This window comes from Zingiber officinale, chromosome 9A, assembly GCF_018446385.1.
Source record: "Zingiber officinale cultivar Zhangliang chromosome 9A, Zo_v1.1, whole genome shotgun sequence".
NCBI lineage: Eukaryota > Viridiplantae > Streptophyta > Magnoliopsida > Zingiberales > Zingiberaceae > Zingiber > Zingiber officinale.
Window position 1 is genome coordinate 117,328,887 of NC_056002.1, and position 71,670 is coordinate 117,400,556.

The 71,670-nt window shown below is 39.5% G+C and overlaps 4 protein-coding genes and 1 pseudogene across 6 annotated transcripts; 3 read left to right on the top strand and 2 right to left on the bottom strand.

Moving 5' to 3' along the window:
- Positions 1-3,667: 3,667 nt before the first annotated feature.
- Positions 3,668-16,974, top strand: LOC122020020 (DNA mismatch repair protein MSH2-like). Of its 2 annotated transcripts, none has more exons than XM_042577719.1 (13): positions 3,668-3,930; positions 4,031-4,080; positions 4,177-4,209; positions 5,467-6,540; positions 6,679-7,233; positions 7,310-7,420; positions 7,493-7,582; positions 7,672-7,743; positions 8,789-8,899; positions 10,432-10,558; positions 12,307-12,506; positions 15,063-15,215; positions 16,552-16,974. In XM_042577719.1, the coding sequence occupies exons 1-13, from the start codon at positions 3,879-3,881 to the stop codon at positions 16,750-16,752; spliced, it is 2,829 nt and encodes a 942-aa protein (XP_042433653.1). In that variant the 5' UTR covers positions 3,668-3,878; the 3' UTR covers positions 16,753-16,974. The 2 variants fall into 2 exon arrangements, with proteins under 2 accessions (XP_042433653.1, XP_042433654.1); XM_042577720.1 differs by having other exon boundaries at positions 5,511-6,540.
- A 750-nt stretch (positions 16,975-17,724) lies between these two features.
- LOC122019758 (pyruvate kinase 1, cytosolic-like) lies at positions 17,725-25,821 on the bottom strand. Its single transcript, XM_042577269.1, has 16 exons — positions 25,640-25,821; positions 25,450-25,546; positions 25,244-25,341; positions 24,524-24,679; positions 23,659-23,736; positions 23,181-23,312; positions 22,005-22,085; positions 21,775-21,846; positions 21,614-21,703; positions 20,334-20,478; positions 20,139-20,227; positions 19,616-19,711; positions 19,454-19,521; positions 19,263-19,362; positions 18,977-19,036; positions 17,725-18,135 (listed from the first exon to the last, which is right to left on the bottom strand). The coding sequence occupies exons 1-16, from the start codon at positions 25,706-25,708 to the stop codon at positions 17,983-17,985; spliced, it is 1,584 nt and encodes a 527-aa protein (XP_042433203.1). The 5' UTR covers positions 25,709-25,821; the 3' UTR covers positions 17,725-17,982.
- A 437-nt stretch (positions 25,822-26,258) lies between these two features.
- LOC122021472 (AT-hook motif nuclear-localized protein 1-like) lies at positions 26,259-32,565 on the top strand. Of its 2 annotated transcripts, XM_042579592.1 has the most exons (7): positions 26,259-26,627; positions 26,759-26,827; positions 26,903-27,359; positions 27,522-27,589; positions 27,691-27,822; positions 28,999-29,160; positions 32,148-32,565. In XM_042579592.1, exons 3-7 carry the CDS (start codon positions 27,014-27,016, stop codon positions 32,412-32,414), a joined length of 975 nt encoding a protein of 324 aa, XP_042435526.1. In that variant the 5' UTR covers positions 26,259-26,627; positions 26,759-26,827; positions 26,903-27,013; the 3' UTR covers positions 32,415-32,565. The 2 variants fall into 2 exon arrangements, with proteins under 2 accessions (XP_042435526.1, XP_042435525.1); XM_042579591.1 differs by lacking the exon at positions 26,759-26,827 and having other exon boundaries at positions 26,828-27,359.
- Positions 32,566-45,511: 12,946 nt separating this feature from the next.
- On the bottom strand, positions 45,512-46,673 carry LOC122018506 (uncharacterized protein At4g22758-like). The gene is made up of 2 exons (XM_042575844.1): positions 45,969-46,673; positions 45,512-45,886 (listed from the first exon to the last, which is right to left on the bottom strand). Exons 1-2 carry the CDS (start codon positions 46,387-46,389, stop codon positions 45,702-45,704), a joined length of 606 nt encoding a protein of 201 aa, XP_042431778.1. The 5' UTR covers positions 46,390-46,673; the 3' UTR covers positions 45,512-45,701.
- A 2,632-nt stretch (positions 46,674-49,305) lies between these two features.
- LOC122019510 lies at positions 49,306-55,772 on the top strand (annotated as a pseudogene).
- Positions 55,773-71,670: the final 15,898 nt, after the last annotated feature.

The following is a 71,670-nucleotide window of genomic DNA, read 5'->3' on the forward strand; positions in this document are numbered from 1 at the left end:
TCTTGTTGAAAACACTTGTATACCTTAGGAGTATAAATTTCACTAGCATGCTTTAAAATCTCAATTAGAAACATTAAATATGGAACAGTTGTACTTGATCTGAAATCATCTTTTAATTCCTCATATCGATGATCATCAAGGAGTCTTTGGAAGTGATTGAAGAAGTCTAAAAACTTATGTTTATAAGTGACATATTTTTTCACAATACTATTCATACTCTCACTTCTTTGGGTTGTAGTCATATCTACACAAAACATTTGTCGTCCATATACTAAAGCCCATTTTTCCTTTATGTTGTGCATGCGCCTCAACCAATCATTGTCTTCAAGTGCATACTTGGCCAACATCATGTTCCATGCTGAAATAAAATCTTCCTCTTCATCAAAATCATATACACAAGAGACAAAATCTTTAGCAAAGTCTCTAAACTAAGAAAAAACTCCACTCAAATGTATGACAGCATTTTGATAAATGTGCCAAATGCACAAACGATGATGTGTTTCAGGCCATCTAGAAGCTGATGCTTTTGTGATTGCTGCATCTTGATCTGTAAGAATAGTAGTTGGTTTTTTCTCACCCATAACTTTAGTTAATGTATTAAACAACCACTCAAAAGTCAAACTAGTTTCATCATATAATAAAGCAGCGCCAAAAAGTATCGATTGTTTATGATGATTTACACCCACAAACAACGCAATTGGCCGACCTTCATTATTTTTTTTGTAGGTTGTGTCAAAGCAAACAACATCTCCAAAAGTAGCATAATCAGCTCTCATCTTAGCATTAGACCAAAAAATATTAGTAATCAAATCATCTTAATAGCATAAAAAAAAATTAGGATCATCAAACTGCATTTGCTGTAAATACTCCAATACACCCACTGTATCCCCAACTCTCATATTTATTGTTCTTTTGAATCGCAAGTAGTTTTTGTAATTCTCAGGAATAAATCCTAAATTCTCCCTCCCACCTACTTGTCTTACCATAAGATCATGAGATGCTTTTGGGGGGATTCCCACATCACTTGCAATCTCAATCTGTTTCGCTGCAGAAAAAGATATATTTCTATAACTTCTATAGAGGTGAGTTTTGTTTGGACTTGAGAGATAATGATTATGCTCTTTAACAAATTACACCACAGTAAACTTGCTTTTTTTCGATTATTAATCTTCATTTTAGCCTCACAATCAAACCTAGTTTCATCACGACTTGCTTTGACATAAATATCTCGTTTGTCTTTTCCTCTTTTGCCTTGGGCACAACAATAAAAAACTCTATCAAGTAATTTACCCGATTTATCATTGTGGATTTTTCCTCTCCTTACAACAAATCTAACTTTTTAGCATATGCCAAATAAAATTGATATGCATCTTCTTCTGTATCAAATTCTAACCCCAATTGTGGTATATCCAAATCTGTTTCAGTGTTTAAGCCTATAAAATCAAATAAACAAAGAAAAATGTATAAAAAGTAAAATTCGATATATTGAAACTCCATACATTCCTAATATGAATCTTATTACCTTCATCAATAACATCAAAGTCACCTTCCCGACTAGCTTCATTTTCTTCAAAGTTCAAATGACGACAACTCGTATATTTACCCTCCATGGTTAGAGTCCAAGCTGAAACCTTATCTTGATGGTGAGCACAAACTGCATATCAATCGCAATTTAAAAAACTTCTAAAAATCATATTATGTCAGAAGCAAACATCAAATTCGGACTCAGTTTTGTTAAAAATCTCCGAAACATAAAATATACGCAAAAATAGAGTGATGTTGCAGGTAATCTCCTAATGAAATACTAACTAAATTTTCAATAGAAATTTCAGTAAAAATGTAATAAATTGTGGATTTTGATCCAAGTGTATAAAATAACTGATTATATTAACTCTTGTATGAAAAGAATAACATACCTCAACCCAGATAAAGGAGGACACTGGCCGAACTGACGGAATTCTCTACCTACCACAGAAGAGTGTTCCTCACTCTGTGCAAAATTACTCAAGAACCTTTCTTCAAGCAAAGGCTGGGTATGATGACCATACACAAAAAGTGCATCATATTAGAAAACATCTTGACTGCAAAATGTCCAAGTAACCTCAAAATGTAAAAATTAGTACCACAATAAAGAATGACATGTAATCCATAATTGCAAGTAATGTGTCAACAATCACAGTTGTCAAGTCCTAAAAGGCGTGTTCTTTATTTTTACGACATGAAAAATATATAGATTCATTCACAACCAGTAGGGTAGCCGAAATCAAAATCCATATCTTATATTCTTAGATATCAAAATCCTGACCACATAATTGTCTGGGACTAGATGACACTTGGGCAGACTATCTATATAAGTCTCTTTTATTTCAAATAGAGATAAAGTGCAAAACACGTGAAACTGATAAATGGAGCAATCTGATTAAGTGCTATATAGAGATAAAGTATTGACGTGTACGTTGGGGAAACTAGGAACACTTTGTAGGGATGCACTGGAGGTGGAGGCAGCGGGAGGGAGGTCGTTGGAGGGGACTGCTGGAGGTCGTTGCGGGGGCTGGAGGCCGCGAAGGTCGCTTGAGGTCGCAGGAGGGAGGTCGTCGCGACGCTGGAGGCCGCTGGAGGTCATCGCGATCGAGGTCGGCGCTCGAGGTCGCGGGAGGGAGGCAACGAGGCTATGGCTTCGGCGTTGGAGGGAGGCGACGGGGCTAGAGCTTCGGCGCTGGAGGGAGGGAGGGAGGCGACAGGGCTAGGGCTTCGACGCTGGAGGGAGGCAACGGGGCTAGGGCTTCGGCGCTGGAGGTCGAGAGCGGCACTTTTCGCGTTGAGTGACGCTGGAGGGCGAGAGAGAGGTTAGGGCTTTTTCGAGTTGGTGCGTGCACGTGTTTTACACGTGAGGGAGATTTTATATTACTAGTGTGGTCCAGGGGCGGACCAGGGAAACGCTGTCCAGAAGATCCCTCCCCGTCACAACGAGGCTGCTAACTCGCAGCGGCTGAGGGGAGGCACGAGGTCACGATGATGCCACTAGCCGGTGTGGCCTCTCGGTGAACTCGCGATGGCTGAGAAGAGGCTGTAAGTTCACGACGAATAAACATGGCATTAAAGTTAAGGGGGGTAAATAAATAAATTTAATAAATCCCTTAAAATAAATGAATAAGTTTGAATATATATGTAATATGAATTTAATTTGTTAACGTTCATGAACAATATTTGTGAATAATGTTTACGAATCATGTTCATTAATAAATTATTATCAATGTATTAAATATAAAATTTTAAATTGAACATACAAATTTGAATTAAAATTTCAACAATCAAATAAGTTTAAATCAAACTAAGTTTGAACCAGACTCAAGTTCATAAAAATAAATCAAGTCAAATTTCAACAGTTATTTTAATAATTTGATTTATTTTAGGCTCAACTTAATTTATCCCGATTATCTTATCAAATAAATTTTATGGCCCTGATTAAAATGATCAATTTGTGAGTTATGAGGTATTAACCCCAAATATCGCGTGGCCCAACAAGGTTACTACATGTAAGTTCGGCCCACTGACAGAAACGTTCCCATTATTAACCCAAATATTGTGCGGGCCAACAAGGTTATTCCATGTAAGTTCGGCCCATTTATTATTTTGCCCACTAACACAGAAACGGCCCTTCGCATTCGTGGTTCCCATTCTCAACGCATTCTGCTTGCCGTGCTCTCTCTCTCTCCAACAGCGAGTTCGCTTTCCCGCCACAATGGAGAGTTCCCTCGCGGCCCCTGCCATCGCTTATAGGCACAGCTGATCAACCAACGCGCCAAACCCCTCCTTTGACTGGAAGCCGCAGCTCTCGTTTTGCCCACAGGCTCCTCGTTTCTTCGCCCGCTAGAACGATGGCAGCAGAGGCTTCTCCCGGCGCCAACAAGCTGCCCGAACTCAAATTAGGTTTTTTTTTTCATTCTTTTCATTTCCTGCGTGGTCTTGATTCCTGTCCTCGTTTCTGTTACGCCTTTTATTGTCTTGTGGTTTAATTATTGTGCTGCAGATGCTAGGCAGGCACAGGGATTCATCTCGTTCTTCAAAACCCTCCCCAAAGTAAGTTCTTCCTTTTGTCGCCCCGTTGTGATTCATCTGTATTTTCTCTTACATAGCCATTAACTTGATAAACTTGGATTGTGCGTGTTCTGATAGGATCCTAGAGCTGTGCGCTTTTTCGATCGCCGGGTGAGTTCATTTGCCTCTTCACAGGATACATGTCTTTAATTACTTCTCCCTATTCTGGCACTACTTGTTGTTCTATTCTTTAAGATCCTGATCTCCATCCTCTATTTGTTTGTTCTCTGGGATCTTCTGTTAGCTCTCTGAACCTAGTGCTTCGTGAGGTGTTTTCTTGTATTTTTTTTTTCACTCAACATCATGCTCTGAAAAGATAATGATCTATTCGAGTTATAGTTAATACATTTGGACCCTGAACCCCAAGTGAGGGAGATTCGAACACCATAGACTTGCAAGATAATTCCATTTCTTGGAATAGGATCATTATTCATTTTGTTCATCAGTGATTCCCTGAAGTATGTGAATGAAGAGTTGCGGATTTTGGCACCTTAGAATTTTATAAATTTTTCTCATACAACATCCAAGAGTCAAGGAAACTTGATGCCCGTGTTAACCTGATAAAATTGTAACCAAATATTTAAAATAAATAGCACTTAGGTGGTTTTTGCTTGGTTAAACACTAGTTTTATAACTATTGAAACTTCCAAAAGAGCTTGCCAACATTAATGTGTGGATTATGTTGCATGAAATGAATTGCTTTTTTGCTTTGATGGCTATGTTCGAGGTATATATATTTGTAATATGTAATAAAAAAACATGCACAAATCCTTAGGCTGTGAGGCTTGCCACACTATAAAGTGTCCTCCACTGCTCTAAGAGTTTTGTGTAGATTTAAGGTAATTGCTAAATCTAGCCTAAACTTTACATTTTGTAACAAAGGTAGCCTGAAATTTCAGAAACATGTAATTGAGCTTGAACAAGGTTATAACAAATATAACCAACTGTTGTATTTCAATTGCAAATTTTGAGTTTGCTTCTGTACTTGCTTCATGTTTATAAATTAGTCTAGTTAGCATCTTAACTATATGTGCTAAATTGAACCTAACAAACCCAAGTTAAGTGTAGGTCAAACTCCATCAAACCTAATGACATGAATAAACTAACAAATATAGTTAGATGTGAAATGCATGTTAACTAAGTAAATTTGAATGGCTTAATGGATGGGTATATTTGTCACTTAATATGTTACCACATTTTAAGTTTAGGTTATAATAGTCCTGGTCAGTTGCATAACCTAACACAGACTATTAATTTTCTGACAGACCTAGCTCAAGGTTTCAAAAAACCTTGAACTTGGATAAACATTTCCTTATCATTATGATTTGTCTGTAAGCTATGTGTAATCTTCAAGTTCTACTTTACCAGGACTATTATACAGTTCATGGTGAGAATGCTACTTTTGTTGCAAGGTCATATTACCACACAACCACTGCTTTGCGACAATTAGGCAGTGGCTCAGATGGAATTTCCAGTGTGAGTGTCAGTAAAAGCATGTTTGAGTCTATAGCTCGTGATCTTTTACTGGAGAGGACAGATCACACATTAGAGCTATATGAAGGAAGTGGTTCAAATTGGAAATTGGCAAAAACAGGAACACCTGGCAATATTAATAGTTTTGAAGATATCTTGTTTGCCAATAATGACATGCAGGATTCCCCCGTGACAGTTGCATTGTTTCCTGTTTTCCGTGAGAACCAGTGTACTGTGGGACTAAGTTTTGTAGATATGACCAAACGGAAGCTTGGTGCAGCAGAGTTCCTTGATGATAATCAGTTCACAAATACTGAATCAGTTTTGGTAGCTCTTGGTTGTAGGGAATGTCTTATACCTGCAGAATGCGGAATATCAATAGAATTCAAAGCTCTTAATGTAGCTTTATCCAAATGTAATGTTCTTCTGAGTGAAAGAAAGAAATCTGAGTTCAAGTCAAGGGATTTGATGCAGGATCTCAGTAGGATCATCAGAGGGCCTACTGAACCTGTTAGAGATTTGCTTTCAGATTTTGAATATGCATTGAGTTCCCTAGGTGCATTGATATCTTATATGGAATTGCTTGCTGATGATAACAATTATGGGAATTTTACCATTGAAAAATACAACTTAGATAACTGTATGAGGTTGGATTCTGCAGCAATGAGAGCACTGAATGTCCTTGAAAGCAAAACGGATTTTAATAAAAACTTCAGTTTGTTTGGTCTAATGAATAGAACGTGCACTGCTGGCATGGGCAAAAGGTTGCTTAATAGGTGGCTGAAACAACCTTTGTTAGATGTCGATGAAATCATTTGTAGGTTAGACTTGGTTCAGGCATTTGCAGAGGACGCAGAGCTTTGTCAAGGATTGAGACAACATCTGAAGAGAATTTCTGATATCGAGAGGTTGACCCAGGCACTGAGGAAGAAGAGATCTAATTTGCAACCAGTCATAAAATTGTATCAGGTAAATCTTTAGTTTCTTTTGGAACTATCTCTCTTTTTTTTTAAATGACTCAGAACATTGATTCTACTGTTTTATTTTTACTTCTTTTATGTCTAATTATATAATAATCTCTTTTAACACATTATCTTCCATGAATAGTCAAGCATTAGGGTACCTTACATAAGAGATGTACTTGAGCATTACGAAGGTCAATTTTCCTCACTGTTAAGGAAAAAGTATTCCGAGCCCCTAAACTTCTGGATGGGTGAGGATAAACTAAATAAGTTCATCGCTCTTGTTGAAATATCTATTGATCTTGATCAACTTGAGAATGGAGAATACATGATCTCACCTGGGTATGATGAAAGCTTAGCTGTGCTAAGGAACCAACTCGACGAAGCGGAGCAACAAATAAACAATTTGCATAAGCAAACAGCAAATGATCTTGAACTTTCTGTTGATAAGTCACTGAAATTGGAGAAGGGAACACAATTTGGACATGCATTTAGGATCACAAAGAAAGAAGAACAAAAGGTGAGAAAGAAACTTAATAATGCTTACATTGTTCTGGAAACTCGGAAGGATGGTATAAAGTTCACAAATTCGAAGTTAAAAAAGTTGGGAAATCAGTACCAAGAGATACTGAATGATTACACAAATTGTCAGAAAGGTCTTGTGGCTAGAGTAGTTGATGTTTCTGCTTCCTTTTCTGAGGTACTCAAGCTGACACTTCAAATCTCATTTCAAATAAATTGCGTCCAGTTTTTATTTATTGTGTTCTGTTCCATAGATATTTGAGGCTGTTGCCGGGATTCTATCTGAGATGGATGTTCTTCTGAGCTTTGCTAATTTGGCAACCAGTTGTCCTGTTCCATATGTGAGACCAGATATCACACCCTCGGTGAGAATCCTGCAATAGTTTTGTCTATTTCTTACAAACATGTGTTTTGATGAACTTTTTGTCTACTTGCAGGATCAAGGGGATATCATACTAGAAGGTTGCAGACATCCTTGTGTGGAATCTCAGGATGGTGTTAATTTCATACCTAATGATTGTAAACTAGTATGTACACTGTTAAGTTGCAAAATTCTTCGAGCATTTTATCACAAGTATTTTCTTTTGACTGTAGTTTCTTTGCTTGCTTGTTCTAGGTCCGTGGAAAGAGTTGGTTTCAGATCATAACAGGGCCAAATATGGGCGGGAAATCAACTTTTATCCGACAGGTAAGTGAACTGTGGATGCTATAAATCATGTTATTCTCGACTTGTTCACCTTATGCAAAGTCAATATTCCACTAGATATATACCCACCCAAAATTATCATTTTGGGGACAATTTTGCATTCTATGAACGACATCAATATTATTTTTTTGTTAGTACCTTTCTTAGGGTTGCAGCAGTAAAAAATAAGTTGTCACTCCAGCTTGTTTAATCTCAAAATTTTGTGAAATTGTTGTGACTTGTGAAATTTGTATATAGCATACAGACACTCATAATTAGTGATTTAAAATGGGTCATACTATGCAACCTGACTGATCTAGCCTATGCCGTGCATGCCAATGGAACACAATATGAAATAGATGCATTGACCATGATTAACCATCATTATCTATCTTTAATCAGATGTTCCCTTCTTATAATATATATTCATAAGCTATCTATGTAACATTTGGTGGGCAATAGCACTGATAAGTCAGATACTTCATCTATCTGATATGTGTTGACATAAACCTGCGGGGATTATATATTAAATGGATATTACTATTAAATTTCCATTCCGATTCTTCTACTTTGACATTCACAAGTATAAAATTGCCCTTTAACTATGGAGACGGATAGAATTATTAGAAACTACCAAGTGCAAGGCATTCCTAGTCTTATTCCTAATTTTCTATGTCTATAATTGATGGATTGTAATTCTGTTTGATAATAATATGATACCAAGTTTTCTACTAGGTATCGGAGTCCATCCCACCATTGCATCTGATCTTGCTGCCTTTTCTCTCACCAGCCCATGGTTCTGCCATCGAGATGAGAAGAGACTCTTTTTTCCTTGATATACCCATTGACGACAGATGAGGAAGTCATTGACACCATAGTTGTAGCTTCATGATCATAAATTTGTATTATCAGTTTCTCTTGTTTCAGCAAAAATCAACTTTAAGTTGTGATACTAATTCTGTGCGCAAAGATATGAAGCTTTTTGTCTTTACTGTGCATTGTCTTGTGGTACATCTGGTGTTTCATTATCTACCTTATTAATCCTCAGGTTGGTGTGAATGTGCTGATGGCGCAAGTTGGTTGCTTTGTTCCTTGTGAGAGAGCAACCATTAGCATAAGAGATTGTATATTTGCTCGTGTCGGAGCCGGTGATTGCCAGGTGTGTTTACAATAGAGGAAAATTATTTTCAGCTTCATATTTATCTTCAGAAAACATAAATTACACAGAATATATCAGGATAAATGCATAGAAATTTTGAAGATTCAGAACTGTGGATTAACTCCATATTTTTGTTAGTTGATCCATAAGGACATAAGTAGCTAGTTCTAGATGGAGCAAGATCTATCAGTGAAAAATATCAGTCAGTCATGTAGAACCAAGTAATCTAACAAAAGTAAACAATGCATTTGATCTTTTGGTGTATCAGGACTTTGACTTGCATTCCTTAAGTAATCTTTCCTTTTTTTATTCATTAAATATGCTTTGCGTTCATCATTCAGTTAAGTCTTATACTGTATAGAAAGGCATACTTTACATTCTAAGACATCCATTATAAGATCAATGAACCACAGTAGTGAAGGCTAATCATGGCCCCAATGAACATGTAGATTATAGATGAAATGCGACTTGCACATTGTTCCTAAAAATGAATAACTAAAGGTACACTTTTGAATTACATCATATCTCAATCATATGTGGGATCATATGTGTGTCTAGCTAAGTGGGACATCACAAACGTTTAAATGAAAATCACTTCAATCTTCCTAGTTCCACTTCAGATAACCAAATTGCTGGTAATGCGGAACTCTAGTGGTATGATTAATTTAACATCTTGTGCATTCATGTACAATGTTCCACTCTCATGAATGTAGCAGTCGTTGCTAGGTCAAAGCAACAAATAGCATTATTGAAATGTGTGCTAGGCATCCTACCTTAGGAGCCTTCAGTACTTCAGCAAGGCAACTGTGCTATGCAATGAAGATGGAAAGGTGCACCATTTCAAATGGCCTGGGATACAAAAATAAAAAAGCGTGCCTAATATTAAAACATCAGATATCTTTGTTATCTTCCAATATGTTACAATGTTGAACCTAACCTAAGTACAGTAGCCAGTTATAACTTGTTGCCTCCATGATCTATCTCAAGAAGAGAAGAAATTTGAACATCGAAAGATTTGAATTTTTGTCTAATAAGGTAAAGATGGCATCTTCCAGATACTTTAAATTTCTAAATAACTATAGTAATTATGATATTTTGGCATAATGAATAGTACACGACATTTTGTCAAAATTTTAAATTAGATATTTCTACAAGTGTTTGATTTTTTTCTTAATATTGGGTTATCTGCTAATTGATGTTTTTCTATATATTAGTTACCAAAACATTTTTTGTCTATTACATTAGTGTAGTTTTATTTGTTGTATGAACATATACATTTAGATATTGTTAGTGTTTGCTCTCTTTTGTGAGAGTTATTGCATGTTACTTTCTAGTGCCTTAAAACATATTGTGAATGATTCCTCTAACTGTGTGTGTAAAAACAAACACACTGCATACTGTATCTATATGCCTTGGCAGGACAATAAGATTACAAGTATACCTACATATTTCCTGTGTATATTGAAGATTTGATCAAATATGACATCCATTTTTCTTCTTTTAATTCTACACAAACTATGCTGATTTTGCAGCTTCGCGGTGTTTCTACATTCATGCAAGAAATGCTTGAGACTGCTTCAATCTTGAATGGCGCTTCTGAGAAGTCGCTGATAATTATTGATGAGTTGGGCCGTGGAACATCAACTTATGATGGATTTGGTTTGTCTATCAGTTTTTGCTTACTTTAAATTGCAATTTTCTACTTATCAGCTTATCTAAAATTATTGATTTGCCTAATAGCTGTGATATTTACATAACTTCCTTTTACTGAGCTTCGTAGGTGGATGTTTAATTGCAAATTTTACCTTTATTAGAATTATTAGGTTATTGGAGTCAGTAGTTATATTTGTTTTAGGTTTGGTTCTACATTGATAGTAAGCCGACTCCAACTAGTGGGATAAGGCTTGGTTCTTATTGTTGTTTGGTTCTACATTGGATATTGTAGGGATCCTACCATGGTGTTGTAGTTCTTTCTGAATGAACAAAACAAGGCATTGTTTTGTTCCTTTCAAATGGTATTAGAGGAGAAAATTTCATAGGCTTTATCCTTTAGGCTCTGCTAATTAATATGACAACATGACCTCCCTTCCTCTCCCCTACCTCCACCCTTGGCAAAGTCCTAATTTTGTTCTCTCTTGGGTGCTTTTCTCCTCTCCCATTACATTTGTAAATGTCATTCACCTCTTACAAAACATCATCTCCTTTTCCTTCTCTTTTCGTATTCCTTCAAACCCTTGCCTCCTCCATCACAATTAGAATGATCTATTACTATGACCTTGAAACACTGATCTTTTGCTTCTTCCCCATAAACACAACCTTTCTAACCTTTCTTGTTAGTAGCATTGTGTGTTTCCTCTCCTACCTTTCTGCCATCACCTCCTCCCTTCATCCTTGTATACCTTGTTCGAACCCTTGGTCTGTACTCCTGTCTCTGTTTTTCAATCATTTAGTCCCTTAACATAAGCAACTGTCAACTCCTTTAATATTTGCCGTAATGTACTATTCTTCCTAATGCCTCGGTTACCACACCCATGTTCTGGAGAGATCCCTTCATCAAAACCTAAGCATTGTTCCCCTAGTCAATTTTATTTTGAGTCTCATGTCTATTGCCTGTCAAACTTCTTTTCCCATCTCCTTCATCTATCAACCAACCTCAGATCTAGACCAATCTCCTTCCCCACCTCCAATGTCGTCAATCTGTTCAGATCCCTTTCTCACCTCTTTAAAGAGCAACTAGATATCCTCTTCCAGGAGTTCCATTGTCATTGCCTCACATAGCCTTGCCTACTCATCAGGCCCACTGCCTCATCCCAATGCTTGAGTTAGCACTAGTTGGCATGCAATAGTTCTGTCATTTGCCTTTTGGTGTTTGGTACTTAGCACATCTTCTAAAGGCGGCATAATAACTCAGACTTAGCTTGAGATTTCAAACCTTGGCGGGCAGGATCAAATTGTTTTATAAACTTTTCCTTTGAGACTAAAGGCGGCACCACAATTACATAGGACTCCAAAAGTTCTTTTTCATTTCAAGTTCTCAACCACTCATTCCAATGCTTGAGTTATGTATATAGCATAATAATTATCTCCAAATAACATCAACAATAACAATTTGATATTTAATCCTTTTCAAATATTTTTCATGTGCCAAACCAAGTTTTTTTTTGTCTGTTTGTCGCACATGATAAGTCAGTGATAGGTGATTTATCTATTCAAAGTTTTATTTTATAGTTTGTTCTGCTTTCTGAGACATGTATGATCACTATCCTTGGGATGGATATGCTCTCATTCATATTGATACACGTACTCCTTTTAGGTGAACATTAGTTAAATTTCATTTTTCATTACTTTATAAATATTTCATACTTTTGGATTCCTTACAGATTTATCTTGTAATAACTTTTGTCCAGGCTTGGCATGGGCAATCTGTGAACATCTTGTGGAGGTTACTAGGGCGCCAACTCTTTTTGCAACTCATTTCCATGAACTCACTACATTAGCTCTTGTAGACACCCAGGAATGTTCTAGTCTGGCCACCGTTGGAGTGGCAAATTATCATGTTGGAGCGCACATAGATTCATCAAGTCGAAAGTTGACTATGCTTTACAAGGTAACTGACTACACTGCAGTACTTTCAATAATTCTATTGTCATGTTCTTTGGAAATTAATTTGTTTTTCTTCCTCAATGTTGTGTACAATAGACTCTTTTCTAGGCCCGCATCAGTGGGAGTTTTGTGCACTGAGCTGACCTTATTGTAGAATTATGGTTGTTCTACATTTACACACCTTAACTTGGTATATTTACAATTAAACTCTCTTTTATACAATGTGGTCCTTATTACTCCCCCAACTGAAAATTTTTGTAAAACATTTTTTTGCATACATTCAGTTCTAAGACCTTTTAATTGCTTGGCAAATTTGCTAGATGAATGTTGGGACTAACAAAAGAAGTGTGGTTCTCCTTGGATTGCACTTCTCTTAGAAGAATTGATAATCAATCTTATTATGTTTTATAGGATTGGAAGCAATGTGCATCACAACTTAGTTATCACAATGTAATTTCATTGACTCACTCGCAGCATCTCCTAAATCAATCATTAGTTGTTTCAATTAGATAAACTTACATGGAGCAAGAATCATGACTTTGCACTCTGGCTCTGCACTCATCTCTGACCACCAACATTTAAAGTATCCTTTTGGGAGCTTCAATATTTGGATTCAATGATTAAGGCTTCGGTATTATGCTGTGTGTAGATGTTGCATGCTTCAACACACTTAAATGTATGCTGAGATCAACTCATACTTTTACTTTATAATCCTCTTCCACTTTGGTTATTTACTTTCAAATTTAAGCTTATAGCAATTATAAAGCTAATTGATTTAAAAGTTTAGAAAATGCTGCAAGTATAAAAAGCATCTTGACAAATCTTGACAAATGGTTATTACTTACTAATACCAAAATAAGCATCTTGCATCATATTAGTACATTGGTTTCTATAGCATCCTAATGAAATCAACTTTATAATTTTTCAAGACCTAAGCTAAATAATACTTTTAGGATATTTGTTTTTTGAACTAATTTTCCATATGTACATAAGTATATCTTAGTTAATTATTGTGAGTTGGACTTATACTACCACAACTAAAACTAAAAGGATATAGGATTAAGTCACAAGAAGACAATGGTCTTGTTTGGCCCCATTCGGGCCATGTCTTCGCCAATATCACCAAATTTGTGCTGGCAGAATGAAACAAAAATACTTATCTATGCTGACATAGTATTAGTACTGGTTGGTGATCTAAATGATGTATTTCGGCCCCACCGACTGATATTGACCGACTTTTATAATCATACTAATAATATTTTATTTCTTGCTCCAATTTTTTAATGTCATAACAAACAAATGTTTCTACATTAATGCAACTGGAGTTAAAAAATACAAATTTATTAAAAGAGACATTAACTAGCATGACAACCCTATACAAAATGTACATATTGTAAATTTAAATTTATCAAAGTAAAAAAGATAAATTTATCATCTACATCTTTACTAGAGAGGTCATTTTAGACTATAGCTATTCCTTTACAAAACCAATCCAGTTGTGTATTCTGGTGGGGTTGATGGATTTTTATCACAAAATAAGCGAGGTCAGAAGTTCAACCTTTTTTTTGGTTTCTGATCAATGAGTTGTCTTGAACTAGCGGATTTCCAGTTCAGATTTTAATAGGTCAGATCAGCTAATCTGGGATAGTTTCTATGACTGTTATTCATCTTTGGGCTTTATTTTCATTTTTTTTTCAGCTATCATGGCATATCATGGATACCTTCCATGTACTGGTATCTCTTTTAATTGCTTTCTAATCTATCTCTGGGCTTCCTTTTCATTGATTTGAAGTTTTCAGCTATCATAGCATATCATGGATACTCCTGGTAGACTAATATTAAGTGCTTTGTTATTTATCTTTAGGCTGCTTCTTTTAAAAAAAAAAATTGCTAGTGGGTGAGAAGGTGTTGCCCTTACTGCATAAAATAAGAAAGGAACTTAACATGATTTAGCCATGACCGACAAAGTAATAACCAGTTCAGGGAGCAAGGCAAAACAATAGTCTACTAGCTTATAACACAATAAATCAACTAAAATTACATATATATAAATCTAAGTTAATAAGGAAAATATATTTGAGATTCTTTAATGCGTGGAAATCTCCACTCCATTTGCCGTATGCCTGTCCAGATTGATTGCAGTTGCTATTGCATTTGGAAAGATTCTGGAAGAGGGTCTAGTCACCCAACTATAGAAAAGATGCTTCCAGCACATGAAAATTGCTTGACTTGTAGCACTTTGCAAGAAGATAGGATCATTACGATGTAACCATAAAGACTAGCCATATTTGACACTGTTGTGAAAACCCAAGGATGCATATAAACCGAACTTTAGGTCGGATGCTTAAGAAAAAACATGCAAGGCAGTCATCTAGTGAAGTGTTGGAGATGATGCTGATGAGGTGCCAAACCCGTGCATAGCAATGTCACAAAACTTAAAAAGATGATCCCTTGTGTATGGCATTTCCAAAGTTCCTAATTAAGGGAGTTCATGAGAATTCCTTGTGGCCTTCTATTGTATTTTGTTTATGCTTATGTGATTCCTATCTTCCATTTGTAGCTCCAACCTGGTGCTTGTGATCAAAGCTTCGGTATTCATGTTGCGGAACTTGCAAATTTTCCTGAAGATGTTGTAAGTCTAGCTAGAAGGAAAGCTGATGAATTGGAAGATTTTTCTCAGGGATCAAAGGACAGTGATGGTTCAGAGAAACAGGTTTGCTATAAAAGATTTTACTTTTGCCAATGATATTTTGTTTTGATCGCAAGGACAATGCATATTTGGTGACCCTCTGCCATGTGTCTTTGGATATACATTAATCTACTTTGCATCTGCATATTTGCGATGAAAAGGCACCAGAGCTACTTGAGAACCATTTTGCCAACTACGTTTCTCCGTTTTGCCAGTCTAGAGTTTGTCAATTATCTCGTGAGTTTTCTGTAATATGTATTCATTTAGAAGCAATAATAATTCTTCCCAATTTTTCTGTCATGTATGCATGTCTCTCCACATGCATGTGCCTCAATCATGCAAGCAAACCCTTCATTAGTTATTCCGTTGCCCTCATGTAAATGTGGTAGGAGTTTCTTGTCTAAATGGGTTTCCGAACCACTTGATTTGCACTCGGGTTGTCCTTTTAGTTCATACGGGTTAGGATTACCCTCAAATTCATTTCATCCTTTTGCTTCTTTTCATTTTCTTTTTCATGTTATTGTGTTGTTAGACTCATTTCTTTCCTGTGCCTCTATCTATCGTGGCAAAAGGTGATGCGCTCACCTTAGGCACCCCTCCACGTCCGCCCCAAGGCATTTGAAAGGGAGGTAAATCACGGTAACCGAGCGACGTCTCTTTAGGTTGGAGGAATTTTATTTCCCAAGGGATTGTTCCCTTGGGGATTCGATCTCTGTTCTCTTGTGGCAATCTGCCACTCGAATACCAACTTAGCTATGTCCATGGGCCTTGTGCCTCTATCTATGTTGTATAATCCAATGATTTACCAGAGCAGTAGCACAATCACGAGTAGATTAGAAATCAGAAAGGCTATCAAAGTGAGGCATATTGTGAGGTAGATCATATATGAGCAAGCCATGTGTGAAGAAATAAATGCCTCATTGGGTGCTTGATCTTCTCTAGGATAAAATGTTCTCCGTGATTTATCTGTATGTATCTTGTTGTGGGGGTAGCGATATTGGGCTGTTTAGGATGAGTGATATCACCTTTGCTCCAATGTGAGGAAAAAACAGTAGGATATGAATTTTGACGTCCATTAACTACTCCATTATTTAATTGTCTCAATATTATCTTTTACTATTAAATACCTATCGCATTAAGCTTCATGTGAAAGCAAACTCTCGCCATGTTTTAAATTCTTGTTTGATCCCTCACAAGCTTTCCAAATATGATCAAAGTTAAAAGTGCTTTACAAAAAACAGGAGCCAATATCATCCTTTGTTTTTCTTGTTGGAAGAGACAGTTAATAATGATGAATAAAGCATATATGCTTTTCTTATTTCAAGGGGTTTGTGAGTTAATCATTCTCTTCACCTCGCAGGTTGGGTGTAAGCGGAAAAGATTATGCACACCTGAGGACATAACTAAAGGCGCAGCTCGTGCCCATCGCTTTCTAGAGGAGTTCGCTGCTCTACCTTTGGATCAGATGGACATGAAACAGTCAATGGAACATGTGAATAAGCTGAGGACTGAGCTGGAGAACGATGCTTCCAACTTTCCATGGCTCCAGCAATTTTTCTGAGACTCGAAGTCTTTCCACGAGGCATTGAATCCTGTGTCATGATTTGTTTGAATGGTTGAGCAAAAGATGCCTTTACTATCAAGTAATGTGTTTGTGCTCATTTGCTCTCACTTTTGTTATAGGGCATGATCTGGACTCTGGAGGTTGTATATGTCTATAGTTCAGTTTTGTTAAATATTGAATGATCCAATCCACTCATCAGAGATGTCATTTCTGTTATTATGATTTTATTGCTATGTTTATATATTTATAGATGTTGTCATTGGGCATTGTGGATGCCTCACAATCAAAGGCGTCTCAGCATGTGAGAGGCGTCATGTATATGTATACACAAACGTTGTATGTACGTTAATGTATATATTCAATAAGTATTTAAAATTTTTTAGAACACTATAATTAATAGAGGAAATTTTTTATTAATTCAAATATATTATAATTCAATTTTTAAATTTTTAAATTTTAAATATATATAATATATCATGTGAGTTTCTAAAATTTTTAATGTTGAACTCTATAATAAAAAAAAAGAAATCTGAACCTTAAAAAGAAAATCTTATTAACTCAAATTTATTATAACTTAGACCAATATCGCACACGGGTGAGCGACGTAACAAAGCACTTTCGGATGTGTATATATATAAGATTTGATACCCTAGACATTCTTGGATGCTGCTCATATGTTTGGAAATGCCCTGGTGGATATCCTGACACCCTAATTCACTTTTAAAAATCAGAACGCCATACATATGTATATTTATTTGGTCCACATAAGGTTTTTGTGAGCACTATAAAATAAATAGGATAACATTCGTTTGCTATAATTTATTAATTTACGTTTGATATCGTTAGCTCATTTTGATGCAAACAAAGCTTTTAATTAATATAAAAGCTAAGCTTCGTGTAGCCTACACCTTGGCCAGATTAAAGTACCATCAATTATTTGATGCAAACAAAGCCTAGTGTTCATCATTCTTTGTGCACTAGAAAATTCCTCTAAAACATTGCAACAAGGCTAGAAAAGCACGAAGAGCCAATTGTTGCAAATACAAAATATTGTTTTGCCCTCAATTGCATAACGTTAGTACATGATATTAGATCTGCCAAAACCCAAGCAGCAAAACTCAATATCTTACCAAGTTTATATAGAAAACTTTGGACGTATAACAGTTTGATCAATTTCCTAGGTAAACAAAATTGGAACTTTGGATGACGACTTGAAAAAGCAATCCTTCAATCCTCTAATTCAATAATCTTCACGACAGAAGCATCCCCAACCTTTTGGCAGATGACAACACGATCATGAGATTTGATCAGCCCAGAGGCTTTTCCATGATCAAGAGCAACCTTCAGCACTGATTCATTGGAGGCACCAGTAGACTCAGCCTGCACAATACACGTCAAGCTGCTTAAAATCAAAAGGGAAGATTGCAGATTTCATCTGAATAAAATAAGGCAGCCAATTATCAGAGAGAGAGAAAGAGAGAGAGAGAGAGAGAGAGCGCAAAGTTTAGTTGCGCAAAGTTTAGACGATACGAACTGTTCATTTTGTCAGGATATTTTGGATAGCACGAAATATATGCCACTGAGAAACTATATAAATTTTGCATTGGACAACTTTGTGAATATAGAAAAATGAGCATGGAATACACCTTTGTGCATCAAAGGTTACTCATCCCTTTAAACATAACCTTCGATTGAAAAAGCATTTCATCTGATACCGGCAGCCTATACCTATCAATCTGATTAATCATCCATAATAATTTGCAATTGAAGAGAAACTTTTTTTTATCATGAAACAAAATTCCAAAAAAAAACATATCAACCAAGTTACTATCATTAATACCATTGAAAAGTTTCTGCTGAAACCTAGGTGAAATTCCAAAACCAACACATCAAACCTGTTGCTATTAGCCATACTATTGAAAAGGTTCTCTGATGTAACATAACACTAACTTCTATAGATAAGAGTGTACAAGAGTAATAAACAATCAAATGAGAGATGAAAAGAGAGACTAATGCTCCTGGACTCAAGTTAAATACCAGGCTATTAATAACTTTAGAAATAGCATCTGGAATACATAAAATATTGAGAAAGAAACAGAACACAATATTCTTGAGAAGCGCATACGAGCATCTATTCAAAGGGAAAAAACAACATGATTCCATGGTATTATATACGCAACAATTATATACAGGTTACAAGATGAGAAGTTGAAATACTTACAGGATGGCGAGGGTCAGCCAACATGGGGAAAAGACCTCGAACAATGAGTGATTGTCTAGCCTGCCAATGTATTAGCTACCATTAGACTTGACTCTAATCAACCTAACAAGTAATAGTAACTATTTCAAAGAGTAAATAAGGTTCAAAACATAGCATTGTCAAGGCCACATTTAAGCCATTTATTCATGTTTATGGACATCAAGTGGAAATTGTTATGTGACAAAAAAACTCAGGTGTCTGCAGACTGCAGATAAAGGGAAAAAAAATACTATTGATAGTCACATACTTCAAAAGCGCCACTGAAACTCCATCGAAGTTGGTTTGTCTTAAGCCGAGGAACGACCACAGATAGCACAGGCATAGTAGGCCTATACTTGGCTATTAATCTATCGAGTGAACAAAAGTCCCATAAGGATTTGCAGTAGATGACAAAACAATTTAACAATTAACACAAATGACTTCCAACTAAAAGAGCACCTTGCTGCTCTACCAGAAGAGGTGAAACAAATTATAATGGAAGCCTTTACTTTAATAGCAGCACGTACCTGAAGATAAACGCAGAAAGTTCTCATGCATGTTCGCACTAAGTACACTAACTAGAGGAATATTGTATATGAAAAACATAATTCAATAACATACTGCAGATGATGCAATGGATTCCAGGTGAGTCATTGGTTCTCCAACATACTTAACAGTCTTCTTAAAGTACAAATCCTGGTTGAAAACTTTCTCGGCCTGCAAAATGTTGTACCCATAAAGGTCCAAAAGCACTAGCAAAGTTACTAGATAAAGGGAGCAAAGAAGTCCTAATAAACAGAGAAATGCACATGGCAAAAATTCAATAAATACAACAATTTAACAGCTCAAAAACAAAGCAACAGAGTCAAAAACAAAAGAAAATTAGTGCAAGCAAAGTTATTTATATCCAGACACCCAAACACACTCAATATTATGTTAACTTAAATACATGATGGAATTTGTAGAACCAAATATAGAAGTATACTCATTGTCATGGATGAGTAAAAATATTGTTTATATAATAGTGTATGATCGCTTCATGTTTTTTCTGAAAAAGACAAGACCTCTTTATATTTCCTTCAGGGCTCAGCAATGTTTTCACTATAAATTTCAACCACCCATTCTTATTTAATTGAAGACTCACCTCATAACAAATTCTACCTACAGTTGAAATGGTTTCTACAGGGTACAACCCCCGAAGTGTTTCAGCACCCAAAAGGATAGCATCACTACCTGGAAAGAATCAACCAAGCTAATTAAACCTTATGCAAAAACAAAATGCAGGCATCTTGAACTATAAATTAGACAATCACATATAGAATATAGGAACCAAATATACCATCAAGTATTGCATTGGCCACATCAGTTGCTTCTGCACGTGTAGGTCTCAAGTTGTCAGTCATGCTATCAACCACACGTGTGACAACTGCTGGCTTTCCAGCCATGTTGCACTTATAGACAGCAGCCTTTTGGAATAAAAACACCTGCAGATATATCTCAAATATTAGAAAATAAAGAAGTATTGAAGTTATATAAAGCACTCAAATAAATTGGTTTGCTACAAATTCAAAATATATACATAATAGTTACAACAGCTTCAACAATCAAAGATTCAAAATAAAAAATAGAAGTCATTTTGAGAATTTTATATCCTCCATAATTAGATGCCAACAGTTGCTCAAAAATTAATCAAGTAGGAGTAGCAAATAACTATGCACTATTGAAAATAGAGAAGCCATCTAGCATGTATTCATGCTACCAGATCAACAGGCACACAAGCCTATAATCATCCAACTTAAATGTTCCTGTCATATGTTCTCGCAACTAAGACGCAATTGTGGCAACACGACTAGGGAAGCAAGTTGTTGTGGCATCACTGCCATGGCAGGGGCATTGGTTTGGAATGACGGTATCGACGGTAGTGCAAAACAACGGAGGCCCTTGGATGCAACATCACGGATAGGGATCGGTGATGGCAAGGTAACAAGTAAAACATGAAAGAAAAAGAAAATTGTGGGACAATTATAAGATGGACATGGAAAAATTTTGTGATAAGACTATAATTGTTGTGATGACATAGGCACTGAATTAGGGAACAAGTTGATGTGTAAGGTGGAATTAGGGGGCAAGAAAACTAGTACTGATACTAAAGCACTAAGCTTCCACTCAAATACCAATTGATGCAGAACCATTGCACCAATATGAACCATTAAACCACACACCACACAGGAACTTGGGACAAAAAGTAATGAAGCAAAGAGGAAACTATCTCAAAAAGAGAAAACAATATTAAATGAAACAAGAATATTACATAGACTCGAATCCACTTTCATAAACTCAAAATCGGCAAAACTATGAAATAAATAGCACTGATTGGGAACCACAATAATCTCAGTAAATTCTTCCTGAATCAAAGAACTGCTACAATAATGTTAAAAGATCCCCATTAAACTCTAACCAAATTAAAAGTATTCCTGCCAGATTAAGAATTACCAAACTTCAATACCAGAATCAAGACAATTAACAAAATCAATTACAAATTTAAAATTTTAATTAAAATTAATTCACAATTTGCATCAAGTAACTATATTATATAAATGTTTTATTTGAATTCCCTACCTTCTCAGGTGGGAGATCTATTCCAAGATTCCCACGAGAAAGAATTATACCATCCGCTTCTTGCAGAATCTCATCAAAATGTGTTAAACCCTGCAAGAAATGAGTAATAAAACTCATAATACACATTCCTTCGTAAAGGTTTAATTAATATAATCACTAACCTCAACGCTCTCAATTTTTGCAAATATTTGAGTTTGGCTCAAATCACCTAACTTGGATAAAAATTCCCGGGCCTGCATTGAACAGAAAAGATCCAAAATAAATTTTTAGGTAAACAAACAAGTCAAGAATGAGATTTTAAGTGAACAATTGAGGTAAAAAAAAAACTCAACATCCTCGACAGTAACTACACAAGGAAATATAATTGAATTGTGCAAATGGGATAACTTACTTCCCGAACATCCTCAGCATGCCTTGTGTAAGATAATGAAAGGAAATCAATTTTATTGCGGACACCCCACGTACTTATTGCCTGAAAATAGACATTTTCAAGGAAATACAAAGTTTTTAATCAAACGCGTGAGGAATTGAGAAGCGCTACATCAATAGTGAAATTTCAAGTCTTAAATAGCAATCATGCTTTTTTCATGTTAGTACTTGGACTTGGTATGCAAACTAACAAGTGCCATATTTATTTTCAATACATTAAAAACATAACAGTATGGTCAGTATGGTAGAATAACCAAAAAACCTGAAAAGAAAAGAGGCTGCATGAGCAAAATGTTTAGAGGAGAAACATTCAGCACAAGTCCAACGCAGTTGGACAAATAAAATTGTAGCTAAATCCTGGGATACATTACTATAATGTGAGAAAGATCTGATGATATCACAAAATGTGAAGTGTCTTTTGTGCAGCTACCAGCAACAATTTTGTTACAAAAATAAGTCACAGTTGCCAATTGAGAACAAACAAATGATAACATTATGCCACCTTTACTAATATTCATTATTAATAAAAATGGATAGAAGCCTTTCACAGATGGGTCAAGGGAACCAGATCTCAGTATGAGTGGGCAGGTGAAGATCAAACAGTTTCTTAATTGCTAGGTTTTAAGGTATCTTAATGTGAGTAAGAATGATGACGAAGTATGATCTGCAGTATTTAGAAATTCAATATTAACACTCCAATCATATCCTTTCTCTCTAGTCCATCACACAAATATTATGGATTAATCCAAGGGTAGTATTCCTTTGATGGAGGGCGAAAGCAATAGAAAGGATTCACATGGCATCGTAACAAGAGCTAGAAGAGGACAGATTATGGAAATAGAGTTGTGATTACAATGACAAAGGTAGAGTTTACTAGGCTTAGATTTATATTCAACAAAGTGAAGACATGAACAATCATTTAATAACTATAATATCACTATTCTAACTCGTCAAAATGCCAAAAGTAATAAAAGACAATTTTGTTTAATAAGACATACCTTGATAACTACAACCAAAAGGCAAACATCAAAAAAGAGATAATGAGATCCAACTATTTTGGATTTACCAAAAAAAATTATAGCAGGAACAATAAATATGATAACCACAATGCTAAAGAATGTGCTAAAATATTCCTTACCTTCTTATCGGCTTCAGTGAGTGTAGGTAAACTGATATGAAGTTGGGAGACATGCAAAGTGAAAAGTGATCCAGCTAGAGTTGCTGAGTTTTTAATTGTACAGACTACATCATCACCTTTGAGCTCAGACACCTGCAACAACATATGTACACTTGGGAGACATGCAAAGTGAAAAGTGATCCAGCTAGAGTTGCTGAGTTTTTAATTGTACAGACTACATCATCACCTTTCAGCTCAGACACCTGCAACAACATATGTACACAAAATTGTCTGGAACACAGATACAACAGCCTGAAGAAATCAAGCAAAAGACAGAAAAATCAAATATGGAATTCAGCAAGGTAAAAAATCCAGCATCCCACTTAGAGCTACAGTCTGATATAGTTCTCAGAGATGCAACATTTAGCCTCTGACAACTGAATCACTGTTTTTTTAGTCATATATTAATCAATCAAAAAAAGTAAGTGAGAAGAATTACCTCCAGCCAAACAGATGTAGTTTCACTACCGGTAAACAAGTATTGGCCCATAAATATTGTGTCTCCTGGTGTCACTGCCTGCAATGTACATATCAAAAGCTTAAAATAACATTAAAGTTAAAGATTGAAGTTATGCTGTAGTTCAACATATGGAAGTTACAAAAAGAAGTAAAATAGCAAATTAAACATCTTCCAGAGTCATCCATACATAAAGATTATGCAATAGAAAATTAGCCATACTGTTAAGTGTTAGCAAAAGAAGCACTGTCTTTTTCTACTCCTAATATCTGCCAATACAGTTGGTTTAGGTCTGCCTACCCCTATACCACTTGTCCTGATTTATTAAACCTGTCTAGTGCATCAATTATCTCATTTTTCATTCATTCACCTAATCCAGTAGATCCAATGTAGATTACTTTAAGATAATCCACCCCTCTTATCAGATAGACCTCAAGAAATTATGCAAAAAACCTAGAAGTAGCATATATATAAGGGAGATAAGTATGTTTTAGTAGGTAGAATGACAAACCTTCTATATTGCGTGGCAAATTGGTAATTCAATTAACACATAGTAATAGTTAATAGAGCTTATTCATAAACTTGGGCATTGACTTCTTCAATTACCATCAAATTATCATCAAAAAGAGAGGGCATATGGATTGCACAGGAAATCATATTTGTTCCTTTCTTTAGTCATCAAAGTGTAAGAATACAATGAATAGGTTAGGCAACATATGCTTAGACCTAACTCCTTTACAAAAAAAACAACGACACTCACAATATCAAGAGAAAGATGCATAGAACAGGTTATTAAGAGCCCAATTCAATTGCCAATGAATCCAATGCAAGGGTGAAAATAGCTTACCTTTGATAATCCAGTAAAGTTTATAGGTAATAACTCAGACGACGCTTCCTTCTCTTGGTCTGGTGTCAAAACAACAGAAGCATCTGCCTCAAGCGAGATGGCCTTCTCGCTTTTGTTCACAACTTGCAACTCAGGACCCACAGTATCTAGCATGACCTGCGTATCAAATCATTTTAGTAACTACATATGCCAGTTTGATGAAAGAAAATTCATTACAATAAAAAATGGCTAGTTTCATCTAATAGTAGATATATCATAAGGAAACTTAAAAATGGCGCCTTCCAAGTAGAAAGATGTGAAAAGAACAAATCAGTATTATCAGGATGGATCATTATCTTTAATATAAGGTTGAGTACATTAGTAAGCATGATTACACACATTTTTTGAGGCCTATTAAATTTCATGTGCCATTGTGATATTATGATTTCAAAATTCAAAGTAGACAGATATAAAGGAGATATTTTTTTATTGAAGTGCTAGCTTCCAGTACCATTTTAACAGAAGAAAATTCATTACAAAGAAAAATGGTTGGTCTCATTTAATTATAGATCATCAGGTAACTTAAAAAAGAGCGCCTTCAAGGTATAAAGAAGTGAAAGGAACACCCATGGTTAAGTCAGGATGGCATCACCATCTTGACTGTAAGTGTCTCCAACTATATTTAGTCTTCTGCCATTAGAAGCGTAGTAAAATCATTAGGTGAGTGATGGTGAGCCTTACGGCGCAAAGCTTCTTGGTGCCCTTGACGGCCACCTTCAGATTTTCCAGTGTCTCCTGGTGATAGCCAATGTCCCCCCAGGAGAAGTCAAAGCGCGCCACTACCACGACAAAAGAACCAATCACCAGAGCGAAACGAAACAGTGAGCATGTCATCGACAACACGCAACAAGCATCTCATCAGAAAACGCAAAGAGCGCGAAGCATACCCGACATGCCGGCCTTGAGGCAGGCAGATATCACCTCCACCGACCGGGATTTGGGGCCGAGCGTCCCGACGATCTTAGTCATGGCGGGGAAGAAACTCTGGAGAGCCAAAAAGCACAGGATTTCACACCAGTGATCGCACAAGAATCAACCTAAGCTCCGTCTGTCAAAATTACAGGAAGATAAACGTACTGGCTTGGAGGGCTCGAGGATGGAAACCATCCTGATGGGTTCTTCGAGGAGGAGGTTGGTTGAATGCATGCTTCCTCCTTGATCAAAGTCCGGAAAACGAGAACTGGATCCAAGAGGAGGAAGAAGCGGAGCGACGAGGAAAGCCTTGCCCGGTAGAGAGACAAGGTTAGGGTTTGGCGACAGATTGCGAAGTTAATACTTTTGGACACGCAATCATAATTCAATTTATTCCCGGGTAGCTAGCTTACTGCTGGCTTCATCCTTACCCTGAATTAGAATGGAAGCTTCTGGTGGAGCCCGTGTAAGCCCTGTTTTTTGTTGGCTACTGGTGATCTGGGTGTCTCGACTGTGGGACTCTTATTGGATTGGGAATAAAAAGGCGAAATATTCTCCTTCCCGGTGTCAATTAAAACCAGCGGCGACCCCCGGTTTGGGTTCCTCCCGTGGGCCCCATCTGGATGCTTCATTTTCTTTTAAAATATAAAATAAAATTACACCACTAATTAAAATTATTATATATTTTAATGTCGCAACTTATTTTATGAACATATTAAATTTATTTTTTAAAATTATTTTATAACCGTAATTTACTTTAGAATTAAAATTTTAAATTAATTTTAAAAAAAAAATTTTTGACTGTCACGGCATATCACCGTGCAGAGCTCGCGTCGTCCCCGTGCCCGTACGCCGGCCGGGAAGCATGCACAGCGACGCGAGCCAACGGCGACACAGCAACAACTCGCGCTGCTCCCCGTCGCCGGCCCGCCTTTGGTAGTCTCACCCAAGTCGCCCCCTACCGTGTCCGGTGAGACGTAAAGGTCCGACGCAAGACGACAGTGGCCTCCCTGGCGTCGCTCTCTCGCCTCCTCCTTCTCTCGCCCGGAGAGCTTTGCCTTTTCGCAGCGAAAGCACGGCTTTTTGACCGGACTGGACCAGGAACGAATCGTTCTTTCCTTTTTTGGGAAAGGATGCATGCACTGCCCTGCATGTAGTTTAATTTCTCTGGTTTAATTCATGCCATAATTTCGTTTCCTGTTTTAACCCAAGCATGCAGTTAAGAATCTCCCCAATTCAATTTAATTGAATGGCGAATTAAAGATTTATTTCGGTTGTTGCCAGTTGCCATCCATCAGTCTGCCAACTTCCCTTCAGGATTTCTCTGCACCAACATCTCTGTTCGTTTCCCAGGTTTGGAAGTATTTTTTTTCTGCGCAATTCCTAGGAGTCTTCGATGCTCGCTCGAAGTCGTAGCCTTGGGTGCAGTCGCTTTCAAGCTTCGAGAAGATAGAGAGCAGTGGCGATTTGTGGAGCAGGGTTTTGAAATAGGAGAGGCGCAGTGAGGCAAGTGGAAGAGCACTCAGTTGCGTGCTTTGCATGGAAGGTAGGGAGGGCATTGTGTCGTCGAGGTGCGAAGGAGGAGGAGGATGGGGAGTTCCGCCGGCGGCGCCACCTTCAGGCGGGGTCGCACCGCCCGAAGGGACTGGCTTTACGACTGGAGTGGTCGGAAGCGGCGACGGGGTAGAAGTCAGCGATGGAGACCTCGCGGCGGTGAAGAAGAGGGGAAGGCCTAGAAAGTACGTCCCTGATGGCCTGGCCCTGGTGCCGTCCCCCACCGCTGGCTCTGCCTCCCCTTTCTCCCCTGGTTCTGGTTCCTCCGAAGCCAAACGAGGTAGAGGAAGGCCACGCGGCTCCGGCAACCGCCAACTCCTTGCGGCTCTCGGTAACAACCAAAACCCCCAAAAGATGAAGAAGAGTACTCTTTTTCTCATGATGAAATTAAGAAGCTAAATAGGAAAAAAAAAAAACATGATATTACTCCCCATGCTGCTTGTTTCCTTGACCTTCCAATCTCACATTTGCTTCCATTTTGCTGGTTTTGAAGGAGAATACTTCACTGTCTCGGCCGGAGGGGGCTTTACACCCCATGTTGTGACCATTGACACAGGGGAGGTGATACATGCCCATTTTATCTTGGCCTTTATCTTGCTTTTGCCCAGCTTCTATTTGTGCTAGGCTAATGGTGTTATACATGATGGATCATCTAATTGTAGGATGTCATTGCGAGAATTCGTTCCTTCTCAGAGAAGGGTCCACGGACTACCTGCATACTATCTGCAAATGGAGCTGTCTCCAATGCTACCTTGCACCAGCAGGGTTCTTCTGGGGGTACCTTTACTTATGAGGTATGGTTCTGCATCTATTTAGGTTTGCCTTCGTTGATTTGGTTATCCAGTTGACTATCTTGCTTGAGTCTCGGTTCATTCCCATTGTTCTGGAGACCCGATAGACTATGTTTTTAGAAGGACTATTCACGATCGGCCAGTTTAACTTTACCCCTGGTGATTTGGTTATTGCTGATTGCTTTGTTCATAGTGAAGTTACAGAGTTCTCAAAGACAGAGATATGCCCTTGACTGGACTCTTTACTCCAATATGGTTCATGGCTCATTTATTGTTTGCAGATATGTGTGACCAATCATATTGGATGGCATGTTGTTATTTCTTTGCCGCTCCAATGTAGTAACTAATTAGTCTAAGCATTACCTACTCGCCACGAGCAACAGATAGTTCGATATTGTACTCATTATACAATGGTGACTGTAATTCATATACTTCATAAAGACTAAACTCCACAGTAATCATACTGGTCAACTGGATGGGTGTGAAGGCTAATTGGTTGTGATTTGACATTAGGTTTTTGTAGGAAAAAAGTATTATTTTCTATTTGCAGTATCAAGGGTTTGATGAAAATGAGATTGTACACCCTTGGAGCATAAGTATGAAATGGTAGATCCTACTTGTTACCATGTCCTATTGTCCCATTGTTATTGAAAAGTTAAGGTCCCTTTATTTGATTGATATGTTACAGCGGCATGGGTATATTCAACATGTGATCAACTGGATTATTGAGTGTCTACTCAAGTGTCCTCAGAGTGTCAGGATTTGATATACAAATGAGGATTCATAGATAAAGAGTCCAAGTTTTTGCCTGAAGTGACTTGTTTTCGGGTGTACATTTGATGGATTATGAATTTAGTTTCCATTTGAAACTCCTTGCAATCTAAGAATTCAGCTTAGAAGAATAGTGAATTCAAATTTAGACATCCATGCAAAGGAATCATCACATTTCTATGGACAAGCAAATTGGAAGTGCCTTAGATATTCCTTTCTAGTTTGAATTTCTATGAGTTTTATTTTGTTACAAAACCATATAAACAAATCGATGTAACATAAGAAAGTCCTTTTTTTTTTGCTGCTAACTATGGCACTAAGCCAACTTGATATACTCAGTGTTCAATCTTTTAATTTATTTACGTTAAATCAGGTTTTGTGTTTGTTCTGAACTATGCAATTATGCAGGGTCGATTTGAGATTCTTTCTCTGTCTGGATCATTCTCGAACGCTGCTACTGGGGGTGTGCGAAGTAGAACTCACTCGATAAATGTATCACTTGCAGGACCTGATGGCCGTGTTATTGGCGGAGGAGTTGCTGGTTTGTTGCTAGCTGCTAGTCCAATTCAAGTAAGGAATATTTTTCTCATTGCATTGTGACATACACACAATTATTTACTAATCTAATTTGTTTGGTATACCGAAAATTGAATAGATGGTATAATAATAAATCTTGGCTGGAGTATTGCAGATGTAGCTCTTGTTATGCTTACTCTATAACTGTTTCGTGTACCACCATCGTCAGAAAATCTGCAGTTTAGCATTTGCATCAATTCACTTCGCTAAAAGATTGTCTCAAGCATTTCTTTCTAAGCTAAATAATATCAGCCTTTGTTTTACTATCGATGCTGGTATGAGTGGTTACATTATTCGCCTTAAATCGTATCAAACATCTACGAAATAGTCATATTCCAACCTGATACCTTCAGATATTGTAGGCTTGCAAAAAACTTCAGAGGTCATTTCACACATTGTGAATGGCAGTTGAACTATGCATTCCTTGCTAGTTCTTTTTTGAGGTAAGAATTAGTTTTGGACAAAATAAGCCTATGTGACCCATCCATAACATCCCTAAATGTTCGAGCGTGTCTCGGCCAAAATATGATTCAAGCGGCAAATCAAGCCACTAGAATCATAAGAGGTTTACATGGTTCCTATAATATGTGGTGACATCCATGGGAGGAGAAGATTCCACTATTCAACAAACTGAAATAGTACAAGCTAGGGGTATAATTTCAATGATTATGTTTGATAGAAAGCCAAAATGCCAAGATCACCTAACTCGACAAGATTGGAAACCAAGAGCTAGTTAGAAAGCCTATAGCGTAATTCCCTTTTAAGCCAAGGAGATACCCTAGAGTAGTCTTCACTCTTCTTTCTTTCTGCCCAAGAAATTCTATTACAAGATTAGAATGCCTTAGCTAAAGAAACACAAGAAAGCCTTCCAAATTCACTTGGTTCAGGTTGCTCGCATATGTCCAGCATTTGATAAACAAGTGAAACTATTACCTACCAGGTGGACCAGCTTTTGACGCCACAAGACCACTTAATGGGCCTTTATGGGTCTTCGAATGGTGAGATATCAATTCACGGTGATTTTAACCATCCCAACATCATTAAACTTATCTAGAATGGGTTAAAGCAATTAACTTTGATTTTAATTTAAATCAAAGATAATCAACTATTACCAACCGATAAATTTGAAGTCCATTACCGATAGTGTCTCAAAGCAGTAAATGTAGTAATACACTTTATTAAGGTTTCTTTGATAAACACAAGATAATAGAAGAACTCTTTGTATCACAATAAATAGTCTCTAATCATGCTTCATTAACCATTCAAGTCTCAAATCATGCATTGTTATTAACACTAAATGGAATTCTTAAGTATGATAAACGAGTGCAAGATATATGAATAAGGAATCCAATAGATTATTAGGAAACAATTTTATTTTAAGGAGCTTCTAGTGATAAGAGCAATTCCTTATCAACTTAGGAGTTCAACCATGGCCTTCTAATACTCAAATTCAAGGTTAACACAACCTTATGGTACTTAGAATCTTCATGCCAAAGGGGATAATTGCCATCCTCATGGGTTATCCATATTCTCACTCCATAGGTTACAACGCAAACTCCCTCTCTTTATCTTTCATCTCCCTCCTTTGAATACAAGCACGTCTATCCCTTAGATTCAACAAGGACATCTCACTCAACAAGTTGATTAAATGATGGTAGAAATTTGAGAAATTATCATGTTTCACTTCAGAATTCGATGGTGAAAACTTCCTCATGGTGATAGCTACGCAACTAATATTCTCTTTTGGTTTGACTCTGCTCATCAACAAACCATCCTTGGTGAATCCTCTAACCTGATAGAATCTCCCTTGAAGCAAATGAGAGGATCCTACCTCCTTCATGAAGCTTGCAAACAAGATTGACTTGATGCACGACAAACTCCATTTCATTGTCACACAAATCACAGACCAAAATGTGATGAGTATGATGGACCATTCATTGCAAACAAAAGGAGCTTTCACCTCAACCCTTGCCTTTGAATTCCCCCCTTAGAAGACGATGCTCACTGTACAAGGCACACTAGAAAAATCCTTCTACTACTGCTGCCCTGATGCGGTTAGCATGACAGTTACTGGTTGGACTGAAGAAAAGTAAGACAATTCAGTGTAAGGAAGAGGAACAGTCTAAGTTCACTTCTCTGGAAGGGAAGGAAGGTTCCTCTCCACTCAGAATCACAGGGAGGGGAGGTAGCCATCAGCCATTGCTGTATAGATCCCGCAGCTGCAATGCAATGTATTTCTAATCAGGTTAATACAACAGATTTTAAATAGATTGGGCATAACATCCTTCCATGGTACAAATACTGATTCCTGACTTGAAAGAAACCGAATCAAGATGCAATGAGTAACAAAGAAATAATAGATAAACTGTGACCTTTTACTTGCTACTTTTTGGTATGCCACTTATTATAGCACATATTTAAAATTTTAATGATATTGAGATAGAATATATTAATACTGGGTATAAACTCATCATGCATTTGGAAGAAACGCTAAGCAAGTATTCTGATGGTGAATTTGGAGAACATAGCTGCTCTTGTGTAAACTTTGTGACAAAATGAATGTGGAAGACTAATTCAGCTAGAATTATTACTCATTCAATATTTCTTAGCCATTTCATTTCTCAATACCTGTAATTATTTTTTTTCTTTTGATATGTCAGAATTATTATTCCATCATCAAACTAAGAAATACATATTCCTAGTGGAAAGTAACATGTTGCAAATTTGCTCCTCGAAATCCTAGTGTTTTTATGCATTGATCATCTTTATTTTCTTGGGTTAGTATTCACAAATATAGATGACCTATACCTTGAATTTAAAATTGACACATGATTTTTTTTTTTTGGCACAATGCTATGCATAAATTTCTGGGACATATAGAATGAGGCCCAGGTTACCTTCTCAAACAGAATTATTGTAGAATTAGCATTTTGTGCAGAAACTTTGCGATCCAAAACTGATCTTTGATGATTCATTTCCAGATGATTGTTGGAAGCTTCAAGCCAAACGCTTTCAAGAATCAACAAGCAAAACTCAGCCAGTCAACAGCTGCAAAGCCTACTTCTCAGGCCAACCTCGACGATGACTGTGACACCCCCACCTCAGCCTTACCCAAACAACCATTCGCAGAGAATAGAATGTCTGACCCTACGGCAAGCACTACTCTCCGTCCAACAAGCTGGCATGGTCTGCATTCTCCAGAGCACAAGGTTTCCCCTGACATTAACATACGTCTACATGGAGAATAAGGCTGTGGCACTTTTGACAAATCACACTGCTTTAACATGATCTAAGTGTCTTATTTCTCAGATGTTAGGATAGGTAAAGGTCGGCAGTTAGCCATTACTGAGAACATTGTTGCTCCCAAATGTTTTGCTTTGGATTGTATTTTCTACTTTACTGTCATTGTTTCCCTGTTTTACCTGTGGAAGCCTGAGGAAACTTGCACGGATGTCCTTTGGTGGTAAGTCACCGTAATCTACTGGATTTCATGGTAACTGCTAATGTTGATGTAGAAGATTATTCTGAATCTTGTGAAATAGAAAATGTGACTAAAAAATTTGTGTCAATATGTCATACGTTGATCCGAACGCCCCATACGATCCGTCTTACAATCATTTGTAAAGAGATAAATCATAAGTAGCTTTGCCTTTGAAGTTTGACAAGTGACTATTGCATGGGAATGAGCAGGAATTGACCTCCAGACTTTTAGATGGTAACGCTGTGGATTTAGTGGTTAAAAATTCTTGTATATATATAGAAGGTATGTACTCATTGATAAAGCCATTCCCCTTGTAATAATGATTTAATTTTTTTTTTTTTTTGACATTATCACTGATGGAATTATTCCCTTTGATGAAAACAACATACTAATAGATGCCTTGTCAATAATTTACCTACCGAAATAGTAAGAACACCTCATGGTCGAAACAACAACTTACTACATACAACTGTAGATGTATAGTCGTATAGATAGAAATTTCCCATCGTTTCACTAATGAGACTACCATCAAAGTTCCATAAATAATTGCCATCAATCTTGGGATTAATATATAAGTCCATTCAAACATTTATATGATTTTTTAAAAAATTTATCTAAATTTTTAATAAGTTTCACATCTATCTTATCTTTTTATAAAGTGTGTTAAATCTTAATCAACAGTTGGTAATATAAAATCAATATTATATTCTTTCATGTTTTTCTGTCTTATACTTGTTTCAACTTCAAATATTGAATCAAACTGAAATAGATCTTTGATTTAATTTTATTATTTATTAATTTGGTTTGGTTTGCTTCAATTTATTGGATGTTTTCAAGTTTTGTTTCGGTTTATTTATTTAAAAAAAAAACAATTTTAAATTAAAAAAAAAACTAAAGATATCACTATTAAAGATAAGAACATCCACGTTAATGTTAATGTGTAGATGTTCTAATATCCAAATGATATTGCAACTAATAAGGGTTGGTATTATAACACTCACATACACACGTCTAACATTCAATTCTTTGAATACAATTAATGAGCAAATTTAAAAGAAAAAAATCATTCAGACGTGTGCATGCACGCGCTAGACACAAAGGTGTAGTTATTTAATGAAAATATATTTATTTATTTATTATAAAATAAAAATAAAGATTAATAAATGGATAGTGAAAGTCACAAAAATAGTCAAACTTAATGTTAAAAATGAATGTGGATGGGTATTAATAAAAGGGAGGTATTAATATAATAAATATGTGGTATATGATATGTGGATAATATATTTTTTACAAAAAGATGATATATATTAACGTTTAAATCAATACGTATATCTTAAAAAATACATGAATAGCAACGTGTGCACTCATGTCTCATGCATTTATTAAAACTAAAAATATCATGTATAATTTTTAAAATTTTCTCTAGTATTTTCAAAATGAAACTCTACTCAAATATCCTATTTTTACTTCTAAATCATCAATAAAAATCTTTGAAATTCTATACGAACTATTAAATATTTAGGAGATACTTATTTATGGTCTTGAACTCTAAATCCTACCACGGTTTAAAATTGATAGTTAGATAGTTTAAAATTACCGGTTCGATAGCTCCTAGTAGGTCGAGGGTCATGGTGCTGCAGTAGAACATTCAGATTGTCACCCAGATATCTACGGTTCGAACCCTAGCTACGGCGTATTTGTAGGAATTTTCTCTCTGAATGGGGGGCATAATCAAAGGATGTTGGACTTCTGGACTGACCACCGCGTGCGCTTCCCGATTTACCCTCGTGGCAGGTGAGAAATTTCCGTGGGACCGGGCCGGTCACCCTAGGAATAGTCAATGAGGCTAACTTTGATTATCATTTTTCTAGTAGGTCGATCATTAACCTTAACCATTCAAAATGATTATTATTCATGGTTCGGAACCGTTGGTTCATGGTTCAGCCGCACTTCGCCACAATTCATCACTATTCAAGATTATTATATTAAAAAAATTAAATTATATATTTATAAAATAAAAAAAATGGCTTTTACTTATTTAGGTTGTCTACGTAACCCCTTAGGATATAGGGGAATCAAAACTCACATAGTTCTCTTACATTTTTATCCTTTTATCTTAAGAAGTGGTGTTGCTACTAATTTCCGTTTTTGTAGCATTTGTTCCTTCGGTATCAAATTATTCGATTTCGTCAGCTAAAAGTTACATTATTCCTTGAATTCTTTTTTCGACTCTGGTCCAATCGTAAAGTAATGTTTGGGCTTCAACGAGTCGAGAGACAAAGTCGATCGTCGTTTATCTAATATGTTACTATCGGAACTAAAAGTCTATTCCATGACAACTGTTGACATGTACGAAAAGTATTTTTGCAAATATGATAAGATCATTTTGGGTCACTTTAGGATTAGTTGGAAATTGATATACACATATGACATTTTATATAATTTTCACTCTACATATGTCATTAATGTCATTAGTATTATGATTATGTTAAAGCTTGTTAAAAGTATATATAGTAGTTATGACCTCTATAGTCTTATACCAATGATGTTTATGGACCTGATTGTTTATGAGGTATTTTGTACCCATAAAGTTTGATATCAACTAGTGTTCTTCTTATATTCATTTACAACTCACATGTAGCTCAAGTGAGTGATTGTTAAATATTATCCCTTTTATGTGGGTTTATTTGTAAGTTGTGCATATGGATACGAACCGAACTCATCTAAAGTGATTAACTTAAGTTTATTGGGTTTCAGATTATTGGATGTAAGTTTAATATGTAGGGCACTTTAGTCCGATTCATTATCATCTATAGGCTGATAACAGATCGTATTTCTATATAAGAGAGAAGTCCTGGTTAAATTGGGGTATCTTGACATAAACCCTCGTTCCTCATTGATGAAGGTTGATCAGGCACCGTCATCCTCAATATTTCGAAAGACTTTTCGATTGCTTCTGCTCCTTCTTCCTCAGGGATATTCAGAAGATGATACAGGACAATGATAACTCTTCAATCAGGTTCCTTGTCACTTTTGGTTTATGTTTTTACTATGTTATGTCATGGTTTCGTTAAAACATGCTCATGTGCTTGTATTTATTGCTTCGAATTCTTATTTGATTTCTAGAATTCATGCGGCTTAGGTTTTACAAGTATCATGGACAAATTAAAATTTCTTTGACGATCATAGAGAGGACGGGAAAGCTTTAAACTTTATATGACTATCACTTTAGGATATTGAAATATGTTTCACTATCTATTTCTTTAAAAGCAAACGAAGTAATAAAATACCTTTGAAATTTTCAAGTGGAACTTGAGGTTCTTATGGATGCTTCGTCCGTTTTTTTTAATAAAAGTTTACTTTTGTAAATTTTAAACTACTACTATTATTAGTATTTTGTATTTCAGAAATATTAGTTCTATATGTTATATTTTACATTATATTTTTTAAAATATTATATAAATAATTTCTAATATTATATACAATATTATTAATATCATGAGAAGAATAATCTTTAAATAGAATTAAAACATCGTAATACATAATTTAAAATTTCTTGTAAAATTTTTAATTTAAATTTAGGATTTAAAGCAAATGTAACTAAATAAATTTTAGGAATATGAAAAAAAAATTCTCATTTCTTTTCATTGCATACACACGTACTATATTCATTTAAAACTAATAATATCCTATAAAAATTCACTAAAATTAAATGAGAAATAGGATAATAAAAACTGAAAAGTTAAATACTTTTAAAATTTCACAAATACTATCACAAATATTTCATTAGTGTGAAAATAAATATATATTAGTTTTATCAATATTTTATATAAAAATGAATATAATAATTCTCTATATTGAAATGAATCTTATAATAATTAATTTGATGAATTCCAACGTGTTAATACATCAAGTGAAAATTTTCTGGGTTTTATTTCATTATTTTTACAACATCTACCTAATTATTTTATTATAAATGGATGTGATCATAAATATGAAATAATAATTCCAAATGATTTAATATAATTTTCTAAAATTCTTGAACACATAAATTTAAAACAAGATATAGGCAATGAATTTGAAAAAATAACACTAGCATTATTAGAAATAACATTATCAAATGATATTGAAAATATTTTATGAGTTAATCCATATTATTCTAAAATTAAACATAATAATTCTGAGATATTATAAGCAATATTATGAGTTCGCACACCTGAATGGAGGTATTCCTAAAAACTAATTTTGAAATACTTTTAATAATCAAATATGATTTTGTAGTTCCTAAAGATCAACAAGGAGAGGAGAAAGAAGAGTACCTTTGGACGAAGAAAGAGCAAAGTGACTTCATAGCCAACAGCAGAGCGGAATATCACTTACTAAGTGTATTACCACAATAAGAATTCAATTGCATCAGAAGCTATACCTCGGCCAAAAATCTTTAGGAGAAATTTCTAAAACTCCACGAAGGTACATCCAAAGTGAAGCTTGCACAATGTGACATTCTTCAAAACAAGCTAACGAACATCCGCCTTGAAAAAGGTGAGAAGATAGCCTAACTACACGCGAAGATCAAAGAGCTAATCACCGAACTGGTCATCCTCAATGAAACGATAACCAACCGGGACTCGGTACGCTACACACTCAACGCATTTCTCAGAACTCTAGATTGGACTTTAATAATATACGTCTATTACATCTCTAAGGACTTGGAGGTAAGTACCTTAGAAGAACTCTTCTCTATATTAGAGCTACATGAAACTAGATGTGCAGGTACAACAAAAGAGTCAAGCTAGAACCTGGCACTGAGAGCCACTAAAAAGGACGAATCCGAGTCAGACTTAGATCTGAAAGCAGACCAAGAAGCCTATATGGTAAGAAAAATTAGAAAGTTTTTTAAATTTAATAAATTTAAAGAAATGGAGAACAAAAAAAAATCCAAGAAACAAGAGAAAGGCTCGATGCTACCATTGCCAAAAAGAAAGACATATAAAGGAAGATTGTCCAAATCTCAAGAAGGAGAAAGATAAAGGGCCACAACAAAACAAACACAAAAATCTCAAGGTCACTTGGGACAAGAGTTCATCATCCAAGTTAGAAATAGAAGCATATGCTGGAGTGCACTGATGGCAAGTCATGAAGAACAAAACAACTCAGAAACTAGCATCGATGAAGGGGGAGCGACATCAGCTGAATGCAGTAATGCATGGGGAGAATCTAGCTTCAGATCCAACATGATAATTGAGGTATGTCTCTTACCTCCTGATCAACTGTATTTTGGTATAAAATCTATGTCTAAGTCAATGTATAAATTAAAAAATGGGAATGAAAAATTGAAAAAGGAGAATTTAGAAGTAAAAATAATCTTAGCAAAATCATGTTTAATAGAAAATTTTGATAAATTAAAAATTAAAAATGCTAAATTGAAAGAATAAAAAAAATAATTTAAAAAATTCTATATGTTCAAATTTTACTACTTCAAATGTTAGAAATTATCAAAGACTAAATTGGTATTATACATTTTATAAAAGACAAATTAAAAAAGTAACAAAAAAATATATACCTAGAAAGTACTTGATTAATCCAATAGAAGGAACCTATTTTGAGTTTTAAAATCATGTTTAGACTAAATTCTTTATACATATTTATAATTTTAATTTAATATTTTTTTTTACTTTTTCAAATAAATTATTTCATAAAATTTTTGATCGAAATTAATTAGATCTAAATTTTTTTGAGAAAGAGAATCTAATTACTTAACTGTAGAAAATTTTTTAATTTTTTTTTATCGTTGCATTATTTTTATAAATTATTTTTTCAAAAGTCATATTTTTATTTTAAAAATATTTTACTGAATTATTTTTTAAAAATTATATTTTTCTGTGATAAATTATCATGTTCTCTATCAAAAAAAAATATTTTCTGAATTTTTTGATAGTTAGTAAATTTCTATGAATTTTTTTATCTAAATGCTAAATTTAAATATTAAAAATTCTCAAATATTAAATTTCTAAAAATTATTTTTTTAAAAAAAATACTTGCTTTATTAAATTCTCATAAAATGTTTCAAGATTTTTCGAGTTTAGGCACTATTTTTAGCTTCTTTTTTTTTTTGCAAAATACATCTCTTAGTAGAAAATAATTTATTTCTGCTTGAATTAATTTTATTTTTTGTGAAAATTTTATCACTACTTTTGATATATATGGTTAACGGTTATAAAAACTTTTAAAAAATTTCAACACATAAAAATACTTTTTATAAATATTTTGTTTCAATTGCTTTATAAATCATAAAATTCAGTTTTCCAATTTTTTTAGTGTTAGTCACTAGTTCTAGAACCCTTAATTTTTTTTAGCACTTATTTTTAATGTGATCAAAGGGAGAGAATTATAGATTAAGTCTAAGGGTAGGTGCATTTTAATTTACATATTTTATTGCATATTCATTTATTTTAACATTTGGTTTAACCCTAACTTAACTTGGGTTGATCCACATCAAAAAGAGGAGACTGTAAGCACTCATTGTGATTTTGGTGTGATCAACGAAGTCTAGTTAGGTCCTGTGTATGTTTGATACCTTGTGTCTAAATATGCAGGAACTTAGGAGCATAGGAAGTCAAGCAAAAGACGCAGCTAGCGAGAAGGATGACATGGGAGAGTGTTAACGGGCTCAGCGCATCCGAGGGATGAGGTGCTGCGGATGAGTATGCTGGCGAATGAGAAGAAAACGTGCGACATTTCCAAGGGACAAGAAGTTAGAACGGAAGCTTGCACGAGGAGAAGACTGAAAATGGGTTTCGGTGAGCCCTATTCTAGATGGCCAAAATCACCCAAGCGAACATAACCGGAATGGAGGAGAACCGGATAGTCACAAGGTGTTGACTGCCCAAGCGCCTAGACCAAGTCCAGGCACTCGGACTCCCTGGGTGCCCCCAGGGTGCCTCCTCGATGTGGTGATGTGTTAGCCGGGTCTGGGCGCCCGGACCAGAAAAATTATTCCAAGTCGAATCGTTACGATGCGGATAAAGTTTTATCCATGCTCAGGTGTCTAGAAATGTCATGTCAACAAATGGTCAGATTCGACCATCAAGCTATAAATAGAGCTCTGGTCTTAGTAGTTCAACACAACACTTGTAAATGATTTTCTTTTTGTTATACTTTATAATCAAGTGCTTAAATTGTTGTAAGAGGCTTCTCCGCTAGAAGGAAATTTGATAGTGAGCTTTCAGCATCTTGGACTAGCAATCTTTTGATTGCAAACCTAGTAAAAATGTTTGCCTCTTCTCTCTTTCTTATCAATTAGTTTATTGCCAAACAAGTGTTTCTTTAGTTTGAAAAGTCAAGAAAGGTTTGATTTTTATTCTCAGGGCAATTCACCCCCCTCTTGCCGGCATCAAGGGGGGCCAACAACATCCATGGTCATCTTTCAGTGGGTCTTCCCCGCTCAGCCTCCACATGTTGTACCACTTGTGTACAGGGCTCTTGATGCTATTGTGCTGCTCTGCTCGGGCCCCTTTTGTGGTGGGCTATTGTTCAACATTCTGATATGGTTGTTGGCTTGGGGATCAGTTCCTTCCTTTGAGCTGCCTGGGTCTCCTCAATGTTGATGTACTTGGTAGTTTGCTCGAGTAGGTGATCGAAGTCTCATAGGAGCTTCTGGATGAGTGACCGAAAGAACCTCTAAAAGCCCTTGTGAGAACAAACTTACAAGGATCTAGAGTGGCTGATGGGACCTCCATAGCAACTTGGTTAAATTTTTCAATGTAGGCTTGCAAGGCTTCCTTGGGCCCTTACATAACAGCAAACAGGTTGACATTCGTCTTCTGGAGATGGCAACTGCTCGTGAATTGTTGTAGGAACACAGAGCGGAAGTCCTTGAAAGTACATATCGACCCGATCGACAACCGCCTGAACCACCTTTGTGCTGATCCGGATAGCGTAGTGAGGAAAACCTAGTATTTGACTCCGTCAGTGTACTGATAGAGCGTGACCATGTTGTCAAACTTGATAATGTGATCCTCGGGGTTGGTCTCCCCCGTGTACTCTCCGATTGTTAGTGGCGCGTAATGTCGTGACAGTCGATCATCAAGGATCTCCTGAGAGAATTGCTTGTTTATCCGTTCAGGAGAATCATCGAGCCTTGGTGCTTTACCCTTTCATTCGTCCCAAGTGGGTGCCTCCTCCGATGATGATCTTTCAGCCCTATCCGCTCGGTCATGTTCTTCTGAAGGGGTGTGGAACAACGCTCGATGATAAGGGATTGGCGCATTTGGTGCATCTCTAAATGTGTCAGTTGGCTTGTTGTTCGGCCTACGAGCGATGGGGTTTTCCACTCAACCTCTATGGGATCAATTTATTGGTCAGTCATCGACGCCGCGGGTTCATTCGCTTGGCGATCGACTATTGTCTGTTACTGCTCCAACGTCTTAGTCGCCCGTGCTTGTATCAGCATTTTCAACTCCTCTTGTGTCAATGTCACGGTGGTGAATCATCCAGCGTTCTCCATCTTTGCATTTCAGATTTAGGTAAGCTTCCCACAAATAGCGTCAAATATGATCTTATCCAGAAATAGTGAAGATGGAAAGCTGGGGATGTGACTTTGAAGTTGATGCAGTGAAGACTCCACGTAGTCCTGCAATATAAAAATGTTAGTGTCAGGCAAGTTAAATTTAAAATCAAAAAGAAAAATAAATATACATGAAAGACAAGTTAACTCACCGAACCTCTCCAAAATTTAAAATTAAAGTAAAAAATTTAATGAGCTCATGAGTTTAACCCTATTATAGTTGTCTGACCACTTTACTATGAATGAGTCAAGAGCCGAGAGAGGTAAGATGTCATTTGAAGAGTTCAATGCTGATCGAGAACGCCATGTGGAAGAATAAAGATTAATTTAAGGTAAATATATCGATTTTAATGTCATTGAAATGTTTTCTTGTTATAGTAGAAAGATGATTATGTTCATCTTAGATGTCTCTTATAGTTTGTCCTTAGATTATATATAAAAAATAAATTATATGATGAACTTATATTCTACCATCAAAATTTTAAAATCCTTTCTTGGGTAACTTATTGAAGAAGAGGAAATTAAATCAACCTCTCCTTCTATCAAAATGTTTTTTTCTGTAAGTAGATCATAAGTCCTACTTCTCTTCTATTATTATTAGATATTCATATTTTACAAACCCAATTAATTATGAAGGCGGACAACCTTCTTCTTAGTTCGGCTATCAAATAAATCTAAAAGTATAAGTAACACCTGGTCCAATAGTCAACGTCTTAAAATTTTTATTTCCTTGAAAGAAAATATTCTATAGCATACTATAATTGAAATTCAAACCTTGATTACTTAAAATTTACTTAACGCTTTGTCGCACCATATCCAGGGGTCCTACTTCTCTTATATTAGCAGTATAGTGAAAGTGTTTATGCAAATCTAGTGAGCAATCCAAGCCAAAGAAAAGTGGAGGGAAAATACATTAATAAGAGATTTGTTCAGATCGGGCAAATTACATTTTAATTGCAAAATGAAAACCTTTTGATATTAATGGAATCTAAAGAAGCGCCTTGAAAAGATTACTAAATTTTAGGGGCATTTTAAAAATTACCCGTATTTTATTGAAAGAAGGAAAAGAAAAATTTGTTCACGGCTAGATGAATTAATATTAGTTTCAATAGGGATTCACATGTTCGAAGGTCCACTCTTTCAAAATAAGATCAAATAAAATCCGCTTTTATCAATTGAAGAGATCGTAATTCTCTTCAGTCAAGAATGATCAAGTTGATTAAATTTGGATTGATTTCAGTTTAAATTTTGATATTTGATAATATATGAAAGAGAAGTCAAGTAGATTAAAAGAGGATTACATACTTAACTGAATAAGTCTTAACTGGAGATTAGACAACGAAAAGTTCTAACGGAAGGTTAGGTAGTGAAAAATCATAACTAAGGTTATGTAAAAGAAAATCATAACTAGAGATAAGATAATAAAAATTCCTAACTGGAGGTTAGACAAGTTTGAAGTCTACTGAATGATTAATCCTAACTGAGGTTAAACAAGGGAAAAGTTCTAATAAGAATTTAGACAACTGAAAGTCCTAACTGGAGTTTAGGCAAGAATGAGAAGTCTACCGATCGAATCTTATAATAATTAATTTGGTGAATTCCAACGTGTTAGTACATCAAGTGAAAATTTTCTAGATTTTATTTCATTATTTTTACAACATCTACCTAATTATTTTATTATAGATGGATGTGATCATAAATATGAAATACTAATTCCAAATGATTTAATATAATTTTCTAAAATTCTTAAACACATAAATTTAAAACAAGATATAGGCAATGAATTTGAAAAAATAACACTAGCATTATTAGAAATAACATTATCAAATGATATTGAAAATATTTTATGAGTTAATCCATATTATTCTAAAATTAAACATAATAATTCTGAGATATTATAAGCAATATGTTATTCATCAAAACTATATATACTAACAATCTTTTTTGGATATTCCAGAATTATCGATCAAATGTCAAGTCACACTCATATACAAATGTATTTGTCAATCATCACTCCAACTATCAAAACATAAATTAATTTACTAAATTTTTTTCTTTGTTTTATTAATTTTTTAATTGTACAAGTAAGTGCAGTTATAGGAACACGTTTAGTAGATGGATTAAAAGATTCTTTACAAAATATTCAAAAGTGCATTTAGATCCAAAACTAAATGAAAAATGTTCTACGAAAATAAATCTAGCTAATGATTCTCTTAATTTTTAATTTATTATCAGAATATAAAAAATTATAATTAGTACTTCTACTAATAGAAAATCTAGATAATTGTATTTGAAAATAGTCGATTTCATATTCCATCGGGTGATTCATTTCTATGTGTCATTTCAATGACCCATAGTTGTCGCTGATGACTTGGAATTTATAGGAAGAATTGTAGTGCTTATATTTTGCAAGCAATTCTCCCAACAAAAGAGTGACTTTTTCAAAATATTTAGTATAAATAGAAGATTTAGAAGGAGGAACTTCAAGTAATTGCATTGATACTTACTTATGTTTTGGGTGTCAAAAGTTTGTCGGTCACATCATCAGTGGATTGAATGTTGATCTCCTCATTCATATTCATTATTTTTTTTGCTCTTCCAAGATTGAGATGATGAACCTCCTTGGCCTCCTTCCATTATAGTTGGTAGTGGAAATCGAAAGCTATAGAATTGGAGTTGAAAGCATATAAAAATTACGAAATTGAGAACAAGAGTAGAGAAAATAGTGTGGAAACAATAAAATGGGCTCTCTATTTATAGAATTTGGAGAGTAACTGATACGAAATTATAGTCATTGATTAAAAAATGATCAAATGATCTCAATCGTTAAAAAACTTTAAAAAAAAAATCCTAACGGCTAGAACTCCAACAGTCAAAACCACCAACAAGCATTCAAAACAAAACAAAACAAAAAAAAAAGGAAAAAGTATGATTCGATGATTTTTATTGGGTTGGAATTGTAACTGGCATGGCAACCAGGTCAACGAGTACTCAGCCTGTTAACCCAGCCTGAGGTTGAGTCTATTAGATCCTAGCCTAGTCTATTTTTTTATTACTTATGTAATTTTTTTATTTATCCCACTAAATTCACCCCTTTCACCTTAATTCAAAATCCAATCCACCTTTCAAGTCCTTTATAATTCTAATTTATGAATCCTTACTTGAATATTAGTATAACTGATCTCGTTTGGAAGCAGTGGAGAACGTGGACTATTGGCGATGCGGTTAGAATGTGAACCAAGTTGTCATGACCAGAAGGAAGAGGAGGGTGTGTTATTGTCAGAAGAGCTTACAAGTTAGAATGGATATCGGATTACCTCGGCCTTCCTATCTGACGCTCAAGTTAGTTTCTGCGATGTCAAAAATGAAGAAGATGAACAATGTAGCTGAGTAATGAAATATGAGGATAAGGAGTATCCAGCATACTTTGGCTCACAGGAGTAGAGTTTTTTATAGCATGAAGGAGTGATGTGTCATATCCATAGCTATGTCATGTCAAAAGTGTCAGAGGGTTATGTCACCCATATCTTATACTATGAAGATCTTGTGGAGATCACGCTATATCACATATACTACTCCATGTGTTTGAATACCATGTGTTCTGACAACTCATGTATTTCGACAACATATGTATTCTGACAACCGATGGGGGACTCTCGTGTGAGCCTGACAACATATGTATTCTAATAACCTATGGGAGACCCACGTGTGAGCCTAGGGAAGGCGTATGGGTTGGAGTGGAGGTGAATCGGAGAGTCGGAGCGACAGAGCCGGTTGGGTACGTGAGCTGAATACCCGGTCGGGAAGCTAAGCCTCGGATAAGACCAATCGAAAATTGGCAGGTCAGCTCGGCTCACCATGAAGATTGGTGAGTCGGCCAAGAAGACTAGCAGATCAATTCTGCTCGGCCAGGAAGACTAGCGGGTTGACTGTGCTTGCCTAATAAGACTGGCAGGTTAATTTTGCTTGACCATGAGGATTGGCGAGTTGGTTCTACTCAGCCAAGAAAATTGGCAAATCAACTCTACTTAACCAGAAAGACTGTCGGATCGATTGCTCTGTCAGAAAGATTGCCAGATCGACTCTGTCAAATAAAAATAGTCTCATTGACCCCTTTTAACTTTTAACCCAATTTAACATCCGATTGATCTTGATTTGTATTAGTAACCACGTTTAACACTCCCGCATCATTAACTATCTATGAATTTCTTGATATACATTTATATTCAAATTCTAATTCTATTTCGAATAAATAAATAAGAGAGTAACTTAACTCTCTTACCAAACACATAGACTACTTAGATCATAACAGAAAATTTCATCAAGATCCATACATGTATTCGAAGCTTAAGAAACACGTGATTTATCTACTAAAAACTGCAAAAAAAAATCTTACTCGACACGACAACTATATATGGACCATATACATGCACAGGATTCACGGCATGATAGTCTAACAATTCTCCGTACGAGATCGAATCTTGCTAATCATAGCAAGCAATCTATGAAACTTAACCAGGAGATCTTCGTCGCCTTCTCCGCTTGCTTCGAGCAGGAACCCGCCGTCGCAGAGGAGGAGTTTGATTCCATGGTTCCGGACACAAGATCAGGCTTGAGGCACAGGAAGAAGTTCCTCGATCCCAAATCGATCAGCTTTTCTTCGGGATCCAGACCTGAGAATCGAAAGTCGGCGATGTAATCGATCGACGCGTATACGCGGACTTCGATTTGATGTGTTTAAGTTTGCTTACGCACATTCGAGGCTGAACTGGGAGTAATGGAGTTCGAACGCCGATGGGTCGCCGGCGGCGGGCAGCGGCGCCCTCCTACCCTCCCTGACGTACCGCCCCAGCGCCGCGGCCGCCAGCTCGCCGACGGTCCAGTCGGTGGACGCCACCACCTGCACGGGGCCCAGGCTCCGCTGCACCGTCACGTTCACCAGCACCTTCGCCGGCACACGCCGCGGCGAGTAAGACGGCGCCGTGGCGCCGCCGCGGAGGACGAGAAGCTCTGGCTGCGTTTTGGGCCGCCGCATCTGGCGGTGCTCCGGCGCCGCGGCGGTCCCGTGGTGGAACGAGGCCGAGCGCTCCGGCGGCGCGCGTTCGCGACGAACGCGCGCCGCCGTCCCTTCTTGGCCGCCGCGGAGGTTCTTGGCCTGCGAGGAGGAGGATGCCATGGGAGCGGCGGTGGACGACGGCGGATCAGCCGGAGTAACCACTCAGTTGACTTGCCCAATTATGGGAAACGATATCAACTAAAGAAGGCGAGAGAGGAAGACCTTGCTGCCAATCAATATAATGGAGCAGAGAGGAAGAAGTTATCTGGGGGAAGCATCATCTCCACTCTCACATCAACTAGCTAGCTAGCTTTTGCTTGCACATAAACCTCTCCGTCAATCATTAACTTCCATTATTCTATAAGTTGGGACACTGAGACAAATATATTCATCTTTTTAACATCGTTAACTTCCATTATTCTTACTATTTTTCTCTTTAATTTCTTCGTTATGATTGTCTTTTCAAACACGAGGAGTGTTCGTGAAGCCTACGCACCTCTTCAGTTCATTCCCAGCACGCCCCTTCCTTCCTCGGAGTCGAATTAGGCCAGCAATCAGTCAAGCGGTCCATGTCAACCAGCGGCGGTCCAAGTGGGCCGGTCGAGGTTAATGTTTGTGGCGGGAGCTACGTCCCGATCCAGACCCATACTAGAATGTTTTCCATGTGGCGAAGTTTATTTGGACCGGACTTCGGCCGGATAAAATTTTGTAAACGTAACCGAACCGACCGTCTCCGTCGATGTCAACACGTGGCTCTCGCACGCACGAAAACACGGGTGGTGAGTAGATCCGCCAGCCGACAGGAGAGATTACACGCGTCGAGGGATTTGTGATTCGGCCCGGTTCGATCTGAATAATTGAGCACGTGGCGGATTTGGCAACGCGGAATTGGTGCTCGGGACACTTGTCTGGTCGTCGAGAAGATATTGCTCGAAATAGCATAATTTTTATCGTGCTAATTCCAAGTCCAGAGGACGCTGATGGCGATGGACAGTGTTTGTATGTTAGAAGTCCGATTGAATTAGGAGCCAATGTTGAAAATAATGAGTCTTTTAATCAATTTTAGGATTAATTCTGATGGAGTATGAAAATGCCTCGTTAAGTAAGGCCTGCATCGTGGGACGGAGTTAGGATATTAATTCAATACCAGCGCAATTATTCGCGCTACCTGGCGAGATAGCAACGAGGCAGTCTCACAAGCGACTGCTATCCCATCAAAAAGTGACATGGTCGCATAAGACAGCGGTGGGAGCGTATCTAACTGTTATACGACTGATATCACAAGCTTAACTCGTGGCGTTTAAGCAAGCGCCGAGTGCATACGACCGTTAACATTTAGGCTGTCTATAGCAATTTCTATACGGTCTTATCTTCCGATTTTAGAAAATTTTGGTTTCAAAGTCGTGAACTATGGAGCTGAAGTTTTAGCCTTTATATATATGTAATGCTATATTCTGTGACCCACAGTGGGCCACGTTGGCTCCGCCCCAGTGCCTAGCCAACAATCCCTCTTGCCACCTAACTGTTTATTCCGATCAAATAATAACTATTAAATATTTTTAATCGAATATAGTTAGTGGTTCGATATTCAAAATTATGATATAAATGGAGTAAAAATTATAAAGCGTTCTTTGTATGAATGATCAAAGGAGTTATCCAAAAAGGTACTGCATCTCATGCCTGCAGATAAAATGATACAATTTTCTTCCAAATAGTAAATAATGACGAAATTTTTTATTAAATATAATTCAATTAGTAATTATCGATTAATTTTAATTTAATCAATATTTTTATAACTAAATTTATTTCAGTCGACGATTTCCGACTAAAATGGTAATTTAGTCGATGATTCTTGACAAAATTATCATTTCAGTCGGGAATCGCCGACTAAAATAAATTTAGTCAGAAATTTCTGACAGAAATAGTTATTCAGTCAGCAAATATCGCCTTTAGCTTAACGGGTTTAGGAGTTTAGAGGTTGACTGTAACGCCCCGGCCCGGGCGGGCCCCACCCGGACCGAATTGGGAACGCCACCAGAATTGCTCATCGGGTTGACGACTAGCTCCACAAACCACCGGAGGTCCTTTCAGCGTGCTTTGTCCTCACTCGCACGCATTCTAGAAAACTTCTCAGGAGGTCACTCTTTGGAGTTCTTAAATTTGAGCTTCCGAAAAGAAAGGTGTACCTTGGTGATATGAATAGTACTATCTAACCTTTTAAGTCATACTTAACCAGAATCTCAGAACCAGAGTATTACAATCAAGGTTGCTCTGATACCATCTGTAACACCCCGGCCCGGGCGGGCCCCACCAGGACCGAACCGAGAACGCCACCAGATTTGTCCATCGAGTTGACGACTAGCTCCATAGACCACCGGAGGTCTTTTCAGCGTGCTTTATCCTCACTCGCACGCACCTTGGAAAACTTCCCAGAAGGTCACCCATCCTCAGATTTCTCCAAGCCAAGCACGCTTAACTTTAGAGTTCTTAAGTTTGGGCTTTCGAAAAGGAATGTGCACCTTGGTGATATGGATAGTATCATTTAACCTTTTACGTCATACTTAACTAGAATCTCATAACCGGGGTATTACATTGATGGTTTGAGTTAATAGATTACCGACAGAATATTAATTCCGTCGGGAAAATGCCTTTGGGTTTACGAGTTTTAGGGGTTCACGGGTTTGGGTGGGGTTATAGTTTACCGACGGAACATGAATTCCGTTGGTAAGTACCGACAGAATATTAATTCCGTCAGTAAGTACCGACGGAATATTAATTCCGTCGGTAAGTACCGCCGGAGTATAAATTTTGTCAATAAACGTGATTAGAAATTAGGGCACATGATCTCCCTCTCCTCTCCCCGCGAACTTTCTCGGCTTTCTCGGAGATCTCCTCTCCTCTCCGTGTCTATCAACAGCTTTGTGTCCTCTCCCATTCTCGGCGATCGACAACTGGTGGCTCAAGTATGCTCCTCTCCTCCTCCCTCGTCTCTTCCGTTTCACGCACACGTTGGCCGTCGTAGGGCTTGCTTGTGGCATGCCGACTGCCGCAGGGGCTTGCTCACGGCCAACCGACCGCCCCAAGCGCCTGCTCGTGACCTACTCGCGGCTGGCCACCTGCGGCGGCAACTCGTGGCTGGCCGACCGCTGTAGGCGCCTGCTTGCGACTGGTCGCAGGGGGTTGCTCGTAGCCTGCTCGTGGCTGGTCGCAAGGGCCTGCTCACGCCCTATGTCGGCTACCACAGGAGTCAGCTCGTGGCCACGACCGACCACCACAAGGGTTGCTCGTGGGCAGTTGTAGGCGCTTTCTCAGCCGTATAGTTTCTTAATTGTTTCATTGCATATTTGTGGCTAATATCTATTTGTTTGAACTTATTTAAACTCATGCAGAGGATCTTAAATATCTAAGACAAACACAACTTAGATGTGATGTTAAGGTGGATTTGATAGTTTACATGTCAATTGTTCTATACATTAGATTTATTTTACTTGCATTATCTTTTGTTTATTAGAGTTAGTTTCATTATATGTATTGTTATTTCATTTAATGATGCTCTAAACAACAACATGTGTTTATTAGAAAGTCTAAGTTTATAATGATTCCCTAAGCAATACCATTATATTCTAAGTTTATAATGATACCATGATATTCTAAGTTTATCATTCATTTACTTTAGTGTAGAGGAGATTTTTGGTAATATGATATGAAGATCGTGAGATGAAATTGAGCTCATAATGCTTTATGATCCTGTCCGAGCGCCGAGTCGACGGACACTGGGGACGTGTCACTCTCCGCTATCTCCAACTGGTGATATGGATCTCCGGCGAACCTGTAAAGAAGCCGAGCCGGGAGGGGTTTCCCGGCGACGACCCTCTGACGCTCAAGTCAGGCAGTGGAGAAGAAGAAGAAGAGCAAGGTAACGCTACTGTGGCTACAGTGATCAGAATCGCATACCTCCGTCGAAGTCTGGGGGTCCTTATATAGGACCCCGGGGAGGCACGGGCACGCTTCTTGATGCGTGCACGCTTCCCCAAACATACCTCAGTAGGGTTGTGTCAGAAAAGCATACGTAACACCATTCCGCAATCGTCCGAGCATATCCCTGATATGACGGTGGAAACTTCCACCGTACGATACTCCGTCCGCTCCAGCCGCCAGCCATGCTCTTCGTCGGTGGCAGACGTCTCAAAGATGATGTTACCAGCTATCCCTTTTGTCTCCTTGCGCTCCTACCTGTTCACGGGCCGAGCGGACCAGCCGCTCGGCGCTCATGGCCTCCGGGAATGCGCATACCTCGGCCCGGGCGGGGAAGCCCTGCTCATGTGCTCGGATGGAATTGCCCCTTATTGCCCTGTGGCCCGGCCGAGCGGCCTGTCCGCCCGGCCCATAGACTCTTTTACCTTGAGCATCGGAAACCCGACCCCTAGTTGGGCTGTCTTTCGCCCGGTCCGGGAGACCCCTGGCCGGATGTCCGATTGTCCGGATGCTCAGTCGGCCCGGTACTCCGCTCGGCACGACCTCTGTCCGCTCGGCACGACCTTGGGGTTGACCTTCTTGACCATTGACCTCCACGTGTCGTTGACCTCCCGCCAACGAGGGTCCCCCGTCCTTACCACCGGATCACTTTATTTAAGCTTATTTCAAGTGATACAAGTTTAATAATGTTTTAAATTATATTCTCGTTAGGTAACAATGTATATAAACAAGTCTTGAATGTACAATCGATTAGAAAATGAATTTATCAGAGATGATTTTATTACTAAAGTTGAACAATTTGTGAACTTTGCTAAAAGTCATCCAGAATGTATAAATGGTGCCGAGTTACAGTGTCCGTGCAATCATAAAAAATGTCAAAATAGAGCTTCCCTTGATGAGGTTACTGTAAACATACATATATGTAAAAATGGCTTTGTGTCAAATTACTACAATTAGTACTGTCATAGAGAGCTTTATTTATATAAACCGATTGAGCCTTCTGGTGGTTCATCTTCTGGGACTACTGTTACCGCTCCTGAAGCATCAAATAATATTGATATTCCAATGCAATCAATGGTTCATGATGCAATGAATGCAGTTGATTATTCCAATATAGATGAAATACTAACACCTGAATATCAGTAACTATATGAAATGTTAATGGCTAGTAAAAGAGAAGTGTGGGAATGTATTCCTTCTGGTCATTTTCAATTATCAGATACTGCAAGGTTATTGAATATGAAAGCAGAACATCATTTTTCTGAAAGATGTTACGATAACATCTGTCAATTGATGTCAGAGTTGCTCCCTGCTGATAACATAATGATTGATAGTTTTTATGAAACAAAGAAATTAATCAAAGGTTTAGGCTTATCTGTAGAGAAGATTGATTGTTGTATAAATAACTACATGATATTTTAGAATGAAGACTGCGACTTGAATAAATATAAAATTTGTACTCACCCTCGTTTTAAGCATCGTACTCACATACCAGGGAAGAAGAAGAAAAATATTACTTGAAAAGTGATGTATTATTTTTCGTTAACTGCTAGACTTCAACATTTGTATGCAACTACAGCTTGCCACATGATGTGACATCATGAGCATGAGCACGAAGGAGGTATAATGTGTCATCCTTGTGATTCTCCTGCATGGAAACATCTTGATGTGTTTCCTTCCTTTGCAATGGAATCACGTAATATGAGATTGGGACTTTCTACAGATGGATTTCAATCATTTGGTCAGTCAGGACAACAATATTCATCTTGGCCAGTTATATTAACACCGTACAATTTATCGCCATGGAGGTTCTTGAAAGATGAATTTATGTTCCTTACTGTGCTTATTCCTGGTCCAACCAATCTCAAAGATAAGATAGACGTTTTCTTATAATCTCTAATTGCCAAGCTGAATGAATTATGGAATGTAGGGTCGGTGACTTATGATGTTGCAAGTAAAACTAATTTTATATTGCATGATGTCTTATTATGGACGACCAGTGATTTTCCAGCATACTCAATGTTGTCGGGATGGAGCACGGCTGGTAAATTAGCATGCCCATATTGTATGACAGAGTCCAATGCATTTTCATTATCTTTTAGTAAGAAGGTATCTTGGTTTGATAATCATCATAATTTTTTACCAGTTGATCACCCTTTTAGGCGAAATAAGAAAGATTTTATAAAGAATATTGTAGTCAGAAAACCTCCCCCAACAGTTCATGATTCAGGTGAAGAAATCATTGAACAAATAGATAGTTATGAATTTCTCTCAGTATTTCAACCTAATTCTGATGAGATAAATAAATATCTTATTAGGATGTGCAAGTTTGGTTGGAAGAAAAGGAGAATTTTCTAGGAGCTACATTATTAGAAGTATCTACTCATTCGACATACTATAGATGTGATGCATGTTGAGATTTTTTTTATAATATCTTCAACACTATGATGAATGTACCTGAAAGAATTAAAAACACTATAAAATCATGTGAGGGATTAAAAAGAACTAGTCAACATATCAGAATTACATCAAAATGAAATAATCAATAAGTTTTCAAAAACTTATTATACATTAGACAAAGATGATAAACAAATTTTATATAGTTGGTTAAAAAAATCAAATTTTTAGATGGATATACTTCGAATATAAAAAATTTTGGTTTTATTTTGTAACGTGAAGTCGTGAACTATGGAGCTGAAATTTATATAGTTTTGATCTCCTGCGCGACGCGCACAGTGCACGATTGTGCGCGTCGCGCAGGAGATCAATTAATAGTTTTTTTAAATTTTTTTTAATTTTTTAAATAAAAAAAAATAATTAAAAAAATTAACATTTCCTTATATAAATTTTTAATACATTAATATATCCCCTCAACATATTACAATACTCAATAAATACTTAAATTAATTTTATTTTAATTTTTTTTTAAACCAAACACTATAACCTAATTGGGAAGCCTGAACCCTAGAGGTAAAATCTAAAAAAAAATAGCTTTGATACTATAACCCAAAGCCTGAACCCTAGAGGTAAAATCTAAAAAAAAAATAGCTTTGATACTATAACCCAAAGCATGAACGTTAGTGGTAAAATCTAAAAAAAAATAGCTTTGATACTATAACTCAAAGCCTGAACCCTAAATAACTTTAATACCATAACTCAAAGTCTGAACCCTAGAAGTAAAATCTAAAAAAAATATCTTTGATACTATAACCCAAAGCCTGAACCCTAGAAATAAAATCTTAAAAAAATTAATTATTTTTTTAATTCAAAATTTTTAAAAAAATAACAAAACACAGACATTTTAATTAAAAAAAACAATAGCTAATACGTTATGATATCCCCTTAACATATTACAATACTACGTAAATACTTAAATTTATTTCATTTTTAATTTTTTTAACTAAATACTATAATCCAATTGAAAATCTAAACCTTAGAAGTAAAATCTTAAAAAAAAAAATTAACTGAAAAATTATATCTCAATTAGGATGTCTGAATCCTAACAATAAAATCGTAAAAAATATATTTTATTTATTTATTAATCAAAATTAATATATTTTATTTATTTTTTAATCAAAATAAAGAAATCATGATACGCGCACAATCATGCACTATGCGCGTATATATAAATAAAGGCGGAGCCCAGCTTCACGGTACCTGAACTATAGCTCGGAGTTCCATCCAAATGTCATATTAATTTATCAATTATTACTTCATATTTTTTAATTTTTAAGTCAATTTATCCACTATTAACCCAGGTACCATATTTCCATTAGTTAATATCAGCCCCCAATATCAGCCCCGGACAATTTTAATCTGGGTAAAATGTGATTTCTAACTCCGTCATTCTGATAATATATATATATATATATATATATATATATATATATATTTTGAGGAATGATCTCCTGCGCTATTATTCCTGCGGTTTGGTGCGGCACGAACGAGTTGGATGTCCACGTCAGCTAAGTTAAAAAAACGCAAGCTTTGAACGGGGGTAGGAGGGGAACACGCTGGCGTTCGTTAGGAATGTTGGGAATTCTTGTAAGGGGATAGGAGGGCTGCTGGAGTTCGCCGACATCAGACCAGAGAGGCTGCTTCAGGTGCCGACATTGAAGACCTGCGACTTCACGCAGCTCTATTCCGGTGCGACGGTAAACAACTGGGTCCACTTCCAGACGTTGGAGTACCTCGACCTCTCGGTCCTCTCGTACAACGAGCTCAGCGGCAGCATCCCCGTGGCGCGCAACAGGCTGACTGGGGAGATTCCGGCGAGCCTCGGTCGCCTCAGGAACCTCGGCGTCTTCGACGCCTCGCACAACCGCTTGCAAGGGAGCATCCCGGAGTCGTTTTCCAACCTCTCGTTCCTGGTGCAGATAGACCTTTCGGACAACAACCTGTCGGGCCCCATCTCGGCGCTGGGGCAGCTCACGACGCTTCCGGCAAGCCAGTACGCGAACAACCCAGGACTCTGCGGCGTGCCGCTGCTGCCGTGCCAGTCGGCGCTGGGGAACCTACCGAGCACGACGCCGCTGAGGGAATAGGGGAAGGAGAGGGGGCCGCTGGTAGCGGCGGCCTGGGCGAACAACGTGGTTCTGGGCGTGATGGTGTCAGTGGCTGAGTGGCATCGCTGTGCATGCTGATCGTGTGGGCGATCGTGATGCGGGCACTGCGGAGGGAGGCGGAGGAGGCGAAGATGCTGAACAGCCTGCAGGCGGCGCACGCCGCCACGACGTGGAAGATTGAGAAAGAGAAGGAGCCTCTAAGCATTAACGTGGCCACTGTCCAGCAGCAGCTCCACAAGATCAAGTTCTCGCAACTCATTGAGGCCACCAACGGCTTCTCGGCCGCCAGCTTAATCGGCTGTGGAGGCTTCGGCGAGGTGCATCACAGAAAATTTCCATTGAATGGAACTTTCTGCCCTAAATTTTGGCTATGGTTGTTGCAGGTGTTCAAGGCGACGCTCAAGGACGGGTCGTGCGTGGCGATCAAAAAGCTGATCCACCTGAGCTACCAGGGTGACCGCGAGTTCATGGCGGAGATGGAGACGTTGGGATTAAGCACAAAACCTGGCGCCGCTGCTAGGATACTGCAGGGTGCGGGAGGAGCGGCTCCTCGTCTACGAGTTCATGCACCACGACAACCTCGAGGACATGCTCCACTCACCGCCCACCAACAAGGCTGCCGGACCCGTCCTCAACTAGGCGGCGCGAAAGCAGATCGCCCGCAGCGTAGCAAGGGGCCTCTGCTTCCTCCACCACAACTGCATCCCCCACATCATCCATCAGGACATGAAGTCCATCAATGTGCTGCTGGATGCGCAGATGGAGGCGCGCGCCTCCGACTTCGGCATGGCCCGGCTCATCAGCGCCCTCGACACCCACCTCAGCGTCAGCACGCTCACCGGCACACCGAGCTACGTTCTGCCGGAGTACTACCAGAGCTTCCGCTGCACGGCCAAGGGGGACGTGTACTCCTTCGGGGTCATCCTGCTCGAGCTGCTCACCGGGCGATGGCCGGGGATGTAGCAGCAGCGGTCGTCGTAGCTTACTGTTACTCCTTATAAGTTTTTTTTAACTCAGCGTGTTCCCCTCCTACCCCCGTTCAAAGCTTGCGTTTTTTTAACTTAGCTGACGTGGACATCCAACTCGTTCGTGCCACACCAAACCGCAGGAATAATACCGCAGGAGATCATTCCTGTATATATATATATATATATATATTTGTTATGCTACGGACTCTATCCTACGGATTACTACGGACTTTGCCATGTCATTTTAATTTTAATTTTTTAAATGCAATATTTTCTCTTTCTTAATTGTTTTCTTCTTCTTCTCGCTGTAACGAAATGCTCACCGCGCCGACTGGACGCGATCGTGCCGGATTTCGGACTGGACGCTTGCGACTGGACGCTGCCGACTGGATGCGATCGTGCGACTGGACGCTGCCGACTGGACGAGATCGCGGCCGGATTCCGGCGCGATCGTGGCCGGATTCCGGACGCGATCGCGACTGGACGCGATCGCGCCAGATTACGAGGACGAGGCCGAGGAAGAGGCGGATCAGGACGCTCTCTTACCGGAACCTTTGCCGAGAAAGCTTCTGGAGTCGCAAACGTATGAACGACTACCGGTCGATTCCGGGCCTTGCAAGCCGCCTGGTCGGCGGTGAGGCCAGAGGAGGAGCAGCAGGACGGCACCAGGGCCGTGGTCAACCGTCTCCGGCGGTACGCGGCAAGTGTGGCCAGCGGCGAGGCTGGCACGATGGCCGCCTGGCATCTGGATTGATCGCGGCCGGAATCCGACGTGATCGCGGCTGGAATCCGATCACGGTCAGACCCCGCCCGGCGGTGGGCGGGTGGGCGGCGGTGGGCGATGGGCGGGTGGCCGGCGGCGAGGCTGGCACGATGGCCGCCTGGCACGATGGTCGTCTGGCTTGGCACACGAACAGTGTTCGTGGTTTCGGCAACGAGAGAAAAAAAATGGAAAAGTTGCATTTAAAAAATTAAAATTAAAATGACATGGCAAAGTCCGTAGTAATCCGTAGGATAGAGTCCGTAGCATAACAAAACTCTATATATATATATATATATATATATATACTTTGACTTTCCCTTCCCACGTATATATATATATATATACTTTGACTTTCCCTTCCCACGTATATATATATATATATATACTTTGACTTTCCCTTCCCACGTGTAATGCTATATTCTGTGACCCACAGTGAACCCACGTTGGCTCCGCCACAGTGCCTTGCCAGCAATCCCTCTTACCACCAAAGTGTTTATTCAAATAATAATTATTAAATATTTTTAATCGAATATAGTTAGTGGTTCGATATTCAAAATTATGATAAATGGAGTAAAAATTTTAAAGCGTTCTTTCTATGAATGATCAAAGGAGTTATCCAAAAGGTACTGCATCTCATCTCATGCATGCAGATAAAACTTTATTCTTAATATTATTATCTTTTTTTTAGTTTTTTCTTATTTAATCGACATGTTATAATAGTTATGAATTGACAGATATTATATAGTTGTAGTAACAAGGTATATTATCATATAATTATAATAACTATGATTTCATAACGATTATAATAAAAAAAAAATAAGATTAAAATTATTCGGAGTATTCGAAAAATATTAAAACAATATTTGTTTTTTTAGTTTGATCTGATCGTTACGAGTTCCACCCTATAATTAGTTGTAGATATCTGAATAAACTTTGATTTAATATATTTTATATCTCGTGGTTCGATGTAATAAGTTAAAAGTTATGATTTCTTAAAATTTTATATTTATGTTGTAGTAGCTACAGTTACTACAACTGAGATGTCACGCAGTTGTAACAACTACGATTTCATAATTACTACAACATGAATATTAAACTTTATACTTTGATAGGTCATACTTTTAACTCGGTTGAATCACGGGACGCATAATGTATCAAATGAAAGTTTGTTCAAATATTTTCGATTTAACATATTATGTATCTCGTGCTTCAACCCAAATTAAAAGTTATAACAATTCAAAGTTTACCAAATACATACGTAGTAGCAACTATGAAATCGTAGATGCTACAATTATATGATAATTCAGTTGTAGCAATTACGAAACAGCAGCTGCTACAACTGCATAACATCTCAGTTGTAGCAGCTACGAAACCATAGTTGCTACAATGTGAATGTCAAATTTTGAACTTTGAGATATCATAACTTTTGGCTTTGATTAAACCACTAGATGCATAATATATCAAATTGAAGTTCATTCATATATCTACTTGATAGGAGATTAAACTCATAACAGTCAAGTTTAAGACTAAAAAATATCGTTTAAATTCTTTTCGGAGGCTATGAATAATTTTAGATTTTTATTTTCAAATTGTAGTAATTATGAAACTATAGTTGCTATAATTATGTGACAGCTCAATTGTCAATCACGACTATATAGTAACTATGGGTTCGTAGTTATTATAACACGTCGATTTAGATAAAAAAATGAAAAAAATATAATAATAATAAACTACTACTTTCTAGCAGAGGATAATTATGTACACCTTTTTATAATAAGTCAATATAGGAGGTTTTTTTTTAAAATTTTTGCACGTATAAATTATTTTTATAAATTTAAAGACACTAAGTTATTAATTATTCTTTGCAAAAAGTAATAGATGATTTTATATGACTTAAAATTAAAAATATATATATTAATAGACTAAGGAAAATAATAAAATTGCAACAATATGTCATTTGATACGAATTCAAAACTTCTAAAATTGTTAAATAGTTTTAACTATAAAAGCTCACTCAAATGAGCACTTACGATTTAAGGTATATAAATCTTCAAGTGTTTTTTCTTCTAAAAATACATGACTCCAATAATCAATTATGCTTATTAAAAATATTTTATTTTAATTATTAATTAAAATGATTAATAAAATTTATTTGATAGATCTCATTTGAATGTATAGATTAATTATATTTTAAGATTTCTATTGAAATATAATTTTATTTATTTAAAATAAATAAATAAATATTGAGGGACCAATTTATTAATTTAATACATATTAGAGCATCCACAATACTCTAGTTAATGACGTGTTATAACACTCCTTGAATATTAAAAAGATAGTAAAGGGGTATTATAACACCCCTTCTCTTGAATGTGTTCAAGAGTTTGAACACGTTCAAGATGGGATGGGGTGGCCCAGCCCACTATTGTATTTTTTTGTTTTTTTTCAAATTTATTTATTAAAAAATTTATAAATTTTAAAATTAAAAATTAAATAAAAGAGGTAAGTAATAAAATATGAGAGTATTTTTTTAATAATAATAAATTAAAATTTTTGATAGGATATTTTTTTAAATAATAATAATAATTTTAATATTTTAAAATATATTTAAATTGTATTTATTTAATATGCATTTATAATAATATACCTCATATTTTTTAATAAGACGATGAATATTATAATGAGTTAGTGTCATGGATGCTCTCAAAATGACCCTAGTTTTATCCTCCCATAAAATAAATAAATAAATATTGTGAAACAAATTTATTAATTTAATCCTTACATATTAAAATGGCCTATTTTTGTCCTCCCATGTAAGGGTGAGCAAGGAATCGACTGAATTAAAAAAATTCAATTCGATTATTTTTAATTTTTTTTCCCTAAAAGAAATTATATCAGTTAATTGGGTTCAATTTTAAAATATTTTATTGAATTATACTAAATAAATCGAATAAATTAAAATTAAAAAAATTATTCTATAAATTTCTAAATAAATAGATTAATAAATCTTTAATAAATCAATAAATCTCTCATAATACTTGATCGATTTAGTTAGTTAAAAAAATTGGATCGATTCAATTAATTTAAATTTTTTTTATTAATTCAATTTAATTTAAACCGAGTAATTAACTCTTCTAAAATGAACAAACCCTAACACTCTTTTACTCCGGAGCACTAAGCACTAACTAAAAAACAGATGGATTACTTATATCTCTTCATCTATTTACTTATCTAAAATGAAAGACCAATGAATTTGAAATCCATCTGTTCCATTTTTGACTGTCCAAAATCGGACTGAACCAGTTTTCCATCTGGCAGACTGTTTTTTCTTTCCATAATAAATTATGCATTCTCTCCAGCCCCTCGCCATCCACTCGTAGCCTCAGTTTAGATTTGTGGCTCTGTCGCTGATACAATGAATAAGGTAGGACTCTTGATGCAAGGGCCGAAGTTAAGAAAGTTAACTGAAGTTACGATTAAAGTTAAGAAGGGGTCAATACTCGAGATTGATACAGACATATAGCTCGGTCGAATATTCCAACCGATTGGACCTCTTGTCCGATCGAATCCCTGAGTCCTCCCAGCTCGACAGAATTTCGTGTCGAGCCCAATTTCAATTTAGAATCAAGTAGCACGGTCATATGGACTAGCAAAATAATCCGATCGATTGGACCTCTTGTCCAATCGGATCCCTGAGTTCTCCCGGCTCGACGACATCTCAGCTGAGTTCTAATTCAATTCATAACCAAGTGGCACAGTCGCATGGACCAAGAAAATAATTCAGTCAATCGGACCTCTTGTCCGATCAGATCCCCGAGTTCTCCTGGCTGGACAGAATCCTGAGCCGAGTCCTTAAAAGAGTTGAGTCCTCCAGCGCCGAGTTCTCAAAGAAGCCTAGTCCTTGAAATGCGCAACACTCTTTAGCCGACCTGACCCTGTTTGAGAACAAGGTCCGAGCATACGTTAAAGTGAACTCGGCTGGCCTACTGACAAAATGTATCAATGGCCCATTAGATTAACGACTTGATATTTCTTTTTGGCATTTTATGTAACAGTTGTTAGAGAATCAAGAGAATATGCTCCGCGCGATTCGTACGGCGAAAGCTTCTACCCTACAAAACATAGAAATGGTGAACCTATTTCAGAAAAGTTGACGACAGAAGAAGAGGAAAAGTAACACTATATGGGGTCTTCTTCCAAATGTACATGTACGCTACACTAAGTTTTATCATCAGAGTTCATTGTTTATCAATCTCGGTTTTTCATTTTCTTCTTCCATCACTTGTCTAATTGAGTGTCGGAATGATTGCACCGAAAGATTCCTCCCTGACATTTTTTTATTCCAATAATTCTTACTTTTACCATACACATAGTCAAAATAAGAACCATCTAGCCTATGCGCCATCTCTCACGCTTTCCGACAGGATTGGCCGCGAAGAAACACCCGGCATCTGGCATGAAGAAACTTACAGCCTCACCTCGGAAAACTCAGGTCGCGAACTCGCAGCCTCGCCTCCGAACTTGCGGGATCTGCTATGAAGAATAACATGGTGACGAGGCCGCAAACTCGCAGCCTCACCATGAAGGAATACGCAGTGTTCGCTGCAAAGGAATTTACACCGACAAGGCCATGAACTCACAGCCTCACCTCGAAGAAATTAGTGGTGATGAGGCAGTGAACTGTTAGAGTGTGATCCGGTGGTAAGGATAGGGACCCGCGTCGGCGACGGTCAACGGCACGTGGAGGTTAAAGGTCAATAGGAGCGACCACCTCTGACCGGCCGACCAGATACCCCCCAAGCCGAACGGAGTATAGCTCGATCGCAGGTCAAGCTTCCGATGCTCAAGGTAAAGGAACTTATGGGCCGAGCGGACAGGCCGCTCGGTCAAAGCACAGATCACTGAGGTGCGATCCCATCCGAGCATAAAACCGAGGATCTTCCCGTTCGGTCCGATGCATACACGTGCCCGAGTGCTAGGAGCGCCGAGCGACAGGACCGCCTGGCCTTAGAACAGACAAGAGACGCAAAAGGACGAAAGGGGCAGCTGGTAACATCATCCTCGAGACGCCTGCCGTCGACAAACAGTATGGTCGGCTGTCGAACCGGACAGAGTATCGCACGATGGAAGTTTCCACCGTCATGTCAGGGATATGCTCGGACGATTGCGGAATGGCGTCAGGTGTGCTTTTCTGACACATCCATTTTGAGGTATGTCTGGGGAAGCGTGCACGCATCAATGAGCGTGCACGCGCCTCCTTAGGGTCCTATATAAGGGCCCCAGACTTCGACGGAGGTATGCAGAATTCTCATCACTGTAGCCACAGTTACTCTGCCTCCTTTCTTCCTCGTTGCCTTACTTGATTGTCGGAGGGTCGTCGTCGGGAACCCCTTCCCGGCTCGGCTTCTTTGCAGGTTCGCTGGAGATCCACATCACCAGTCAGAGACAGCGGAGAGCGCCACGCCCCTAGTGTTCGTCGTCTCAGCGCTAGGATATGATCAAATTGGCGCCGTCTGTGGGAATCGTACCTGAATCCGAGTAGAGACGATGGAAGAAGCTAGACGCCAACTCATGGTGACGCTCTCTCCCAAAGAACTAGACGCGCTCATCCAAGCGCAAGCGGCAAAGATTGTCGAGCAATAGCAGAAGGCCCAAGCCGATCGGATAGCACAGCAAGCAACGTCGACATCAGGCGGTCGAGTGGCACCAGAGGACCGGCCGGAGCAGCTCTCAATATGAGGCCAAAACAAAGGTCCGACCGACACTCAGGTGGAAGCCCCGCCCGCCCTGATACCATTCCATCGGGCTTTATTCTAAACACCGTCAGAAGTAGCTCAGGCCAATCTCGACCGGGGATCTTCATCTAACGAAGCCCCTGTTCGAGACAACAGAAAAGGCAATGCGCCCCGAGCGGACATATCACCTGAGCGGATCAATCGATAATTCTCCGACGCCATCCTGAGAGACCCACTACCGAGGCACTACACGCCCCCGGCGATTGGAGAATACAATGGGACCACTGACCCGGATGACCACCTGGGTAAGTTCGACAACACAACCACTTTGCATCAATATACGGATGGTGTGAAGTGTCGGGTGTTCCTCACCACCCTTTCTGGATCGGCGCAACGATGGTTTCGGAGGCTGCCGCACGGATCGATCACGAGCTTCAAAGAGTTTCGCACGGCCTTCCTCCATCATTTCGCGAGCAACAGGCGCTACCAGAAGACTAGCGTCGGCCTGTTCGCCATCAAACAAGGCTCGAAGGAGTCGCTTCGAACCTACATCCAGCGCTTCAACCGGGTGGCCATGGACATCCCAACGGTCACTTCAGAAACTATGATGAACGCGTTCACACAGGGGCTTGTGGACGGTGATTTCTTCCGCTAGCTCATCAAAAAGCCGCCTCGCGACTACGACCATATGCTGCATAAGGCCAATGAATATATCAACGTAGAGGAAGCCCAAGTGGCCAAAAGGAAGGAAGCACCATCTGAGCCACCGGCCTCAGCTGAGCGGAAGCCTCCCACTAGCTACCATCTACCTAGAGGACCTCGGGCGGAAGCAGCCCAACCTCATCAGCAAGCAAGGTCGCACGCCGTCCAACAAGTAGCGCCCGATCGGCCTAAGCCAAAAGGGAAGGTATGGACTCCCATGTTTTGTTCGCTCAATAAGTCAGCAACCCACAACACACACGATTGTCGGAGCCTCCCCCCAATCGCTCATCCTACGCCAAGGAACTATCGTCGTCGGTCACCTTCGCCGGACCGGCGACACCGACACCAGAGCCCTGATCGGCGTGTAGAAAGAGAATCCCCCGAGCGGCAACGTCATCAGCAACCCAGGACTCAACCTCAGGCATCGCACGAGCGTCCCAGGCCATTCGCTCGGGAGGAAGAGAATAGAAGCAACGCGTCCCGAGGAGAAATCAACATCATCGCTGGTGGACCAACCGAGGTGACTCCAACAGGGCAAGGAAGCCGCTTGCGAGGCAGCTTACGATCCATGCGGTTGGCTACAGTCAGGAGCGGGCGAATGGGCCCGAGATCAGCTTTGGGCCTAGGGACCTCGAGGGAGTCAAAGTCCCGCATGATGACGCCCTCATCATCCATGCGGTAATAGCTAACTATACTATTCACCGCATTTTTATTGATATAGGTAGCTCGGTCAACATAATCTTCCAGAAGGCCTTCGACTAATTGCAAATCGACCGCGCCGAGTTGCTGCCGATGACAACCCCCCTCTACGGGTTCACCGGTAATGAAGTTTTATCGGTCAGACAGGTCCGGCTGGCTATCTCGCTGGGAGAGGAGCCGCTCAGAAGAACGCGGACTGCTAACTTCATCGTAGTCGATGCTCCCTCCGCGTACAATGTGATCTTGGGGTGATCTGCTCTCAACGAGTTCCGGGCGGTCGTCTCCACCTTCTGCCAAAAAATCAAGTTCCCAGTGCAAGACCAAGTAGGGGAGGTCCGAGGAGACCAGCTGGCAGCCCGACGGTGCTATATAGAGATGGTCCGAGCCGAAGCTAGATGCGCTCGGAAAGTGCCACGAGTTGAGGTAAGCGCTATAACCGAAAAACCACCCTCTCTAGTTTATGAAGAAAAAGAGGAGGTACAAATCCACCTTGCCAGACCGAAGGCCACGACTTTTATAGCATCCGACCTGGAGGCAAGCCAGAAGGAGGAGCTGATCAAATGTCTTCAACAAAACTGCGAAGTCTTTGCTTGGTCGACTCACGAGCTGCCGTGAGTCTCGCCGAGCATAGCGTAACACGAGCTTCATGTCCGACCGGACACCCGACAGGTGAAGCAAAGGAAGAGGGACTTCAGTGCTGAACAGAATGTCATCATTCGAGCGGAAGTAGAAAAGCTCCTGGAGACCGGCCACATACGAGAGGTGCAGTTCCCAAGTTGTCTTGCAAATGTGGTACTAGTCTCCAAGCCGGGCAACAAATGGAAGGTCTGCATCGACTTCTGGGACCTGAACAAGGCATGCCCGAAGGATTTCTACCCTTTACCTCGGATCTACCAACTAGTAGACGCTACCGCCGGGTGCGAGCTGATATGCATGTCGGATGCTTATCAGGGCTACCACCAGGTGCCGCTCGCCCGAGAAGACCAAGAGAAGGTCAACTTCGTCACGGCGGATGATACTTACTATTACAACGTGATGTCGTTCGGTCTAAAGAATGCTGGCGCAATATACCATCGGCTGATGAACAAAGTGTTCCGGGGGCAGATTGGGCGCAACTTGGAGGTCTACGTAGACGATATACTCATCAAATCACTCCGAGCGGCAGATCTTTGCAAGGATATAGAGGAAACCTTCCAGACACTAAGGAAGTACGGAGTCAAGCTGAACCCACAAAAGTGTTTGTTCGGAGCAAAAGGCGGGCGTTTCCTGGGATACATTATCACCGAGCGGGGTATCGAGGCAAACCCTAGCAAGGTTAAAGCACTGCAAGATATGCCACCCCCCAGAAATCTAAGGGAAGTTCAACGTCTTACCGGTCGGATAATGGCTCTATCGCGATTCATCTTTAGAACGGCCGACCGAAGCCTCCCTTTCTTCAAGATCCTGCGAAGAGCTACAAAGTTCCAATGGGACGAGGAGTGTGATCAGGCGTTCGAGGAGTTGAAGATGTACCTGAATTCTTTACCTGTGCTAGCTAAGCCGAGCGTAGGCGAGCCGCTTCGCATATACCTGTCCTCCACCGAGCATGCTGTCGGCTCGGCGCTGGTGAAAGGAAGCGAAGAGAAGCAGCCCGTATATTTCCTGAGCCACATTTTAAAAGATGCCAAGTCTTGCTACACTGGCCTCGAGAAGCTTGCGTTCGCTTTAGTCCTCGCCGCTCGTAGACTCCGCCTGTATTTCTTGGCGCATATGATCATCGTTATGACGAATAGCTCGCTGGGAAGAGTGCTCCTGAATCCAGAGGCGTCCGGGCGGCTCATCAAATGAACGACGGAGTTCAGTGAATTCGACATCCAGTATCAAGCCTGTTCGACGATTAAGGCGCAGTCCTTGGCAGATTTTGTAATTGAGGTACACAATCCTGAGCCCGAAGCTTTGTGGAAAGTATTTATGGACGGGTCATCCACTCGGCTCGGTAGAGGAATCGGTATTTTACTACTTTCTCCTCAAGAAGAGCGGATGCATCTATCCGTCCGTCTAGATTACCGGGCAACAAATAATGAGGCGGAATATGAGGCCCTCATAGCCGGGATACAGGTCGCGCGGCATGTGAGAGCCCGCCGAGTGATACTGTACTCTGACTCCCAATTGGCCGCTTAGCAACTCTCGGGGTCCTTCGAGATAAACAACGCAAGGCTCCGACTCTACGCGGAGGCCTTTGAAAAGCTCAGGACTAACTTCATCAAGGTTGTCATACAGAAGATCCCCCGAGCCGAGAACCAGTCAGCGGACGAATTAGCTAAGCTCACTAGCTCAATATCGTCGATTGTCATCCAACAGCCAATTGACCAGGTGTCCTTGGTGGCGCACATCGACCGGATGAAAGGCCTCACATTCCCAAGCGATTGGAGAACAGCCATAATGGAATTTTTACGCTCGAAAGTCACGCTGTCCAATCGGGAGGAAGCCCAGCTACTAAGGAGGAGAGCCGCCCGGTTCACACTCATTGGGGACCAGCTTTACAAAAAGGCGTTCTCCCGCCCGCTATTGAAGTGTGTCAGCTCGGAAGACGCAGAATATATTCTCCAGGAAGTACATCAAGGATCTTGTGGAAGTCATCCGGGCGGGCGATCGTTGGCTAGGAAGATCCTGCTGGTCGGATACTTCTGGCCAACTCTACAGGAAGACATCGCTCAGACCGTCGCCACCTGCCTTTCTTGTCAGAAGTTCCACAGCTTCTCCCATAGGCCAACGAAGAGGATGAAGGCGTCTACTGTGTCCTGCCCGTTCGACCAGTGGGGTATGGATATAGTAGGACCTTTCCCTATGGCGACCGAGCAGTGGAGGTTTTTACTAGTGGCGGTAGACTATTTCTCCAAGTGGGTTGAAGTCGAACCACTGACCAAAATAACTTAGCAAATGGTCAAGAAGTTCATCTGGCAGCATATAATCTGTCGGTTTGGCATTCCTCATCGGCTCATTTCGGATAACGGGCGGTAGTTCGTTGGTCAACAACTCAGAGAATGGTGCAAGGGATACGACATCGAACAACACTTCACTTCTGTGGCGTATCCCTAGAGCAATGGTCAAGCCGAAGTAGCTAACCGGGAGATCCTACGAATGCTTCGGGTTCGGCTCGATCACATGGGAGAAAGCTGGGTGGACGAGCTGCCCGGCGTACTATGGGCTATTCACACAACCCCAAAGGAGGGAACGGGGGTAACACCATTTCACTTGGTATACGGGGGCGAAGCGGTCGTCCCAGTCGAGGTCGGAGTCGAGTCTGATCGGATCCAGAACTACGATGGGGACAACGCCGAGCGGAGACAGCTGGAGTTGGACCTAGTTGACGAAGCACGAGCTAAAGCAGCCGTCCGGCTGATGGTGTACAGGCAAAGAATGAAGCAGAATTACAACAGGCGTGTAATTCCCAGAGCATTCTAGGTCGCCGACCTAGTATGGAAGAAGGTGAAGCTGGTCGGCGATGTGAGCAAGATGGAAGCTCCCTGGGCAGGGCCCTTCAGAGTCATCGAGAAGCTCTGATCGGGTGCATACTACTTGGAAGATGAGGATGGACGGAGGCTAGAATGACCATGAAGCGCAAACCACTTCCAGTAGTACCGAGCAGTGTAAAAGGTGCACCAGTGTAATTTATTTCATGTATGCTCCGTTCATCTGTATTCTCTGACCGCAGGAGTAAAAATTAAAAAAGACAAAGGATATGAGCATTTGGGGCCGAACGGCAAAACTCCATGAAGACCGTCGAGCGGCGACGTTAAACTCTAGAGTCGAACCGGCGACTATAAACCCCCCGGCCGGAAGACCGTCTAGCGGCGACATTAAACTCTAGAGTTGAACCGGCGACTATAAACCCCTTGGCCGGAAGACCGTCGAGCGACAACGTTAAACTCTAAAGTCGAACCGGCAACTATAAACCCCCCAGCCGAATGACCGTCAAGCGGCGACGTTAAACTTTAGAGTCGAACCGGCGACTATAAACCCCCCGGCCGGAAGACTGTCAAGCGACGACGTTAAACTCTAGAGTCGAACCGGTGACTATAAACCCCCGGCCTGAAGACCGTCGAGCGGCGACATTAAACTCTAGAGTCGAGGACCGTCATGCAGCAAGACTAAGGCCCTACATCTAAACATTGGCGAACAACGATTCAAAATCCCAAGGATAAAGAAAAAGTAGTCGCGTGATGGAATACCACCTACTTAGGCCACATGGTAGTTAATGCCGACCAAGAGAAACAAGCTAACAGAACAGAAATTGCATTTAAAACAAAAGTTGGCCGACCGAACGACATATATACAAAGGCGCAAAAGACACTTCATTCGAGATAATCAAAAACACTCTTTGGTATGGTGGTGAGAAGCGCTGCATGCTCCCGAACGGGAATGACAAAAGTCTCCTGCAAATGACCTTGGGCTTTCAAATGGTCCGCAGTGGCAATGATGGCCAACTCGAATGCAAGGACGAGCCGATCGCACACCTTCTGAACGAAGTCGACCGAGCGGATGTAGGACTGCCTCATTAAAGGAAAGCGGCTCGGCTCAGCCTCCTGGTACTCTTTAAGGGTAGCATGGGAAACATCGAGAGCCTCTTGCAAGGCCTTCAGATCGTCCTTGAGAGCCACCACCTCGGCCAAACGACCCTTCTGCTCGCCGTCCAATAGATCCGCCAACTCTTTCACCCGCTGTTCCAGGGCGCGGGCCTCCACATTCTTCGCTTCCAGATCGACGATATCATTATTCTTCCAAGTGGTCGCGAGTTCTATCTTGCGATCATAAGTTTTGACCTGCTTTTCGAGTTGTCCCAGCATGTACGCCTAGTCAGCCGTCTTCTTTCGCTCGGCCTCTAGCAGTTCCTTGGTCTTGGCCAGATCCTTCTGCAACTCGGCATATGAAGGGCTCTGAGAAGAGGACGACCCGCCAGAAGTCTTGAGATGCTTCAGCTCTTCTTCCAGCATTGCCAGATGAGCGGCCACCACTACGTCTTCCACCCAACGCTAACGAAAAAGAAGTTGGTTAGTGCCGAACGGGGAGGCAATGCATAGAAGTTTGGGTGGACAGAAGACTTACGCCGGTGGCATGCCGCATGTGACTATTAGCCAGCAGACCGGTAGGCATTACAGCAATGCGAGCTCGGGCATCCTCCCATACCTCGGCAAGCGGCCCCCAGATGGCGATCATGTGCTCAGGGGTCGTGGGCCGATCTTACTCCGCCAGGTAATTCTCGGTGGGAAGATGCAGGGTGACCTTAACAGTGCGGCGCCTGCCCCACGTCGTGTGAGCGGACGCGGAGGGATCAGATGCTGGAGCAGACGGCACGGAAAGTATGGCCGAGCGGCGAGGCCTCCGAGACGCTGGAGGCAGGGAGCTGACCGGCTGAGCAGCGATGGGATCTGCTGGCAATTGTAGCTAGGAGGGGGTCCGGTCGGAGGAAAGGGCTTCGACGGAAGGAGCCTTGCCTCGGGGAGAAAGAGGGCCCATCCGCTCGGATGCCTGTACTGCGGATGTGGCCGAGCGCAGAGGCATCTCTGTTCGACGCCTCTTCCGCCCGAGGGGGAGCTCATCCTCTGGGTCGGAGCCTTCATCCCGGGTAGCAAGCTCCCTGCTGGTGGTTGCTTCGCCTGTCGCCTCCATAGGGGCGACCTGAGCAACCGACTCCCCAGCATCCGCTTCGCTCTCACCTTCGTGAGAGCCGACCGGAGCGATGTTCAGCTGCTCCATTTCCTTGGCTGCTGCTGCCTCAATTGCTGCTGCCTTCTTCTTCAGGATACCGAACAGGACGGACTCCATTACAATGTTAGCTGTGAAAGAAAAAGAAGAAAATCAGTTAGATACAAATTACAAACAAAGACGAATTTCTTACCGAAGGTGTTCGGGAGCTTGGTTCGGCTCGGACTCAGGCCGAACATATACATCATTCCTTCTGGTAGAAGTTTATTGATATCGAGCTTGAGTCCGGCCAGCATATTCGCAGCCTGGAGATAATCCGGCCGGGTCTTGTACCTCTTCAGCTCGGGTGAAGTCGGTGGTCCGACCTGCCACTTGGTCAAGAAGGGAAGTCGTCCAAGAAGACAGAGGAAGAAAAAGTATTCCTTCCAAAGTTTGTTGGAGGTGAGCATTTTATCGAAGAAGACCAAGCCGATCTGAGATTGGAACAGATAAGTGCCCAGCTCGGATTGCTTCACTACAACAAAAATCACTTTTCGCAGCGCGTAAATTCACTTTTCGCAGCGCACATTGCATGCTGCGCAGTTAAAAGCTGTTGAAAGTCCTATATTATTTGCGGCGTGCATTGCGCGCTGCAGAAAATACTATCCGCGGCGCGCATTGCGCGACGCGGAAAAAGACTATCCGCAGCATGCAATGCGCGCTGTGGATTGTATTTTTCGTGAAATAAAAAATAATATCTGTAGCGTGCAATGCACGCCGCGGATAATAGTATCCGCAGCACGCAATGCACGCCGCGGAAAATAATATCCGCGGCACACAATGCATGCCGCGGATAGTAATTTCCGCGGCGTGCATTGTGCGCTTCGGATACTGATCCGGTGGTAAGAATCTGGAACCCCATAACGAGGGGTCAACACCACGGGGAGGTCAAAGGGCCCAGTGGCCCGCTGGAGAAGGACGAGCCGACCGGATTTAGAAGAAAGGGACATCTGGTAGTAAAAGGCACCCTGGTAGGGACCAGGGTTCCGACGCTCAATGAAACAGTACATAATGACCGAGCGGAGGGACGGGCCGCCCGGCCGACGCAGGGAATTAAGGTCGTCCGGACGACGTTCTTCGCCCGGTCGGCCGGACGGACGTCCCGGCCGGGCGGTGGGTAAAGGAAGGGAACACCCTTTGACAGCCGTCAAGTCGTATGGCTACGCCATACTCCTAGTCTGGCAACGGGGTGTCCTGTTGTCCCATCGAAGACATGCTCGGATTGTAGCAGTATGGTGTCAGGTAAGCTCTCTGACAAGTACATACCGAGGTATGGGTTGCTGACACGTCTGCACCTCGGTGAACGTGCATTAGTTCTCTCCTCGCTCTATATATAGAGCCTCTTACTTCGCCGCAGGTACGCAAAAAATCATCTCTGGAGCCACCTCTTGCATTATTTGCTTGCCTGACTTGAGCGTCGGAGGGTCGACGCGGGGAACCCTTCTCGGCCCGACTTCTGTGCAGGTTCGCCGGAGATTCGTGCGACCAGACGGAGGCCTATGTCCTCGACTAGGAGCGCGTCACGTGCCCAGCGTCCTTTGGTTCGGTGATTCGGACAGGATCAATTTGGCGCCGTCTGTGGGAACGCTCCTGCATCCGATCGGAAACAATGGGCGAGGCTGGATGACCACACACTAGAATGCTCTCCACGAAGGAGCCCGACGCTTTAATCAAGGCAAGAGCAGCTAAGCTCATGAAGCAACAGAAAGAGAATGCGCAAGCCGAGCGGCTGAGCAACAAGCGGAATCAGCCTCCGAGGGCCGAGCGGAAGCATCGACTGCCACAGTCCCATTTCCCTCAAAAGCAGATACTTCGTCTCCCGAATTCAACTTATAGCAAACCCCTCTTCTGGAACCTCAAGAGCGGGAGTTTTATGTCAAGCGATGAATTAACCACATAGGAGGAAGATGGGTGGACGGGCCGTCGAGCGGATGAAGATGGATTGGGACTTGGATCAACCATGAAGCGCACATTATCTCCAGCCTTTCCAGGGCAGGATGGAGTAAAGTCGAGTTTTTCTCACCACTCTCTGGGATCGGCTCAGCGGTGGTTCCGGAGGCTGCCGACGGATCCATCACAAGCTTCAAGGCTCCGAACGGCCTTCCTCCACCACTTCGCCAGCAGTCGGCGTTATCAAAAAACAAGCGTAAGTCTGTTCGCCATCAAGCAAGAGGCCCGGGAATCGCTTCGAGCTTACATCCAGCGATTCAACCAAGTGGCGATGGACATTCCAACGGCCACTTCGGAAACCATGATGAACGCCTTCACAC

What these genes read in the sequence shown, in the direction of transcription:
- LOC122020020 (XM_042577719.1), top strand. Translation starts at nt 3,879, where the DNA reads ATGGCAGCAGAGGCTTCTCCCGGCGCCAACAAGCTGCCCGAACTCAAA. An exon ending in TCGGAGCCGGTGATTGCCAG is followed by an intron (nt 8,900 to 10,431) that starts GTGTGTTTACAA and finishes CTGATTTTGCAG; the next exon opens with CTTCGCGGTGTTTCTACATT. An exon ending in ATCAACTTATGATGGATTTG is followed by an intron (nt 10,559 to 12,306) that starts GTTTGTCTATCA and finishes ACTTTTGTCCAG; the next exon opens with GCTTGGCATGGGCAATCTGT.
- LOC122019758 (XM_042577269.1), bottom strand. Translation starts at nt 25,708, where the DNA reads ATGCATTCAACCAACCTCCTCCTCGAAGAACCCATCAGGATGGTTTCC. An exon ending in ACTTTACTGGATTATCAAAG is followed by an intron (nt 23,737 to 24,523) that starts GTAAGCTATTTT and finishes TGTACATTGCAG; the next exon opens with GCAGTGACACCAGGAGACAC. An exon ending in AATCCATTGCATCATCTGCA is followed by an intron (nt 19,522 to 19,615) that starts GTATGTTATTGA and finishes GTTTATCTTCAG; the next exon opens with GTACGTGCTGCTATTAAAGT.
- LOC122021472 (XM_042579592.1), top strand. Translation starts at nt 27,014, where the DNA reads ATGGAAGGTAGGGAGGGCATTGTGTCGTCGAGGTGCGAAGGAGGAGGA. An exon ending in CCAACTCCTTGCGGCTCTCG is followed by an intron (nt 27,360 to 27,521) that starts GTAACAACCAAA and finishes CTGGTTTTGAAG; the next exon opens with GAGAATACTTCACTGTCTCG. An exon ending in GGGGTACCTTTACTTATGAG is followed by an intron (nt 27,823 to 28,998) that starts GTATGGTTCTGC and finishes GCAATTATGCAG; the next exon opens with GGTCGATTTGAGATTCTTTC.
- LOC122018506 (XM_042575844.1), bottom strand. Translation starts at nt 46,389, where the DNA reads ATGGCATCCTCCTCCTCGCAGGCCAAGAACCTCCGCGGCGGCCAAGAA. An exon ending in CTCCCAGTTCAGCCTCGAAT is followed by an intron (nt 45,887 to 45,968) that starts GTGCGTAAGCAA and finishes TTCGATTCTCAG; the next exon opens with GTCTGGATCCCGAAGAAAAG.